General features: G+C 42.4%; 3 protein-coding genes across 9 annotated transcripts in view; 1 reads left to right on the top strand and 2 right to left on the bottom strand.

The window, feature by feature from the left end:
* LOC135556260 (ecotropic viral integration site 5 protein homolog) overlaps positions 1–15,282 on the bottom strand; it is a 96,991-nt gene extending 81,709 nt beyond the window's left edge. For 2 of the 7 annotated variants that reach the window (XM_064989303.1, XM_064989308.1), the window contains exon 1: positions 14,346–14,594. The gene's annotated coding sequence lies outside the window, so the exon portion shown is untranslated. Of the gene's footprint in view, positions 1–6,944; positions 6,969–9,140; positions 9,161–14,345; positions 14,595–15,029 lie in introns of those variants that run through there. The other 5 variants (XM_064989310.1, XM_064989311.1, XM_064989304.1 and 2 more) reach the window with 4 other exon arrangements.
* A 1,982-nt stretch (positions 15,283–17,264) lies between these two features.
* LOC135556259 (large ribosomal subunit protein uL18) lies at positions 17,265–22,812 on the top strand. The gene is made up of 8 exons (XM_064989302.1): positions 17,265–17,365; positions 18,086–18,155; positions 18,302–18,417; positions 18,783–18,917; positions 19,541–19,743; positions 20,609–20,786; positions 22,193–22,281; positions 22,649–22,812. Exons 1-8 carry the CDS (start codon positions 17,363–17,365, stop codon positions 22,749–22,751), a joined length of 897 nt encoding a protein of 298 aa, XP_064845374.1. The 5' UTR covers positions 17,265–17,362; the 3' UTR covers positions 22,752–22,812.
* Positions 22,813–29,010: 6,198 nt separating this feature from the next.
* Positions 29,011–55,863, bottom strand: LOC135555102 (divergent protein kinase domain 1A-like). Its single transcript, XM_064987461.1, has 7 exons — positions 55,724–55,863; positions 55,506–55,589; positions 35,703–35,837; positions 35,385–35,492; positions 32,281–32,457; positions 31,746–31,961; positions 29,011–31,512 (listed from the first exon to the last, which is right to left on the bottom strand). The coding sequence occupies exons 1-7, from the start codon at positions 55,736–55,738 to the stop codon at positions 30,916–30,918; spliced, it is 1,332 nt and encodes a 443-aa protein (XP_064843533.1). The 5' UTR covers positions 55,739–55,863; the 3' UTR covers positions 29,011–30,915.
* Between the last annotated feature and the right edge of the window lie 16,226 nt (positions 55,864–72,089).

Here is a 72,089-nt window from a genome sequence, read left to right as displayed (position 1 = left end):
AGAAGAACAGAATAGCATACTCAGTTGTCCTTATGCCAGGTCCTCATCTGGCTATGCCATTTGGCTGTGGGCTACACTCGTTCATTTAGCAGACAAGATTTAGGTTATTTTATAGTACAATTGAGAAAACAATTGAACAAAGCTGAATAAAATAGAAAGGATATTTTCCTTAAACAATTTGAGGGTGTAGAGCAGTTAACATAGAAATAGGTACTCCAATATGCTTCATTTAGAGTTATTAATAGAACTTTAGTTCTACAAACATGGCCTATATGTTTAGATTTTTTATACATTGTAATAGGCTGACCACACCACTCGCGTCACGTGCGCTAGCGTTGCAAAAATGAAAGTAGAAATCTGTTATTCAATTATTGCACCCACACTGCTCGCACGCGTCTGCGTTGCCAAGGGCTAAAATAGAAGTCCTTTCTATTTCTGACACAGATCGCACTGCAAGTCTTGTCTCTCCCATCTCATTGGTTTATAGAAGCAGGTACCCACGTGCCATCTCCTTATTGGTTATACCCACGTGGGTGATTGAAAGACAATGTTTTGCCGGATGTCGTGGTAATACTATGAAAGTGTAGATGCCAAACACCATATACATTCAAAGATGAAAAAGCCTGGAAGGAGGAGAGAAGACTAGAAACGATTCGGTTGGCCGTTTTATGTGTGGATTAATTGTTGGAGTAGAGGACCTTGTGCATTTTAGGTAAAAAAACAACTCAATCCCAGGACAAATTAGCTAGCAACAGCAAGCTAGCTAAATTGGACAAATTAGCTATCAAGTGCAAGCTAACTAGCTAAATTGCCTTACATGTTTAATGCTTTTCGACCTGTCCCCAAATTAATGTCATTGGTTAGGAATTTGTTTTGATATTTTAACCTGCGTGTCGTGATCGCGTTTTGGTGTAGGGGAACAAAATAGATTTATGCACGATGGCGCACGTGCGCAGCCGGTTTGCGTTCCATGTAAGACTGCTAATTAGCTAACCACTAGCAATCCGGACTATCCGCATTGACCCTTTTTGCACTAAATCTTGACTCCTCACATACGCCAGTGTTGCCCAACCCTGCTTCTCGAGTACCCCCAACAGTATAGTTTTGTTGTGGTCCTTCAGAACACACCTTATTCAACCCAGTGCAGGTGTGCTTGTCCAGGGTTACAATAAAAACGTGTACTGTTGGGGGTACGCGAGGACCAAGGTTGGAAAACACTGACATTTGCTGATGTTACTGGTTATTATCTATTCTGTTGCTTAGTCACTTTAACCCTACCTATATGGACATATCTACCTCAATTGTTGCATTGTTGGGAAGGACCCGTAAATATGTATTTCACTGTTAGTATACACCTGCTCTTTACAAAGCATGTGACAAATAACATTTTATTTGAACCCAGCCAGGCTCTTCTAACACTCTGTCCAAAATGGCACCCTATTCCCTACACAATTAGTGCACTGCTTTTGACCAGAGGCCAATGGGACCATGGTCAAAAGAGTTCACTATGTAGGGAATAGAGTGTCGTTTTGGACAGAGTGTTAGAATAGGCAGCCTCCCTCTGGGAGCCAAGAGGGGGATGCAAGGGTGCAAGAGAAGCTCCCTCAACACATCCCCAATGTGTTATGCCAGGCAGAGCTAACCGGTAGGAGAAAAGATTACTCTGGGATTGACATAGAAAGGGAAGGAAGATGAGAGGGAGAGAGCAGCCTGTTCCAGGGATTAATGCTTCAGATCGTTTGTGCCGAGTGAACAAATACATATTGTGGTACTGTACAGTGAGAGCCTCACCCTTATGTCTCTCTCTGCTGAGCACCTAAATCAAAAACATTCGGACTGTCGTGGAGGTGTGTCTGTGCACTGGGACATAACAGCGGAGGGGAACACAATTAGAACATGATCTGGATAAGAGCGTCTGCCAAATGACTTAAATGTAAAATGTAAATCTTGCATACAGTGTTTTAATACTAGGACCAACTGGTCCACTGAGATTATGTAAGATTTACTGTCTAAAATCTATAGACCTGTCACAAAAAGAGGAGTAGGCCTATTCTTCTAGCAGGCTCGGATAGGCAACTCACTCGGGCACAGGACCTACTCCAGGAGTAAAAGCGTCTGCATGCTTCCCAGCCGAAATAGTTTGGTACAGTCAGTCCATATATTGTGACGTTTCTGTTCGTTTCGGACTTCGGTGAGGGAGCCGCAGCCCACGCCCTTTCGTCAGTGATTGGTCAACAGTAGGGATTCTTCAATAAAGTCTTTGTTATCATTCAATGAGAGACGACTTGTCATGCACCAAAATTACTGCACCAAACTTAGTTAAAATGACTGACTAAGATCACTCCGGTAAAAACCTCAAAATTAATAATTGATTTAATGAGTTACCTTAGATTAATTATGACTATTTTGAGGGTGTGTATACAGGCTTTGGCGTCTCAAAAAGGACAACTCAAAAACTACTATTGTGGCTTTTATCGTTTTTCAAGCGAAGGGAGTATGTGAGCACACTCATTCCGTTTGGTGGCAGCAGAACTGAAGCTTGCTGACGCCTTAAGCCTATGTGGTTAAAAACCTGATGAAAGGGTTTCTACTAGTGCACAGGTGGTAGGCTACCCGTACTGACATTCTTCTCAGCAGCTAGGCCTATGCCTAGTCTGGGTCCCCCCCTACATAAATCGTGGTTGGGTGCAGTCTATAATCATTCTCTCTTTTGTTAAGCCAAGGAACAGAGTGGTGGGTGAATGAATGGGTTGCATCCTCAATGGCACCCTATGCCCTATATAGTGCACTACTTTTGACCAGGGCCCATGGGCCCTGGTCAAAAGTAGTGCACTATATAGGGCATAGGGTGCCATTTTGGATGCAGGGAGAGAAGCATTCTGCATGGCTAATGAAAGGCACAGCAAGGCAAGATTTTGAAGTCTGAATAAAAGGGCTTCTTAGCAAAACAACGTTGCCGGTGAGATCAGCAAACTGAAACTCACCAAGGCCAGCAGCAGTCAAGAGCAATGCATCTCAGTGCATTGCAGCTGAATAGACAAACCTCGGAAAATGTAGCACAACTAACTCAACTAGGATAAGCCAAATCCAGCTCTCAATTAGACTATTTTCCTAATTTGTTCTATCTTGTGAATTATGGTAGCTTTTTTTCAGTATGTAGGCATGAGGAAAATCAAAGCTTTTAATCCATTGCTGTCACTTCTGGGTGAGAAAAGTACAATTGCATCAGCAACAGAAATGAATATTATTTATCTTGCATCTGCACATAAACATAAACATTCTCTCCACACGATAAGAACTCAAATCGCAGCATGGCACAGCAGGGAGATTAGAAAACAGAATGTTAATGTGGGCCACCTTCAGAGAACAAGAACATACATTCCATTTGCTGTTGTCTGAGAGACTATGAGAAAGGAGAGCAGCCAGAAAGGGCACACAGTCTGTCAGGCGTGAGAATAAAGGCTTTTCAGTTCACACACACAAGACATCTCAGATTGGTGCAGTGTACATTCAGCATTATCAATGGCCTCCTTGAGCGTCTTTCCTCAATGGACAATGCAATAAGCGTTATACGGTTAGCTGGGACTCAAATGGAAAACCTAGGCTAGATCATTTACATGTGGCCTACAACAGTATTCCCATGTTGACACCGTGGAAGGGGGCACCTCCTTACAACTTTCAAGAAACACATACAAATACACACAGCACTGAATACATTATCAATGGTGGTGACTCAACTGGTTTTATGACAACAAATATCCACACACTATGATGTTCTTAAGCAAATAAAAACACCACAGAATCTGAATGGGCAGGTGGTGGAATGTTGCCCTGCTAAATCACTCCATTGGATTCACATGGAGCCTGCCATACCTGTAGTCTCCTCTATATGGTGAGACAATTATGAAGGGGAAGCGCTCTGTCATAAAAACAACCAAAGTGTCTGACAGAGGGCAAGTACAGACAAGCCAGTCCTCCACAAGCCCATTCTCTCTCAGTGGTGTGATTCAAATCTGAAGTCACACTTCTCCTCCTAGCCAACAAACGATCCAAGAAAACACCAAGAGGTTACATGGCAGGAATGTCTGGCCAGGACTGTGAGACGGCAGAGCAGACCGGCATGTGACTCTATTACAAAGCGCAAATGTCTAAAACAGGTGTGCCTATGAGGAGTCCAGTGCAAAGGAAGTAGTTTCCTAGTGTTATCAACTACGCTAGGTAGGTCTAAGATAATAGGGAAACATTTTTAGTCTGAAGTTGTTCATGGTACAGGAAGAGAAAGAGAAATGTGAGTGTCAGCTAGCTACTAGCCAACACCCAGCATAGCAACAGATGACTGCACACCTGGATCAGCAGTTAAGTGGATCAAGTTGAAAGGGGATCTTCAACACTTCTGCGTTCCAAATGGCACCCTATTCCCTATAGTACACTACTTTTGGCATAAGGCTCTGGGGTCAAAAATCATGTTCCATAATATAGGGAATAGGGTGCTATTTGGGACGGAGCCATAGAGCTGGGTTTGGGTTGAGGAGGATTCCTGCACAGTTAGAGTGCAGCAAGATGATGATTACTTCCAAGGATCAGATGGAAATGGTGGGGTTTATGGAAACATTTCAGCAGGGATTTCATCCTATGATGAAAAGTCCTTGGTGTGGCTTTCAATGAAAAGTAAACAAGCTAAGAGGAGGAGAACGGAAAATCTATGCCCTCGGCTGGCCCTACCTACATTGACTGTTATTTCTCACTGTACACAAAGAACTGGGTGGTTGTACTGTAGAGGCGGAAAACGTTAGCTATTGTTCTCTCTCTCAGCCAATGACAGGAGTTTGTCAGCCAGTAGCCAGCAGATCTAACCCGCTTGCTTACAGCTGCACTAGGGTCGGACAGCATTGCTGTGTATATTAAGACACAGCAGAGCCGGCGTGTGGGGGCGAAACATTTATATTAGCATTACTTTAAATGATAGGTATGTACAATCCTGTACTCTGGTTGCGCAAATTGCTGTTTTCACCCAACTCTGTGCCTAATCCACCACGGGTCTTGTGTTCTTGCTCCCACCCTCTGTACTCTGAAACTTGCATGTTCGGAACGAGGTATCTCCGTTTCAAACAAGTCTCTCCTTAACCTCTATTCTAATAACAAACAGTTCTTAGTACTCACAAGAGAACAGGATATTTGGCCACCTCATCCAGTAGATATTGGTTAGGTTCGACACATTGAGACATTTATGGTGGATTTAGGAAATGTAACAACGTTGGGCTAGATAAGGCAAGCCCCAACTCAGAATCATTGAGCTCTCACTATATCAACTCTATACTTCAGTACAGACAAAGTGGAGTCGCAATTCAACGGCTCAGACACGAGACGTATGTGGCAGAGACTACAGACAATCACGGACTACAAAAGGAAAACCAGCCACGTCGCCGAGGCCAACGTTTTGCTTCCGTAAAGGCTAAACAGGTTAACACAGTGCCACCGACACGGCCTGCTACCAAGGGCTGTGGGCTCTCCTCCGTGGCCGACGTGAGTCAAACATTGAAAAATGTTAACCCTTGCAAGGCTGCCGGTCCAGACAAGAGGTCGAAAGATTATGATTTTTAAATTATTGGAGGACCAAAAAAAGCAGATACCAATTAAAAATTGGCCACTTTTTACATATATATTTGTAATAATGACAATTACAACAATACTGAATGAACACTTATTTTAACTTTATGTAATACATAAATAAAAATATATTTCGTCTCAAATAAATAATGAAACGTTTCATTTGGTTTAAATAATGCAAAAACAGTGTTGGAGAAGAAAGTAAAAGTGCAATATGTGCCATGTAAAAAAAGCTAACGTTTAAATTCCTTGCTCAGAACATATGAAAGCTGGTGGTTCAATATTCCCATTTTGTCAATATACCCAGTTAAGAAGTTTTAGGTTGTAGTTATTATAGGACTATTTCTCTCTATACCATTTGCATTTCATATACATTTACATTACATTTAAGTCATTTGGCAGACGCTCTTATCCAGAGCGACTTACAAATTGGTGAATTCACCTTATGACATCCAGTGGAACAGCCACTTTACAATATACCTTTGACTTCTTGATGTTCTTATAGGCACTTTAGTATTGCCAGCCTAATCTCCGGAGTTTGCTAGGCTTGAAGTCAAACAGTGCTGTGCTTCAAGCATTGCGAAGAGCTGCTGGCAAGCACAGGAAAGTGCTGTTTGAATGAATGCTTACAAACCTGCTGCTGCCAACCACCGCTCTTATCAAATATCAAATCATAGACTTAAATTATAATAAACACAGAAATATGAGCCTTAGGTCAGTAATATGGTCAAATCCGGAAACTATCATTTGGAAAACAAAACATTTATTCTTTCAGTGAAATATAGAACCGTTCCGTATTTTATCGAACGGGTGGCATCCATAAGTCTAAATATTGCTGTTACATTGCGCAACCTTCAATGTTATGTCATAATTCTGTACAATTCTGGCAAATTACTTACGGTCTTTGTTAGGAAAAAATGGTCTTCACACAGTTCGCAACGAGCCAGGCGGCCCAAACTGCTGCATATACCCCGATTCTGCTTGCACAGAACGCAAGAGAAGTGACCATTTCCATAGTTAATATTGCCTGCTAACATGAATTTCTAAATACGCAGGTTTAAAAAAAATATCCTTGTGTATTGATTTTAAGAAAGGCATTGATGTTTGTGGTTAGGTACATTGGTGCAACGACAATGCTTTTTCATGAATGTGCTTGTTAAATCATCACCCGTTTGGTAAATTAGGGTGTGATTCGATGATAAATGAACAGACACCGCATTGATTGCAACGCAGGACAAGCTAGTTAAACTAGTAATATCATCAACCATGTGTAGTTAACTAGTGATTATGTGAAGATTGATTGTTTTTTATAAGTTTAATGCTAGCTAGCAACTTACCTTGGCTCCTTGCTGCAGTCGCCTAACAGGTGGTCAGCCTGCTACGCAGTCTCCTCGTGGAGTGCAATGTCATCGGCGTTATGAAAACTTGAAATCGGCCATGCCGATTAATCGGTCGACCACTAGTCCAGACGGCATCCCTAGCAGTCTCCTCAGAGCATCCGTAGACCAGCTGGCTGGTGTGTTTACGGGCATATTCAATCTCCCTATCAAAGTCTGCTGTCCCCACATGCTTCAAGATGGCCACCATTGTTCCTGTACCCAAGAAAGCAAAGGTAACTGAACTTAATGACTATCGCCCTGTAGAACTCAGTGCTGTAGTCGTGCTTTGAGAGACTAGTCAAGGATTATATCACCTCCACCTTACCTGACTCCCTAGACTCACTTCAATTCTCTTACCGCTCCAATAGGTCCACAGACGATGCAATTGCCATCACACTGCGCTATCCCATCTGGACAAGAGAAATACTTATGTAAGAATGCTGTTTAGTGACTATAGCTCAGCATTCAACACCATAGTACCCTCCAAGCTCATCATTAAGCTCGAGGCCCTGGGTCTTAACCCCACCCTGTGCAACTGGGCCCCCAGGTAGGAAACATCACCTTCACTCCGCTGATCCTCAACACTGGGACCCCACACAGACAGCGCGGTGATGAAGGCGCAACAGAGCCTCTTCAACCTCAGCAGACCAAATAGATTTGGTCTGTAAATTTTTACAGATGAACAATTTAAAGCATCCTGTCAGGCTATATAACCGTGTGGTAGGGCAACTGCACAGCACACAACCACAAGGCTCTCCAGAGGGTGGTGCGGTCCAACCAACGTATCACCGGGGGCAAACTACTCGCCCTCCAGGACACCTACAGCTCCCGATGTCACACTAAGGCCAAAAAGATCAAAGGACAACAACCACCCGAGCCACTGCCTGTTCACCCCGCTATCATCCAGAAGACAAAGTCAGTACAGATGCATCAAAGCTGGGGCAGAGAGACTGAAAAACAGCTTCTATCTCAAGGCCATCAGACTGTTAAACAGCCATCACTAACATAGAAAGGCTGCTGCTTATATGCATAGACTAGGAATCACTGGTCACTTTAAGGAATGGAACACGAGTCACTTTAATAATGTTTACATATTACATATATATACACACACACATCTCATTTATATACTGTATTCTATGGTATCTTAATCACTTAATGTTTACATATCTGGCATTACTCATCTCATGTGTATATACTGTTTTCTATACTATTTTACGGTATCTCATTCACTTAATGCTTAGATATCTTGCATTACTCATCTCATATGTATATACTGTTTTTCAAAAATATTCTATTGTATCTTAGTCTGTTCCGCTATGCCATCGCTCGTCCATATGTATATAGTCTTAATTCATTCATACTTAGATGTGTGTATTGGGTATATGTTGTTTAATTTGTTAGATATTACTGCACTGTCAGAACTAGAAGCACAAGCATTTCACTACACCCGCAATAACATCTGTTAATCACGTGTATGTGACTAAACAAAATTGTATTTGATGTTGACAGCTCCCTTACAAGTACAATAAAGATTTTTGATCAAGTATAACCACATTTGGTGATTTGTTCTGGCTCTCGTTTGTTGAATTTACTTCAACCCAATGGTGTAGTTGTGCCTGGAGAAGTGGGTATACACTATACATGTCCCACCCGGCAAAGGAAAGGGGCCTTTAGGTGATGTACAGTAACGCAAGATGTAAAATAGTAAATAATGGTTACTTCTCAGAAAGTATTGAGCTTTTAAGAGGAGTAAAACAAGGCTGTCCATTGTCTCCTTATTTATTTATTACGGCCACTGAAATGCTAGCTATTAAAATTAGATCCAACAAGTACATCAAGAGGTTAATAACCTCTCTGGGATATGTGGGACGGTTGCGTCCCACCTGGCCAACACCCAGTGAAAATGCAGAGCGCCAAATTCAAATAAATTACTATAAAAATTCAACTTTGAAATCACACATTGAATATACCAAATTAAAACTACACTCGTTGTGAATCCAGCCAACATGTCAGATTTCAAAAAGGCTTTTCGGTGAAAGCATAAGATGCTATTATCTGATGATAGCACAACAGTAAACAAAGAGAGAAAGCATATTTCAACCCTGCAGGCGCTACACAAAACGCAGAAATAAAATATAAATCGTGCCTTACCTTTGACGAGCTTCTTTTGTTGGCAATCCAATATGTCCCATAAACATCACAAATGGTCCCTTTGTTCGATTAATTCCGTCGATATATATCCAAAACGTCCATTTACTTGGCGCGTTTGATCCAGAAAACACAGCTTCCAATTTGCGCAACGTCACTAAACAATCTCAAAGTTACCTGTAAACTTTGCCAAAACATTTCAAACTACTTTTGTAATACAACTGTAGTTATTTTTAAACATTAACAATCAATCAAATTGTATACGGGACTATCTGTGTTCAATACAGGAAGACAACAAACTAACACAACCTTTCTGGTCTTGCGCAACTCTCAAAAAGTACACATAACATGACAGTCATTCAAGATGGCCGTACTACGTCATTACACAAAGGAATAACCTGAACCAATTTCTAAAGACTGGTGACATCCAGTGGAAGCAGTAGGACTGCAAACAAGTCCCTTAGAAATCTAGTTTCCCAATGATAACTCATTGAATAGACAGTGACCTCAAAAAAAAATAAGAATGATTTGTCCTCGGGGTTTTGCCTGCTACATAAGTTCTGTTATACTCACAGACATGATTCAAACAGTTTAGAAACTTCAGTGTTTCCTATCCAAATAATATGCACATCTGTGTGGCTCAGTCGGTAGAGCATGGCGCTTGCAACGCCAAGCGTCCTGGGTTCGATTCCCGCTGGGACCACCCATATGTAAAAGTAGTGGCCCCAGCCGACTTGTAAGTCGCTTTGGACAAAAGCGTCTGCTAAATGGGATATATTTTATTTTTTATCTTATATTCTAGTAGTAGGAAGTTGAAATTGGGCACGCTATTTATCAAAAAGTGAAAATCCCTATCCATTTAGGGTTTAAGTATAATTTATGTATGAGTGAACCTTTTAGTGAGAGGTTTTAAGCTTTAATATTTAATAATTTTAGCCCCCCCCAAACTCATATTCATTATATAAATAGGCACGCTTAATTTTGTCTGGATTAGCCATTCCAAATAAAGTGATTTTTTTGTTGCTCATATGATTTAAAAAACGAGTTGTCTGGAGTAGGCAGCGCCATTAGTAAGTAAACTAATAGGACCCTAGTGTTAAATCAATGTGATGTTTCCATAAATAGACAACTTTTTACACCTCCATTGTTGCAAAATCTTAAATATATTTGCTAACTTTCTATTGAAATTGATTGTGGGTAAGTACATTTATATTTTTGAGATGTGAATACCAAGTATGTCTACTTCACCATCCGTCCATTTTATTGGTAAACTACAAGGTAGTGTTAACATAGTCTTTTTAACAATCCAATACGTAATATGGTATACTTGTCATAATTAGGTTTTAGTCCAGCGAGGCTAGAATAGTGATCAAGATCTTCAATGAGACTGTACAGGTATCCAGATTACAGACTTAAGAAAAAACTAGTCATCAGCATACATTGACACTTGTTTTTATCTTTTTGATTTCTAAACAAGCCAACCTTAAAACCAACTGCAGCATTACCACAGAAATGGAGGCAAGTGGTAAAAAGAAAAGGTAGGGAACTTGTTTGCCTGCCATATATTAAAGATACAAATTGGCTTTAAATAATTGACATGAATAGAGATAGATACACCAGTTTCATTTGAGGACAAAAATGTTGACAGCTGCGTCATACAGGTTGCAAAATAGATGGGAAGAGATTTTCAAAGTACTGATTCTATGACACATGGTTAATGAACTAGTACAAAAAACTAGACTTGATTCAACATTTAAATTATTATATACACAATTCTTGCCACCAACAGAATTATATATCTCTCTCAGCTCTTTAGATTTTGCTGTGAAGAAACAGAATAACTAGATCATATATTCTGGTATTGCCCCTATGTAGCTTGTTTCTGGTCACAGGTCCAGGAACAGTTTATAAAAAATGAAAATAAAATCGCAACATGCACTTAAAATGTACCCTACAAATAGCAGTGTTGGGTGATTTGGAAAGTCATAGTCAGTCAATAAATAATATAATAATACTTATAAGAAAGGTTTATCTTTAGCTCACAATCTGTGGATATTATATAATTAGAAAAGGTTAAAAATGTATGTAAAACATCACAGTACATTATAAAAATTTGGCAAATGGAAACCAATCGAGGATGGTCTATAGCGATAGGTGGGATGGGCCGTGAGTGGTTTAGGGTTGGGATTAAAGAGCTTATGTTTGGTAATGTATTATTGTTATGTGATTGTTTTATATAAAAGTACCATGTATGTAAAATGTATGTACAGTTGAACACGGAAGTTTACATACACTTAGGTTGGAGTCATTAAAACTCGCTTTTCAACCACTCCACAAATGTCTTGGTAACAAACTATAGTTTTGGCAAGTCGGTTAGGACAGCTACTTTGTGCACGACAAGTAATTTTTCCAACAGTTGTTTAGACAGATTATTTCACTTATAATTCACTGTATCACAATTCCAGTGGGTCAGAAGTTCACTGTGCCTTTAAACAGCTTGGAAAATTCCAGAAAATTGTGCAATGACTTTAGAAGCTTCGGATAGGCTAATTGACATCATTTGAGTCAATTGGAGGTATACCTGTGGATGCATTTCAAGGCCTACCTTCAAACTCAGTGCCTCTTTGCTTGACATCATGGGAAAATCAAAAGAAATCAGCCAAGACCACAGAATAACAAAATTGTAGACCTCCACAAGTTTGGTTCATCCTTGGAAACAATTTCCAAACACCTGAAAGTACCACATTCACCTGTACAAACAATAGCATGCAAGTATAAACACCATGGGACCACGCAGCCGTCATACCGCTCAGGAAGGAGACGCATTCTATCTCCTAGAGATGAACGTCCTTTGGTGCGAAAAGTGCAAATCAATCCCAGAACAGCTGGAGGAAACAGGTACAAAAGTATCTATATCCACAGTAAAACGAGTCCTATATCGACATAACTTGAAAGGCCGCTCAACAGGGAAGAAGCCACTGCTCCAAAACCGCCATAAGAAAGCCAGACTAAGGTTAGCAAATGCACATGGGGACAAAGATCGTACTTTTTGGAGAAATATCCTCTGGTATGATGAAACAAACTGTTTGGACATAATGCCCATCGTTATGTTTGGAGGAAAAAGGGGGAGGCTTGCAAGCCAAAGAACACCACCCCAACCATGAAGCACAGGGGTGGAAGCGTGTGCCAGCAAGGAGGCCTACAAACCTGACTCCTTTACACCAGCTCTGTCAGGAGGAATGGGCCAAAATTGACCCAACTTATTGTGGGAAGCTTGTGGAAGGCTACCCAAAACATTTGACCCAAGTTAAACAATTTTAAAGACAATGCTACCAAATACCAATTGAGTGTATGTAAACTTCTGACACACTGGGAATGATGAAAGAAATAAAAGCTTAAATAACAAAAAAATCACTCGACTATAATTCTGACATTTCACATTCTTAAAATAAAGTGGTGATCCTAACTGACCTAAGACAGGGAATTTTTACTAGGATTAAATGTCAGGAATTGTGAAATACTGAGTTGAAATGTAGTTGGCTAAGGTGTATGTAAACTTCCGACTTCAACTGTATATGTAGAATAAATGCTGTAAAAAACAAACAAGATATGTGTCCTCCGAAGAGGGGGGGTGGGGGGTGGATTGGTTAATAAAAAATATGAATAAATAAGAAAGGCGCCTTGTGTGAAAGATGACAAACAGTGACATATTGATCCCATATTGATCTTTCACACAATCAGGCTAACTGGTGTGAAATGGCTAACTAGTTAGCAGTGTGAAATCGCTAACTAGTTAGCAGTGTGCGCTAGTAGTGTTTCAAATCGGTGATGTCACTCGCTCTGAGACATTGAAGTGGTTGTTTTACTAGCACTACAAAGACTGCGTCAGTTGTGGATGTTTTCAGAGGGTCCCTGGCTCTATCCCAGGTTGGGATAGAAGCAATACTTTTACACAAGCTCTACTGCAAGTAGGCTAATTGTAGGTCTACTATTGAAACAGATAAATGAAGCTGTCAACTCAGCAATTCACAGGTTTCAGATTTCACCCCCTTTTTAATGTTTTTGCTCTCAAAGTCAAACTAATAGAACAATAACAAAATATGATGTTCTACGTCCATAAGAACACTTAATTAAAAGCCACCAGGAGACCACTTTTTAGGTCTGGTGAAAAATCTAGGATTTTTTTGTGTGTGTGTAGTTACCCTTTAATTCATGTACCCATGCACCGAGCACTGTTGTTTGGTTAGCGATGTTTCTGTAGCACATGAGATGGAGTTTCCAAAACAAATGGCTTTCCTGTTCCTTAATTGATTGAAACCTGGACGAATTAGAGGGATTTATGTTTATAGAACAGTACCGCAATTCAGAATCAATTCACGTTTAGATGGAGTATTTGGCTGTTATAGCTTTCAGAGTCAATTCGCCCTTTAAACAGAACATGCAAGGTCCTTGGACTAAGGAGTAATGTTAGGCTCCTTTCGTCCAATATTGGGCTCGTCCGACCCTAGTGCAGCTGTAAGTAAACGGATCAGATCAGCCAGGTACTGTTCATTTGAAGAACTCACCTGGAAACTGACTGGTTCTGGACTTGAAACAGATTAACTTAAAACTACATCAGCTATCTTGAAAGTAACTTAAAACGATAAGCAAAAAAACGGTTCTCCTTCAATCATTGTGACTACAAATGTAACTAGCTACAGTAACAACATGTAACTAGCTACAGTAACTAAAGTGTTTATAACGGGTGTTGTTTGAAGTATCTGATGAGGTGTGAGTTTTGTTTGCTGTCCACATACGTAACCGTTACTTTCTGAAGATCCTTGGCTGGCTACAGGAAATAGTTTGTATGCAGTTTAGCTAACTAGCGATGTATTATGAGTTCATGAACAAACAGCTATGAAAGTTGCTAGTTAGTTAGCTATGGAAGTTGCTAGTTAGTTAGCTAAGCTAGGTAGCTAACCAGTTAGCCAATGCAGTTTACGTGATAAGCCAGCAAGTTAGTGACATAAAAAGCTAACTGAATTACAGAACCGTCTCAAGCAACCTACAGTACCAGACGCATGATTAACTCCAGACTATTTCCAAACACTGTAGCTAGCTAGCTAACATGAAACCTATCCGGCTGGAGAGGAAAAGTAGCTCGACAACTATTAACGTTAGCTAGCAACAGCTCCTTGCTCTCACAAAAAAAAACTGAACCGTACTTACCTTGTCTGCCTTTTCAATCCTCAGAGATCAATATGAACTTTCCATGGACCAAAGTACAACTGCACAGCCTTGCGCAATTGAACTGTAAGGAGTTCAACAGCCAGGTTTCAGATTTTATTTAATGCCGAGTTTTAGTTTGCTTGTTAGCTACCGCTAGCTGATTCCACCACCAGGCAACAGCTCCACCGTCCAGCCCATCGAGCCGAATACGTGTAGCCTACACAAATCCACAGCACGCTCGTGCCAACAAAAGGGCAGCTCCAATGTTTACATCCACTGTACAGAGCATGCGTCACGTCAGTCGACCTCAAAAACCTAACTGAAAAAAATAGTACACTACTGCTATCTACTGTTTATTGTATTGCTCTACACTTAGCTACATAAACTTCGTTAGCTTTTTGGCCTCTTCATAAACTACATTAGCTAGCCCTATAGGTTTTTGAAAAATGATGCAAGTTCATGTCAGCCATTTCTTATCAGCACACAAGCTAAAACACTATCAGAGAATATAGTGGACCCATTGGATAATTCTGTATCAGTTTTAATCTCATAAAAAGTTATCTAAACAAGTTCTTAACATATTGTATTTGCTCTGTAAAACAGTATGTTCCTATTAGCTATAGTCTACTAAAGTCAAGAGTAACTACAAAGAACTGGAAGCCAATCACTACAGCACAAACTCACCTGAGGCTAACTGCCTCTGACAATGGTATCAATTCCACAGGACGTTTTGGAATTTTGCTGCCCGGAGTAGATCACAGCAAACATCCCACACTCAGAGTGGGTGACTGAGAGACAATGTCAATCAGAAAATGTCAATATAAAGGTTCACGATCAGCTGTCCAGCTCAGACTAAAGAAGCACTTGAGCCTTTTCTAAGACAGGTGAGAATGAGGTGAATGGCAGAGCTGACTTTTTTTGATCCACATATGAACAAAAGGTCATCAAACAAACTTTTCTGGTTTTACGTGGAAGTACTTACATAAATATCATATTTCTTATGTTAGCCACACCCTTGTCTGTCCTAAAAAAAAATGTCTGACGTGTGACTCTTGCCTACGCCATATGCACAGTATGTCTGTTATGGACTGACAATAGATATAGTACAAACCACATACTATAACAGAAAAAAACACCCATTTGACGCCGCTTGTATGTTCTGTACAAAACCCTTTGGGTGTGTCTGTTGTTTTTATTATTAACATTTTCCTATCTCAAAACGTAGATACCTTACAATAAGGAAAACAAAATATACATTTTTATTCAGTAAATTGTGCCATTAGAAAGTATTCACACCCCTTGACTTTTTCCACATTTTGTTATGTTACAGCCTGAATTTAAAATGGGTTAAAAATGAAAAGCTGAAATGTCTTAAGTCAATAAGTATTCAACCCCTTTGTTATGGTAAGCATAAATAAGTTCAGGAGTAAATATTTGCTTAACAATTCACATAATAAGTTGCATGGACTCACTCTATGTGCAATAACATGATTTTTGAATGACTCCCTCATCTCTGTACCCCACACATACAATTATCTATAAGGCACCTCAGACGAGCAGTGAATTTCAAACACAGATTCAACCACATAGACCAGGGAGGTTTTCGGATGCCTCACAAAGAAGAGCACTTATTGGTAGATGGGTACATTTTTAAAAACATATATCCCTTTGAGCATGATGAAGTTATTAATTACACTTTGGATGGTGTATCAATACACCTAGGCACTTTAAAGATACAGGCATACTTCCTAACTCAGGTGCTGGAGAGGAAGGAACTCGCTCAGGGATTTTCACCATCAGGCCAATGGTGACTTTAAAACAGGTACAGAGTTTAATAGCTGTGATAGGAGAAACTGAGGATGGTTCAACAACATTGTAGTTACTCCACAATACTAACCAAATTGACAGAATGAAAAGAAGGAAGCTTGTTAAGAATATTTGCATCCTGTTTGCAACAACACACTAACTACTGAGTACCACTCTTCATATTTCCAAGCATAGTGGTGGCTGCATTATGTTATGGTTATGCTTGTAATCGTTAAGGACAGGTGAGTTTTTCAGGATAAAAACTAAATAGAATGGAGCCGAGCACAGGCAAAATCCTACAGGAAAACCTGGTTCAGTCTGCTTTCCACCACACTGGGAGATGATTTCATCTTTCAGCAGGACAATGACCTAAAACAGATGGCAAAATCTACAATGGAGTTGCTTACTAAGAAGTTCCTGAGTGGTAGAGTTACAATTTTGACTTAAATCTGCTTGAAAATCTATGGCAAGACCTGAAAGTGGTTGTCTAACGATGATCAACAACCAATTTGATAGAGCTTGAATTATTTTTTTAAACAATAATGGGCCAATTTTGCACAATCCAGGTGTGGAAAGCTCTTAGAGACTTACCCAGAAAGACTCATAGCTGTAATCACTGCCAAATGTGATTCTCACATGTATTGACTTAGGGGGTTGAATACTTATCATATCAAGATATATATATTTTACAAATGTTAAAATATTTCTTCAACAAAGAGTAGTATTTTGTGTAGATCGTTGGCAAAAAAATACAATGAAATGAATTTAATCCCACAACAAAATGCCCAAAAAGTCAAGGGGTGTGAATACTTTCTGATGGCATGCACACACAGCATGGTACAGTCACAAAGTGATAGGTCGCAGTTGCAAATGAGAACTTGTTCTCAACTAGCCTACGTGGTTAAATAAAGGTGAAATAAATGTGTGTTGTAGGATGGTTTATTACAACCCCACAAAGAAAAATCACATAGTGATACATATTTTTGATCAAGTACTCTTTCTTGTTTGAGCCATTTTATCAGCTGGTCTTGTCGTTGTTCGTTTTGTACAGTAGGGGGCAGTGCAGAATTTTCCCCACTTTTCTGCTACATCCGGCGACGCGCTATTTACGGAACATGCGCAATGAAAACTTCCTTTTTTCTAGTGCAGCGGAGTGAAATCCCAGTCTTTGACTCCAGGCTCCTGGCTAAGGAGACAGAAAAGGCTGCAAAATGGTTAGTAAATTGCCAAAATACATTCCTACATACATGTGTTAGACATCAACGTGTGTTGTCTGCAATCACATGTTTTTATGTTTTTGAAACTCCTTGGATGAAGATGGATTCTGTCCGGCTGCCCGGCTACTGTTCACCGGGGTCTATCAAACGTGGCCTAATGGCCGCCTTCACAATTTAATGTTTCCTGTAGCGCTGTGGAGATATTCCTAACTATGTTACTTTCCCTGATGAGTGGATGTTGTCTATCATGTCCCGTGACGTAAATCGCTATCGAACATGTTTGCAGTGTTGCCTAACACTAAAAGTAGCAAAGGCACGGCTGGCTAACACTGTTAGTAACAGCTAACTAGCCTATCAGCGATGACAGGCCCAATACTCAGTGCAACATAATGTTTGATCGCTTTGGCCACATAAAGTGTACTTTTGAGTGCAGCATGTGTAATGTTAGGGATACGTTTTGTGTGTTGACAAGTAGCTAGCTAGTTGTACTGACACATGCAAGCTACCTGGGGCTGCAGGTAGGCTAGTGGTTAGAGCCTTGGGTCAGTAACCGAAAGGTTGCTGGCTCGAATCCTCGACCTGACAAGGTAAAAATCTGTCGTTCTTCCCCTGAACAAGGCAGTTTACCGACTGCCCCGGTAGGCAGTCATTGTAAATAAGAATGTCTTCTGAACTTAACTATTTCAATTAAAAATAAGAAACTGCCTTCTCTCATAGGGTTTTGTGAAAGTGGTGAAGAATAAGTCCTACTTCAAGAGGTACCAGGTCAAATTCAGGAGGAGGAGAGGTAAGACTGGTTTTGGACTTAAGATTCAAGTAGGAGTCTAAACTTGAAAATGCCTTGACTGTCTTGATCTTTAATTTCACACTAAAGACCCTATTCATTCCACTGACGCACCACCACTTGACTGACTTGGGTATCCTTGTGCTTAGAGGGAAAGACCGACTACTTTGCCCGTAAGCGCCTGGTCATCCAAGATAAGAACAAGTACAACACACCCAAGTACAGGATGATCGTTCGCTTCTCCAACCGGGATATCGTCTGCCAGGTAAGATGGGATTCACATGAGAAAATATAGCTGGAATTATCACAATGGACAAAGAACTTACGGCCACATACTCATTCTCCAATCCCAGATGCGTAGCTAATAATTTAGCAGAAGCTTTTAGCCAAAACATTTTATTATTGACAATTAATCATGTGGCCCATGTTAGTCAAACCCACACCTCTGTTGCCACCTGAGTACCATTCTTTAGTCCAGTTGGAACGGCAGTCTCAACTTCAGCTATATTGTCCCTATCATTCCCACATGACCCATGTGGTAACAATGATCAAGGAGGTAATGGGGGATTGACTGATGGGCCACGCGATTATGCCTTGATTTTCTCATGCCTGCTTGTGTATTTTCTCTAGATTGCCTATGCCAAGATTGAGGGGGACATGATCGTGTGCGCCGCCTACTCCCACGAGCTGCCCAAGTACGGGATCGCCGTGGGACTAACTAACTACGCAGCAGCCTACTGCACTGGTCTGCTGCTGGCCCGCAGGGTAAGATTAGCTCTCATACACCCCCACTTTGACCTGATGGCGGCTGCTTTAGTTTTCAGGACTGGGTCTTGTTAGCTAATGCGTATTCCATGTTTCTACCCTGATGGAGTTTGTGAAAAGTTGTAATTTCTCTTGTTACCCTTTCCTCAAACCTCATTTAGTCTTCAATGCCTTGAAGTATGATGGATGCTGTATGAACAGTTGGTGCTCAAATTGCTAAGCTATTGACAGCACGGAGTCGTGTTCGCGCTTGCACAAAATTGTTGTGTATTGGAGATTACATGATTTTGTGTAAGACATGAGAGAAAGAAGCATGTCTGTTCTAAATCAGAATTATCAAACAATCCTTTTGAAGGCGACCCTGCTCTTCTGTTGTCACTGTAAAGAATTGGCAGTTGGTCAGCCAAAAAGCAGCCTTTCAGTTTGTTTCGCTTGTTTAATGTTGCTTCAGAATCAGCGTTTGTATTTACAGTGCAGCAGATTTGTTTAAAATGGACTTATGAGTGGGTGCCTTGCCTCTTTAGCCACATGTTGTAGTGTTTTCGCTCAGCAAGAAACCATGTAGTCAGCTTGTTTTAATAATACAACAGATTTCTCTAATCCCCTTTGTCTTTCCACTCTAGCTGCTGAACAAGTTTGGCATGGACAAGGTGTACGAGGGCCAGGTGGAGGTGACTGGAGATGAGTTCAATGTAGAGAGTATTGATGGTCAGCCAGGTGCATTCACCTGCTATCTAGACGCAGGGCTCGCCAGAACCAGCACTGGCAACAAGGTATTCGGGGCCCTGAAGGGGGCTGTGGATGGAGGCCTGTCCATCCCTCACAGGTAATTATTACTTCTGTGCGTTAGGAACACATTGCTGTAGCCAAGAGTAAAAGTGCAGTCCATAATCTTATTCATTGTGATTTTAAAAGGCATAACTGATCATAGATTAGTGTTCTTACTCTTGATGCATACTGCTACAGGTCCCAGGTTGGTTTGTGCCATTTTTCTGTACATCACAAACAGATCTGTGACCAGGCTAGTATTTCGGGATGTTATCAGGATCGATTTTGTTTGATACACTCAAGACTGAGCAAATTGAAGTTCCTTCATTTGCCCAGGTTGATGTAAAATGTCCTGTTTCAAGATGTTGCTCAGAGCAATATGATTCATTGGTTTACCATCCAAATGTGTTATATGCACAGAGATCGAGGGCTCTAGTGTTTGTATTAGCATGGGTCGTGCCATTGAGGGCTTTTGAAGTAGTCACCTGGGTGGGACTTCCTATGGGTTAAGGAAGGATCACACAATTCCATCACCAGGAGGGATCAGTGAGGAAATGTTCTATAACTGCAGGTGGCAGTAAATTGGCAACCTTAGCTTTTTACCTGTTCAAACAACACATTCTAGGTGGCAGTGTGCACCCTTTTGGTTTGTTTGCCAACTCAGTAAAAGGAAAATTGACTAACTCAAAATGGAGATGCCCATGCTTTTACGCCGTAATAGGAAAGATGCAATTGTGCTAATGTCTACGTGTATAGTTATTTCCTTGGAATTCTGCAAGAAGTCATTTTTATATGGCTTTAGTGGAACTATTCGGCCTTGGTGCTGACAGTCTTCAGGAAAAGCGCTATTGATAATATTGAATGAGCCTGGTTGTTCAGTGGCCTCTTTCAGTCTGATATTGTTGTTTGCCCCCCCCCCCCAGCACTAAGCGCTTTCCTGGGTATGATGCTGAGAGCAAAGAGTTCAATGCGGAGGTCCACCGCAAGCACATCATGGGCATCAATGTGTCAGAGTATATGAGCTACCTGATGGAGGAAGATGAGGATGCATACAAGAAGCAGTTCTCACGCTTCATCAAGAATGGCGTTGTCCCTGAGAAAGTAAGTTCAAAGTTCACCCAGAACCCATTGTGATGATGTATGGGGAGATTCCTGCCAATACCTGGCTCTATTAGTTCCCTTACACAAGTGTTTCTGATCCCCAGTACCCCTGACAGCACACATTTTGTTTTAGCTATCGGACAAACTCCTGATTCAACTGAAGGCTTGATTAGTTGACAAATTGAATCAGCTGTGCTTGTTTAGGGCTACAACAGGAATGTGTGTCAGCTGTACTCAAGGACTGGAGTTGGGAAACTGCTTCACACCACTGCTAGATGGTATCTTCACCTGGTTTTCACTGAACCTGAGTGGGTAGTAACTACTGTTCTGTTCAATTGTTAGGCCTCATGCTTGTAAGCATACTGGGGGGTCATATCAGCTTCTCCACAAATAAATTCTCAAGGGCATGTTATGCGGAATCCCAAAACAGTCCCTTCCCCTCGGCTCTCCATTTGCGCATTTACGGGGGGCCTCTGCCATATGCAAAGGGAGTAGTAAGTGTAGGGGTCAACATGAGCCTCCAATAGTGGCTTCAACCAAGCCAGCAAGGCTGCCAGGTTGAGAGCAAAGTGCTATGCCAACACTCACTGAGATGTTTGGAGTTTGTGCAATTTCATGTGAAGGAATGAGGTGTGCCTAATTATGTTACATGCATGGCCAGCCTTTTTCAAGGCTTGACAAGCCTATCAAATGAAGTGCCCCCCAAATAAACATTTTAATGTAAAATAACAGGAGAAATGTGTTAATTTGAATAAAATGCTTGTTTTATTTAAACGTGGAACATTAATTGCATAATTCAAGTCAGGTGTGTCCTGAAGTAATGGGTTAATTTAATCCTCATCACTTTGGAAGTTGCCCTTGGTGTTGTCAGCCACGTGTGACAACTGAGTGCACCAACAGCGAGTTGGTAGGGCTGAGGCCCTGGTTTAGCGTTTACTTAAACTGTCACCATATTGCTCCCAACTATCCACTGCTCTCTGATCTACAGAAGTGACTAGGGGTCGATTTGGATTTCAGAGTTGGAACTGTGTGCTGCTTGATGATGAAACATTTGATGCTGAGCAAATTGTAGTTGGTCCTTCATTTGCCCAGGTTGATGTAATCAACGTTTCAAGACGGGGCTGAGAGCAGCACAGTTCATTAGTTTGTCATACATGTGCTAGAATGCAAATGCAACTGAAAATACAAAATGTCATCACCTCATTCCTATCAATTGGATGTATAAATAATTAAACAGTAAAGGTAGAGTAGAAACTATACTGAGTCAAGCTTGCATGGTTTAGTATTAAAAAGGGGAAGTAGATTTTTGGCTATCCAGTAGGAGCCTTTACGGTTGTGTGTATTTGCTTGCTGGAATTGGCATTTACCCACATTATACTAATTTGTTTGCCACACTTGTCCTGCAGGTTGAGGAAATGTACAAAAAGGCACACGCTGGCATTCGTGAGAACCCAGTCCATGAAAAGAAACCTAAGAAAGAAGTCAAGAAGAAGAGGTGAGTTGATGAGCAGTTTTTGGCTCTTTTCTATTGGGAATGCAGTGCCACTGCATTGTTGCTATTCATGTTATAAATCTATAACCTGAAAGAACTTGCCTAGATGATCACGAACCTAATCAGTGTCAATTCTATTTAATTCTGGAAGTAAACAGAAATTCAGTTTCCACTCTACCTTTGACATTCTGTTTACTCACTGAATGGAAATCAAATTATAACACAGCCCCCCCCCCCCACCACCCAGTAATTTTCCTTCAGTATTTAAAGCAGTTTACTGATGTGACAGCCACCCCCTTCATATTTCCTGACACTAAAAATTGAATTGTTAACATGTAATTCTGAAATCCATCCTCCGTTTGGTCACCAGGTGGAACCGTGCCAAGCTCTCTCTGGCCCAGAGGAAAGACCGCGTTGCCCAGAAGAAGGCCAGCTTCCTCCGGGCTCAGGAACAGGAGGCTGCCGACAGCTAAACTCTCTGGTCCTAATGATGGAGCAACAATGCTTTGTTATAATAAATATATTGGAAAAGAATACAGCCTCTGTTATTTGTGCATGTTTATTTATAGATGCTTTGATGAAAGTATAAAAATGGTTGTTTCAAGTTACCCATACTGTTTTAAGTGGTTGAGATTGTATAGAATATATATATATTGTGTTCTCAAGCTTCTTTTTTCACCCCTTTTGTGATAGCAAATTCATTAGGGATCCCTTCAATCAGAATGTGGATGGCCGAACGAACCAAGTCTAGGGCCATGAGAAGGAACATTTTAAAGGCACATCTCTTGGCATCAGAATGTTGCTGTTTTAAAGCAAATAAACTGCAATTCTACACTTCGTCATGGTGCAGAGTAAAAAAAAAAAGGCTATTATCCAGTGATTATGCCATGAGAACTTTGCCGTTTAAATTGTATTGTTTGTGGTATTCAAATCTGGACCTCATCACCAGTTCTACTGTGGCTTTTCATTCGTCCTTTCGATTTGGGGACTGTTTGTGACCTGGGACTGCAGGTAGGTGCAATTTGTAATTGCACAAAACTGCTGTTTGCCCTACTTCTCTACATTGACAATCTATTCGAGTGAACACTAACAATGGCAATGCAAGACCTCAACGGTCCAAGGCAGGTGTGTTCATTCTAGCCAATGAGAGGGCAGATGCGTGTGACAGGCGCAACTTATGGAATGCGGTTTGGGTCATAAAGCATGTATTCATTTAGTTCCTGCACCTACGTAGCATTTAAAAAAATGCGTTTTGACCATGTGCTTAATGGCCCAAACGGGGTTCTATACACCTTCCTCTGGTTCTCCAGACCTCCCGTCTCGGATTTCAATACCCCTGCCATAGACAATGAACATGTGTTTAGGAATTAAATCATATTGGTTGATCTTAACCTCATCAGATCTAAAGGGTCTCTGGGGGCTTGCAATGAAAGATTTGATTTATTGAAGGCGAATGTAGCCATTTCTCTCTATCAAATTTGTGTAACCTTACTGTGATTGTTTTCAGTCAAAAAGAAACAGCTTCTTAGCTGCAAATTCTCAAGCTAAAAATGTTCCTAGGATGGTCTGGGAGTCTGAGTGGGGAGGGGAAAACTAGCTGTTATTGGCCTATTTTAACTAATCCATTGTCAGTGCTTTACTTGGACTGAAATAGGCTCCAGTACTCATTTTTAGTGGCATTCTCCCAACCAGCTTCATGAGGTAGTCACCTGGAATGCATTTAAATTAACAGGTGTGCCTTGTTAATTTGGAATTTCCCTCTTAATGCATTTGAGCCAATCAATTGTGTTGTGACAAGATAGGGGTGGTATACAGAAGATAGCCCTATTTGGTAAAAGACCAAGTCCATATTATGGCAAGAACAGCTCAAATAAGCAAAGACAAATGACATGAAGGTCAGTCAATCAGGAAATTTCTTCAAGTGCAGTCACAAAAACCATCAAGAGCTATGATGAAACTGGCTCTCATGAGGACCGCCACAGGAAAGGAAGACCCAGAGTCACCTCTGCTGCACAGGATAAGTTCATTAGAGTTAACTGCACCTCAGATTGCAGCCCAAATAAATACTTCACGGAGTTCAATTAACAGACATCTCAACAACTGTTCAGAGGAGACTGCGTGAATCAGGCCTTCATAGTCAAATAGCTGCAAAGAAACCACTACTAAAGGATACCAATAATAAGAGACTAGCTTTAGTCAAGAAACACGAGCAATGGACAATAGACCAGTGGAAATCTGTCCTTTGGTCTGATGAGCCCAAATTTGAGACTTTTGGTTCCAACCACCATGTCTTTATGAGAAGCGTAGTAGGTGAACGGATGATCTCTGCATGTGTGGTTCCCACCGTGAAACATGGAGGGTGTGGGGGTGCTTTGCTGTTGACATTGATTTATTTAGGATTCATGCCACACTGAACCAGAATGGCTACTACAGCATTCTGCAGCAATATGTCATCCCATCTGGTTTGCACTTAGTGGGACTAAAATTTGTTTTTCAACAGGACAATGACCCAAAACACACCTTCAGGCTGTGTAATGGCTATCCGACCAAGAAGGAGTGTTATGGAGTACTGCCTCAGATGACCTGGCTTCCACAATCACCCAACCTCAACCCAATTGTAATGGTTTGGGATGAGTTGGACCACAGAGTGAAGGAAAAGCAGCCAACAAGTGCTCAGCATATATGAGAACTCCTTCAAGGTTGTTGGAAAAGCATTCCTCATGAAGCTGGTTGAGAGAATGCCAAGAGTGTGCAAAGCTGTCATCAAGGCAAAAGGGTGGCTACTTTGAAGGATCTCAAATATATTTAGATTTGTTTGACACTTTTTTGGTTACTAAAGGATTCCATGTGTGTTATTTAATAGTACAGTGTAGAAAATAGTAAAATAAAGAAAAACCTTTGAGTAGGTGTGTCAACTTTTGAACGGTAGTGTATAAAACACAGGATAAGCACATTTGACTGCACTGGGTCTTTAATGTGCACATTTATCATGCCTCTGGGTTCTAGAAAATATGATTGTCAAAATTAAAATTCAAAATTTGACCAACTTCCATAAATGTTAAACGTCAATGCTGATGTAAATAAAGATGCTGAGGGAGGAGTTGACAATGACATTGTTTTCTAGAAATGTACAGTAAATCTAATAAAATCTAATCTAAACATTACACACATGAAGAGAAAATGCTAAAATGACCCCCTCCCCCTCGATTGTAAAGAATTGTTTATACCTGACAGTCACAGTTTGATTAACCAACTGTATTGAGATCAAATGTTCCATTGATGAGAAAATTAGCAGAATGTCGGTCAAAATCTCTCGCTCCATCTTCTCGCTCTGCCGGCCACTGGACTTCCTCTTTTCACCATATTTGGTGGAGAGTGGAAAGGTCAACCGGATGCTTCAGATTTTTACATCCGGTGAAACATCTGGCTCATCGTTTTATCTGTTCTGATAACATTGTTCAACAAATTGGGAGTTGAAAAGGGGTGTGGTTAAAATTGAGGCGGGACAGGGAGCGAGCCTGTTACAACTGCATAGACTACCACAGCCCTAATACCCAGTCAAACAGGGAAATGGTTCGAATTACTCCCGAATCGAGACAAAGGTAAGAATCTCCGGATTAACCATTTAATATTACCTAAATATAGTAATTCATTAATTTGCTACATTTCTTTAAATTGACAACACTGAACTGTGTTGTGCAAGTTTTTATTGAGACCACCTATTTGCAAAGGTGTCAGCTAGAGAGGTTCAGGAGTTTGCAGGGATTTGTAGTTTTGCATGATTAACTAGTAATGGCGCCGACAGAGGGGGCTGCCTCGCTTCTAGTCCTTAGGAAACTTTGCAGTATTTTGTTTTTTTAATGTATTATTTCTTACCTTGTTAGCCAAAAAAATCTCAAGTGTTTTAACATACAGCCGGGATAACGATTGGATATCAGCGAGACGTCAATTTACCAGCACTACGATCAGGAATACCCCTTTCCCGATGCGGATCCTTTCGCCGAACCACCCAGGGTATTTGAACTGATTCCAGAGGCTGACCCAAAACAACGCCACTGGAGAAGAGGCAAGGCAGACAGAGTGGTCTTCTGGTCAGACTGCGGAGGCGCGCACACCACCCACAGCTTCCGAGTATATTACTCGCTAATGTCCAGTCTCTAGATAAGGTAGACAAAATTAGGGCAAGGGTTGCTTTCCAGAGAGACATCAGGGATTGTAACATACTCTGTTTAACTGAAAATGTGTCTCTTGGGATATGCTGTTGGAGTCGGTACAGCCACCTAGAAGAAAAAGGGCAGGGGTGTATGTTACATGATTAACATCTCATGGTGTAATCATAACATACAGGAACTCAAGTCCTTATGTTCACCTGACCTAGAATTCCTTACAATCAAATGCCAACCGTATTATCTCCCAAGAGAATTCTCCTTGGTCACAGCCGTGTATATCCCCCCTCAAGTCGATACCACGACAGCTCTCAAGGAACTTTACTGGACTTCATGCAAACTGGAAAACATATCTGAGGCTGCATTTATTGTAGCTGGGGATTTTAACAAAGCAAATGTGAGAACAAGGCTACCTAAATTCTATTAGCATGTTGACTGTAGCACTCGCACTGGAAAAACACTGGATCACTACTACTCTAACTTCCACGATGCATACATAGCCCTTCCCGCCCTCCATTCGGCAAATCTGACCACGACTCCAATTTGCTCCTCCCTTTCTATAGGCAGAAACTCAAACAGGATTTCCACTTGCTAAGGGCTATTCAAAGCTGGTCTCAACAATTGGAATCCACGCTTTAAGATTGTTTTGATCACACAGACTGAGACATATTCTAGGTACCTCCAGAGAATAATATATTTAGTGAGTGAGTGAGTTTTTCTGGAAGTGTATTGGAGATGCTGTACCTACTGTGACTATTAAAACCTACCCTAACCAGAAAAAGTGGAAAGATGGTGGCATTCGCGCAAAACTGAAAGCGCAAACCACCCCATTTAACCATGGAAAGGTGACAGGGAATATGGCTGAATACAAACAGTGTTGTTATTTCCTCCGCAAGGCAATCAAACAAGCGAAATGTCAGTATAGAGACAAAGTGGAGTCGCAATTCTATGGCTCAGACACGAGACGTATGTGGCTGGGGCTACAGACAATCACGGACTACAAAAGGAAAACCAGCCACGTCACAGACACCAACACCTTGCTTCCAGACAAACTAAACACCTTCTTTGCCTGCTTTGAGGATAATACAGTGCCACCGACGCGGCCCACTATCAAGGACTGTGGAATCTCCTTCTCCGTGGCCAACGTGACTAAGAGATTTAAACGCGTTAACCCTTACAAGGCTGCCGGCCCAGACGGCATCACTAGCCGCGTCCTTAGAGCATGCACAGACCAGCTAATTGGTGTGTTTATGGACAATTTCTCCCTATCCCAGTCTGCTGTCCCCACATGCTTCAAGATGGCTTGTGGGGACACTCCCTTCTGTCATCATGAAGTGCTTTGAGAGTCAAGGATCATATCACCTGCACCTTAACTGTCACCCTAGACCAAGGGGGGGAAAGTACAGCCTGCAAGCCATATCCGGCACTTCAATCCAGCCCGCGAGACATATTATATATATTTTTTTTAATGAAATGATAGATATTTTTTTATTGATGTCTCAATTTTTTTCTCCCCAATTTCATGGTGTCCAATTGATAGTTACAGTCTTGTCCCATGGCTGCAACTCCCATACCGACTCGGGAGAGGCGAAGGTCGAAAGCCGTGCGTCCTCTGAAACACGACCCAGCCAAGCCACACTGCTCCTTGACACAATGCCGGCCTAAGCCGGAAGCCAACCACACCAATATGTCAGAGGAAACACCATACACCTGTCGACCGTGTCAGCATGCATGCGTCCGGCCCGCCACACGAGTCACTAGAGCACGATGTGACAAGGAAATCTCGGCCTGCCAAACCCTCCCCTAACCTGGACGATGCTGGGCCAATTGTGCGCCACCTCATGGGTCTCCCAGTCAAGGCCATCTGGGACACAGCCCGGGATCGAACCAAGGTCTGTAGTGACACCTCAAGCACCGTAGACCGCTTTGCCACTTGGGAGGCCACCGCTAATTGATTTTTTTAAATATTATTTTTTGTTTAAATTTTTTTTTTAAAGTACCCCATTTTCTCCCCAATTTCGTGGTATCCAATTGTTAGAAGTTACTATCTTTTCTCATCGCTACAACTCCCGTACGGGCTCGGGAGACACCAAGGTCGAAAGCCATGTGTCCTCCGAAACACAACCCAACCAAGCCACACTGCTTCTTAAGACAGCACGCATCCAACCCGGAAGCCAGCCGCACCAATGTGTTGGAGGAAACACCGTGCACCTGGTGACCTGGTTAGCGTGCACTGCGCCCGGCCAGCTACTGGAGTCGCTAGTGCACGATGAGACAAGGATATCCCTACCGGCCAAACCCTCCCTAACCCGGACGACGCTAGGCCAATTGTGCGTTGCCCCATGGACCTCCCGGTCGCGGCCGGCTGTGACAGAGCCTGGGCGCGAACCCAGAGTCTCTGGTGGCACAGCTAGCACTGCGATGGCTAATTGATTTTAACAAACAATTGGTCCCCCCCAAAAATGCGTCCCTCCGTTGAATTTCCAAATCCCGATGTGGCCCTCGAGCCAAAAAGTTTGCCCACCCCTGCCCTAGACCCACTTCCATTTGTTTACCGCCCCAATAGGTCCACAGACGATGCAATCGCCATCACACTGCCCACTGCTCTATCCCATCTGGACAAGAGGAATACCTATGTAAGAATGCTGTTCATTGTCTAGAGCTCAACATTCAACACCATAGTACCCTCCAAGCTCATCATTAAGCTTGAGGCCCTCAGTCTCAACCCTGCCCTGTGCAATTGGGTCCTGGACTTCCTGACGGGCCGCACCCAGGTGGTGAAGATAGGAAATAACACCTCCATTTCGCTGATTCCCCACAAGGGTGCGTGCTCAACACATCACTGGGGGCAAACTACCTGCCCTCCAGTACACCTACAGCACCCGATGTCACAGGATGGCCAAAAAGATCAAAGGACAACAACCACCCGAGCCACTGCCTGTTCACCCCGCTACCATCCAGAAGGCGAGGTCAGTACGGGTGCATCAAAGCTGGCACCGAGAGACTGACAACAGCTTCTATATCAAGGCCGTCAGACTGTTAAACAGCCATCACTAACACAGAAAAGCTGCTGCCTACATACAGGCTTGAAATCATTGGCCACTTTAATAAATGGACCACTAGTCACTTTAATAATGCCATTTTAATAACGTTTACATATCTTGCATAACTCATCTCATATGTATATACTGTATTTTATACCATCTATTGTATCTTGCCTATGCCACACCATGATTGCACAACCACATATTTATATGTATATATTCTTATTCAATTCCTTTACTTAGATTTGTATGTATTAGGTAGTTGTTGTTGAATTGTTAGATTACATGTTAGATATTGCTGCACTGTCGGAACTAGAAGCAAAAGCATTTCGCTACATTCTAAATAACATCTGCTAACCATGTGTATGTGACAAATAACATTTGATGTCTACATTGATGCTAATTAGCATTTTAGAATCTGAAAGGGAAGAGAAAGGGGGATACCTAGTCAGTTGTACAACTGAATGCCTTCAACTGAAAAGTGTCTTCCACATTTAACCCAACCTCTCTGAATCAGAGAGGTGCGGGGGCTGCCATAAACGACATCCGTGTGTTCGGCTCCCAGGGAACAGCGGGTTAACTGCCTTGCTCAGGGGCAGAATGACAGATTTTTACCTTTCCAGCTTGGGTATTTGATCCAGCAACATTCCAGTTACTGCTGCCTCAGGTAGCCTAGTGTAAATACAGCCGAATATATTGATAAATGTCACCTTGTTCGAGAGAGATTCATATGGTTATCACGAAACGCAGCCCTTATTTTGAAGTGTTTCTGAAATCCCCTATGGGAAAAATGAGTCATGTCAAAACAATTGGAACCATTTCTGTTTGACCACAAGGATTCATGGGTATTATGACACCTCCACTGTGGAGCTCTGTTAGATGGGACTTGGTGAAAATCGCCAAATTAAAATAAATGTTCTATCACATTGATCATATTATTTTTGGGATGCTCAACTGATTCTGAGTTCAGAAATATAAAGTTAATGTGAAAACTATTTCTAGATGAGTACATGCACATTTTCCAAACTCTCTCACTTGTTTAAATCATTTGCGCTACTTGCACTTTGAACTCCACAAGTCCAAAGTAGGGGGAGGTTCTAAGGGTTATACTAGATGGTGAGAGACAGAATTGCCAATTAAAACCAGCGGTTGTTTCATCCACTCCTGCCATAGACTCCCAGTCAAGTCCAGTTCTGAGGCATGTGAAACCAGACGGTTTGACAAAGAGGCAGCGGTAGTGCTCATATGTGTACTGATTCTCCACCCTTTTCCAAATTGTGTATTTAACCACTCTCCGTACTGGATTTACAATGACGAAAACTTGTTTCCAACCAATGCTTTCAAATACATGCCCGGGAGTGTTCTAGTGCACACTTTGGGAGAAAGGCAGGAAAGTCTGGATATACAGTACCTATATTTTCACCTCATTAGGAGTCCTTGGTGTGCGATATTTTCTTCCACAACAAGGTCTTCAGGTTGTTCAGTATAAGCGAGTGTTCCATCTCCATTTGCTCCGCCGAGCCCTTCAACGCTATACAAGCATACAGCTGTTTCTCCAGCTCATCCTGTATGTCAGACGGCGCCCCACGCAGGAGATATTCCTTCAGCGAGCTGCACGCCTTGGCCAGGTTGGGCCGTGTCACCTCTGGCGTACACCGGTGCTTGGTGAGGTCACAGGAAGTGCGACAGTCGGTCCCGTACAGACAGTCCTCGTCCACGTTGCACCGCCGCTCCCTCATGGCTTCCTGGAAAGTGGCCTCGGGGACGATGTGACGAGCGTCCATCACCTTCAGGTCGTGGCGGTCGTTGTAGCCAAAGTCGGCTGCACTCACGTCACACATGAGGAAGGAGCCAAAGGTGCCGTGGAAGACGTCCTCTACAAGCTCCAAGAGGCCAATGGAGATCTTGGCCTTGCGTGGCCAGGAGGGCGTGAACCACTGGTCCATGCTGCGTCGTAACCCTGCGGGTATCCACAGCTCCACTACCCATGGCAGGCTGATGCCGTACAGGGGAGCGTAGGGCACCTTCTCCATCACATACAGGTACAGAGAAAGAAGGGTAGAGAGGGAGCGAGAGAGACGGGGGTAAAGAAGGAGGGTGAGGAGAAAAAAGAGGGCGAGAGCTGTGATGACTTTCATCACATAAATAAGCTCATGATTGGAATCCATTTGTTAGTGTTCATTTTTGTGTTGTGCGAGAACATTTTTATCCCAAAAACGTTATTAGAATCCATAAATGGGTGTTCCTATTGGATTACCTTCTCCATCACGTACAGGTCCCCACAGAAGCCCAGGAGCCTGGGGGCATGCTCCCTGTCCTGCAGGACCACCGCTAGAAGGAACTCATTGAGCTGGAGCAGGGCCCACATGGAACGGGCCTCGGGTAGGGAGATGAGGCCGTCTTTGTTGTAGTCGGCCACGAAAAGAACCAGGCTCACCAGGTCTTGAAGGTTGGCCTGTTCACCCACCTTGGTCTGGAGAGGAAGAGGAATAAGGGTAAGAGATACCTTCATAACAGAACTGCATTAATGAACACACTAGATAACTTAAGTCATAACACACGTACAAAGGTTGCAATAAGTTACATGAATGTGAATACTGTGACTTAACGAAAGTATCAACTTGCGGCTATGAAGCCCTGATTATGCAGGCAGTATGTACGAATTATGAATGTGTTATGAAGTCCCTATGTTACTAGCCTTCAAATAAGTGTTGCCAACATGAAACCATTTATAAAGTGGAAAAGCAGGAAGGCTAATGAATCACACTGGGATGAGATGACAGTGCTCTGACCTTGAGGTGGCTGAGGACTATCGCTTTGAACTTCTCCACAGAGGTTCCCTTGGTGGGCTTGTTGAAGGGCGAAGCCTCCTTCCTGTGCTCCATCTCAGCTCCCGGGTCATAACGAGGAACCTCCTCCATCTGGCACTTAACCACCCCCTCCAGGTCCCCCCAGCCACCAGAATACACCTGAGAGACACGCACACAGAGCCACAACACGCTGGTGTTTGTCATCAGACACAGAGTCACTCTGGGTGGATAGCAAGGAAGATGCAGAACTTCTCATGGAGCACCGTGTTAGTGCTGGTTTTCTTTAAATTATAGTAATGGGAGATTACACGCACCTGCATGCTAAAATAAGCTTGATTGCAATGAAAATCCCACAAGCATAAATCAGTGATTTAGCTGATCTTACTTTGATGGCAGACAGCTGCAACTCTCATTGTCTAGATTCTTTATTCCCGCCCCCAATTAAATAACAACCTATCAGGAGCATCTGAAACCTTAAGGCTGATGAATATAAAATACTTATAAGAATATAGGACTTGTAGGCCTATACTTCATTCAAACCTATCATCTTAAATTGCAAAATAGTATATGTGTGCCATTTTAAATAACTTTATCAGACTACATTTTAATTTGATAAAAGTTATAGATTTTATAATCCATCACGACTGACTTGATTTAGTTACACAAATATGGACAGTGCAGGGATATTTCCGGCGCATGGTCTTGATAAGAAACAATTATATTTTTGAAAGACAAATCGTAATGAATGGATTACATATATTGGAAACATAAAATGTGTAGGATTGTCACAGTAAGGGCTTCCCGAGTGGCGCAGCAGTCTAAAGCACTGCTGTGGCAAGATAAACAAGGAAATCCTTTATTTCAATTGTAATTAATGATTGTCAAATTGTTTAAAAAATGTCCCACAATTCAATCATGATTTACTTCCATATATCCAATTTGTAGCCTACAGTTAAGGAATATTTGCTTTTCCCCTCAAACAGAAATGGCCATATTTTATTAAGTAAAAACATTAATAGATTTCATAAATTGGAAATGAAAGATGGATCCTGCACCATAATTTTTCCATCCATAAAATGTGTAGGGGAGGCTATATTGCCATAGTAGATTTGCCATGGTAAACAAGGAAATACTTTTTCAGTTGTACGGAATGATTATCAAATAGATAAATCAACTTTAGGATTAAATTGTTACGATGATAATACCCACCAGAGGGTGAAATCATCTTGAAAATGTTTTGGTTGCATTCAGGACTAAACACATAGCTAAATAGAGGACTGATTTTTGTATCTGTGGCATTTGTCACACCCTGATCTGTTTCACCTGTCTTTGTGCTTGTCTCCACCCCCTTCCAGGTGTCGCCCATCTTCCCCAGGGTATTTAGAGTTGTGTTCTCCGCTTGTCTGTTGCCAGTGTGTCTTGTCAAGCCTACCAGCGGTTTCCCCAATTCTCCTGTTTTTCTCTAGTTCCAGTTTTGACCATCCTGCCTGCCCTGACCCTGATCCTGCCTTCCGTTCTGTACCTTGTGACACCGCCTTGGATTACTGAACTCTGCCTAGCCTAAGCCTGCTTAACGTTCTGTATCTTTTGGACTCTGTTCTGGATTACTGACCTGTGCCTGCCCTTGACCTGTTGTTTGCCTGCACCCCTGTTATTGTAATGAACTTTTGTTACCTCGAAACTGTCTGCCTCTGGGTCTTCTCCTGAGCCGTGGTACCATTTTAGCGTCTGTGACAGCATGGGCACTACCAGAGGCATTCTTCATTTTGAAGTAGTCCATTTTTCTCCTAAACGATTGGCTCATCCCTCCTGTTGTACCAGGTGGACATAACTCCAACACTATCACCAGGGGGGGGATCAGCCAATGAAGTTGGAAATCCCACCCAGTTGACTACATTAAAATGGTGGATGCCCTTAATGGCGCTGCCCATGCTAATACGACCTTTAGGCCACTAGAGGCCTCTATCATTCTCTATGGGACTAAAAGATAACCCCCGACATCCGCGTTGTGGAGTGGTAAATCGGTGGCCAATGATGTTTGCAATTGAGATCAGCTGTGTGGGTGATTTTTAACCTCTACGGGATCGGTGTCTCTATACCGGGATGGTTGTTGCTAACGTGCACTAATGTGAATAGAATGATGTTGTTCCAGCCAACTTTCCAGGACACAGACATGTATTATATGGCCAGAAAGCTTAAATTTGTGTTAATATAACTGAAGGGTCCAAGTAGCTATTACAGTGAAAAATACAATGCTATTGTTTGAGAGTGCACAACAACAAACTTTTATCACGGCAACTGGTTTGATACATTCACCTCTGAAGGTAAATAATCTACTCACATTCAGTAATCTTGCTCTGATTTGTCATCCTGAGGGTCCCAGAGATAAAATGTAGCATAGTTTCGTTAGATTTTTATAATCAAATGAAGGAACCTGGTTCTACAGTTTGAACCACTGCTGTGTCTGGCCCCACTCCCACGGCCATCTAGATGTATGAAGGTTACTGTCTTTTCTGTAGGGAAGCTAATTATCCATAATTTATGACATTCCTGGGAGTGTGTAAACTCACAACAATTATATGGTAATAAAAAATTTATGTTCTCTATAGTTATGTACTTGAAAATGTATCAATTGACCAATTTGGCACATTTGGGCAGACATCATACAAAAGTTTGTGCAGTAACGCAATGCTTCATTGGATCAGTGTGAAATGTTGCACATACACTGCTGCAATCTTGTGGCCAAACTCTAAATTGCACCCAAACTCTAATGTGATTTAATGGCTTTTCTCTTGTATTTCAAAGAGGATTTTAAAAAATGAAGTAGTGTTAAACACTAGGGGTGAATCTTAAAGGTAATTTATTGATTCCTCGTGTCCTCTCTCCTCACCACCTCCCCAATGTCAGAAAGAAGTGAGGAGATGCATGTGGATTGGAGAAGATCCTTGGATTCTCTCCTTCCCTCTCATTTGGGAAAGGAGGCGAGGAGAGAGGACGTGATGAATCACAGAATGACGTTTGAGATTTACCATAGAACTAATATCAGCTAGTGCCGGAACAGACAAAGGATCAGAGGCAGATCTGACCTGGTTGTTAGGCTTGGATGAGAGACACTTCCCCAAGTACAGCGTGTCTTTCTCACACAGGCTGGTGCAGGCCGAGCCGTCGATCAATCCTTTCCTGTACTTGTCACACTGAAATACATAGATATGGTGTGGGTTAGAATACTGTAACTAACTAATAGACACACAGAAAGTGTTTGTTTTGTATAGTAACTCGCAGGATGGTTTCAACACAATATAGAAGCTGACAATGGAATATTGTATTTGAAGGATGAGTCTTTTTTTAACCAGTAGGTGGCTCTATCAATTTACGAATTTCATATAAGGAAATAGAGAACTTACTATGGCATTCTTGCATGCTTGTCCACGGCACAGCTCTGAGTAGGATGAGTACTCCACATACACCACCCAGCTACCCACAAACACTGCCAACCACGAGAAGAACATATACTTCATGTGCAGGTAAGAGAATCGGGCCTGGGGGAAGGGGGGAAGAGAAAGGAGAGAAAAGGGGGAGAGAGAGCTGTGATGACCTTCATCACATAATAATAAGATCATGATCTGAATACATTCCTATTTGAAGTTCGGGTGGTTATCTTATGATAATACAACTGAACATGACCCAGATACAGTAAGACTGAAGACACACGTTAACAGCATCTAGATCAGGGGTGTTCACACTTTTGGGCTCGGTGGGACAAAATATAATCTGAGTGATGGCCTTCGTACTGAACAAATAGAGATTATTTATTTAGAAATATAAAAGGTAAACAATAGGCGCTGTTGAAACAATAGTTTTTTTTCAAAGTAATCATAAAATTACACTTCAAACATTAATAAAATCATAGCCATATATATATATATATAAAACTTGACACCGAGCAACACATTCTGATTACCTGTATTAAAATATGTATAACATTTGACCATTCTAGTATAGAACCTGCAACCAATCTTCTATGTTCACAAGGCTAATAAGGACTGTTAAGGACTGTTTAATGGTCACCAGTACCCTGCCATGAACCATAGCCAGTGTTACCAGACGGCTACCACCCGGTACTCTACCCTGCACCCTAGAGAATGTTGCCCTATGTACAGTTGAAGTCGGAAGTTTACATACACTTAGGTTGGAGTCATTACAACTCGTTATTCAACCACTCCACAAATTTCTTGTTAACAAACTACAGTTTTGGCAAGTCATTTAGGACATCTACTTTCTGCATGACACAAGTCATTTTGCCAACAATTGTTCACAGACAAATGATTTCATTTATAATTCACTGTATCACAATTCCAGTGGGTCAGAAGTTTACATACACTAAGTTGACTGTGCCTTTAAACAGATTGGAAAATTCCAGAAAATTATGTCATGGCTTTAGAAGCTTCTGATAGGCTAATTGACATCATTTGAGTCAACTGGAGGTGTACCTGTGGATGTATTTCAAGGCCTACCTTCAAACTCAGGGCCTCTTTGCTTGACATCATGGGAAAATCAGAAGAAATCAGCCAAGACCTCAGAAAAAAAATGTAGACCTCCACAAGGCTAGATCATCCTTGGGAGCAATTTCCAAATGCCTGAAGATACCATGTTTATCTGTACAAACAATAGCACGCAATTATAAACACCATGGGACCACGCAGTTGTCATACCACTCAGGAAGGAGACGCATTCTGTCTCCTAGAGATGAACATACTTTGGTGAGAAAAGTGCAAATCAATCCCAGAACAACAGCAAAGAACCTTGTGAAGATGCTGGAGGAAACAGGTACAAAAGTATCTATATCCACATTAAAATGAGTCCTATATCGACATAACCTGAAAGGCCACTCAGCAAGGAAGAAGCCATAGTTCCAAAACCGCCATAAAAATGCCAGACTACGGTTTGCAACTGCACATGGGGACAAAGATCGTACACTTTGGAGAAATGTCCTCTGGTCTGGTGAAACAAAAATAGAACTGTTTGGCCATAATGACCATCGTTATGTTTGGAGGAAAAAGGGGGAGGCTTGCAAGTCAAAGAACACCATCCCAACCGTGAAGCATGGGGATGGCAGAATCATGTTGTGGGGGTGCTTTGCTGCAGGAGGGACAGGTGCACTTCACAAAATAGCATCATGAGGCATGCGGATATATTGAAGCAACATCTCAAGACATCAGTCAGGAAGTTAAAGCTTGGCCGCAAATGGGTCTTCCAAATGGACAATGATCACAAGCATACTTCCAAAGTTGTGGCAATATGGCGGAGGGAAGGTGTGTTTTTTGAGAGAGAGGGAAGGAGATGGACCAAACTCATTAACCTGCATACTTTGGGGGTCTTATAGTTGCTGGTGTTTTCAGATCCAATGGGGAATCCACAGAATCCCTGTGGGATGCAGAAACTGGAAGATAACTTTTCAGTGCAACAATGTATCTGGAGAACTTCCACATTATTTACCAGGATTATCCGCTTCTATAACCGAGACACCAGACAAACTCGGCAGCAGAAAGACAAGCTAGCTGCAATCAGGTTGGTGTACCACCTTCCCCTGTATTACAACCCTGGGCCCAATGTTACTGTTGATGAGCAGCTTATGCCATTTAGGGGCCTCTGCCCCTTCAGGCAGCATATACCGTCTAAACCCGCAAAATATAGAATCAAGATCTGGACTGCCTGTGATGCTGTTTCACAATATGTGTGGATCTTGCAAGTGTATACGGGGAAGCCAGATGGAGGAGCCCCTGAGAAGAACCAAGGGATGCGGGTTGTCCGGGACGTGACACAGGGACTCCGTGGCCACAACATCACATGCGATAACTTTTTAAATTCGCACAAGCTGGGACAGGAGCTCCTCAAGAGGAAGCTGATGATGGTAGGAACAGTACAAAAAAAACAAGCCAAAGCTCCCAACTCAGCTGTTGAATACACGGAACAGGACTATCAATAAATCTAAGTTTGTGTTCACGGCCGACACATCTCTAGTACCAGACAAAAATGTGGTACTCATGAGTATGCTGCATAGGGATGGAAGAATCTGTGGCCAGGAACATCAAAACCAGAAATCACAATGGATTACAATGCCACAAAAAGAGCGATGGACAATTTAGACAAGATAGTGACTGGCTACAGCTGCAAAATAAGAACCCTACGCTGGCCACTTGTGATACTCTTCAACATCTTGGACATCTCGGCATACAACGCGTTTGTCATCTGGATGGCGTTGAACCCAGATTAAAACAGAAGAAAGCTTCAGAGGAGACGACTCTTTCTTGAGGAGCTGGGCAAGGCATTTATACGGAGACTTGATTACACACAGGTGGATTGTATTTATCATCATTAGTCATTTAGGTCAACATTGGATCATTCAGAGATCCTCACTGAACTTCTGGAGAGAGTTTGCTGCACTGAAAGTAAAGGGGCTGACTAATTTTGCACGCCCAATTTTTCAGTTTTTGATTTGTTAAAAAAGTTTGAAATATCCAATAAATGTCGTTCCACTTCATGATTGTGTCCCACTTGTTGTTGACTCTTCACAAAAAAATACAGTTTTATATCTTTATGTTTGAAGCCTGAAATGTGGCAAAAGGTCGCAAAGTTCAAGGGGGCCGAATACTTTCGCAAGGCACTGTATATATATATATATATATATATATATACATTTTTATCGCTGTATTATTTTAAAAACCCAATAATGTTGTGGGTCCATCAGACCCGCGAACATTGGGTGAATAACAAAAACACCACACAAGGTTTAATCCATTCTAAGACTGCATGATGCGACTCTAATGATGATTTGAAAAAAGTTCCATGAAAGGCATGAGCTCTGCTTTCTTTTTATGCAGGCTGCACACTTCATCAGTCTCTCATTCTCAATTTGACAAAAATGCCTCGAATTTCTAGGAGGCATCCCCCTTGTGTGGCCATAATGCCCCCTAAAAAAATCCAGTGGTGGAAAAAGTACTGTCAGACTTAACTGTCGTATTTAAGTCAAAGTAAAAAATACCTTAATAGAAAATGACTCAAGTAAAAGTCACCCAGTAAAATTATACTTGAGTCAAAGTCAAAGTATTTGGTTAAAAATATACTTAAGTATAAATCATTTCAAATTCCTTATATTAAGCAAACCAGATGGCACCATTTTCTTGTTTTTTTTTATTTACGGAAAGCCAGGGGCACACTCCAACATTCAGACATCATTTACAAATGAAGCATTTGTGTATAGTGAGTCCGCCAGATCAGAGGCAGAAGAGATGACCGTGATGTTCGGTTGATAAGTGCGTGAATTGGACTGTTTTTCTGTCCTGCTAAGCATAATGTGTACTTAACGAGTACTTTTGGGTATCAAGTAAAATGTATGGAGTAAAATGTAGTAAAGTAAAAATAGTAAAGTAAAGTACAGATACCCCAAAGACTACTTAAGTATTATTACTTAAGTATTTTACACCACTGAAAAAAATGTGGAAATTCAACACCAGGGACACCTAAAGCCAATCTTAAAATGATTCCCTATTTATTATCAGCAAGCTGGAGAGGTTACAACAAACTCTGCACACCGTACAGGTCCATCAGAAACTCTACTGGTGTGGTCTCTACAGTTGTCTTCTATACAGCTATACACAGACAAGTTATATTTGCATGATTTAACATAATTAATTCATCACTACCAGTAGCTCGCACATGTGACTGACCAATACCTCACAAGGCCTTCTCTCTCTCCAAGTTGAGACCTTGAAACTGAGGTACCTCGGTTGTTCCCATAGCAATATTCTGGGCTTACTGCCAAGTTGAGGATCAGTGATTGTTAGGATTCCTCCATACACAATCAGTCAGTCACCTGTATGAACCTATCTAATTAGTTATTAGAAAGTAGCATTGATTTGATACATAAACATAAAAATAGCATTGATTTGATACATAAACATACAATTTCCCTCACAGTGCCCTTGGGCTGAATATAATAATTATAATTATCTTCACCCTGCTGCCAATCGCCTTGCTCTAAAGCACCTCTCACTCACATGGCTCTCTCAGATATCTCAATTCTTATTAGCTAATGCCGGTCACGTCGTTGGGTCCTTCTCACAGGCAACTCAGCTCCAAAGTAGGCTACACACGAAGACAGAAACATTGGCTTCTTATCGAATTCCGTGGCTCATATTGAAGATGTTGGAACTGTCCACATTTACTTTTTGTCAGCCAACAAGATGAGTATGCCTAATAAACAGCAAAAACACTAGCTTTTGTCAATATACTGTCCCCCATAGTACAAAACTGGACCTATTCTGTGCAAGAAATAAATATTCCCCCAAAAAACACCAAAGAGACCGATGCAACAAAACAGAACGTTCAGCTTAAAATGTTGATAAACTATTAGGCTATTTCTCTACATTATGAGCACAGCAATGAGCACACGGCAGTAGGCTATAAGTGTGAATGTCCCAAAATGCAATCAGTTTGGTGTTTTCCATCTTTCTCCAAAGTGACCACAAATGTGATTATGCATGTAATGCTTTATTATAAAGGACTAGGCTACATGAGGTGTGTGACTATACTAAAAAATAAATTATAATAATACAAGCGCTGTTTCTTGCCTTACTGCACGTGCAGGAAATCATTCACAAGTGATAGTCATTCATTAATACTAATATTGCCACCCATCAGACTATTCTTAATTTAATCTTAACTTTTACACATACTAAATAATACATGTGTGAAATGAGTTTTGATTTAGAATGGACCATTATCATTCACCTGTCTCGGAACAGGGGCAGCTGGGGAAAAAAGACATGTCATCTATGCACTGAAATGGAATGGAAGATGCTTTTCCCATGGTTCATTTTCATGCCAGCCAGATAGGCTATACTTCTGTTGTAAAGCAAAGCAGTGTGCTTAATAGTGGGAAAGTTGAGGAATAAATATGGTAGGCCTAGCTGATGGGATCTTCCTCTATTTAATAGACGCCATCACGCAATTGCATAGCCTATAGAAATGTTGCGCAACATGAGCTCATAAAGTGTTTAATTTGATTTTCGTTCACATTTGCATTGATGTCAGGGTGATTAGAGGGACAATAGAGTGCTGAGGACCAGGCAGTTAGCAAGTTTGGTAGGCTATGAATGACCATCAGCAGCATCAGAACTTGCTTAATGTCCCTGGCATCTCATGACTGGTGACCACTGGTGTAGCGGTAATATGGCCATGTAACAGCCCTGGCTCTGGCATATGATCTCTCTCCTGCCATCTTGACATTCTTATAATCCAAATTTGTACAGACTGATCAACACAATGTCATGTTACATTTCTGAAGTCATCATCCACAAGTAAAACGTAGTCAGGTGGCAAAACAGGGTGCACCAGGGAAAAATCACAACTTGCTGTGTGCCAGCCTGGTCTCATACACTAGGCGTAACATAGTAAATGTAAATCCGAGACACTGAAATTAGTATCCTGTTACGTTTGGTATGGTCACATAAGACAGAAGGTTACTCAAGGCTGGTTGGTCGGGGTGGAAGGATGGGCATTTTAGCTAATTACCAACTTTGCAACAACTTACTACTTTTTTGCTCCTTTGCAACTACTTAGCATGCTAGCTAATCCTTCCCCTTCACCTAACCTTAACCCCGAACCTAGCTAACGTTAGTCACCTAACTAACAGCCTTGGCCACCTAGCTAACGTTAGCCACAACAAATTGGAATGTGTAACATATCATGCATATTGGAAATTCACAACATATTGTACGAATTTAAATTTGTAACATCATATGAATTGTAATTTGTAACATATGCAAAATGGATCATGGACATCCACAAATCGATACATATCATACGAAACATATCACAATGGTATGTCTCAGCAGCATGCAGTCAAAAGAAAATGTAATGCTTGCTTACATGGTTTACTACGTGATAAAATTAGTCTGTTTTCAACAAAGAGGTTTTAGACTATTGTATTTTAACCAAGCAAGATAAATAAACGTGCAATCACTACTGAGTGAATGAACAAAATCCTTTTGGAACACTTCCAGACATGTAAATGGTCTGTCAAAATCAATTTTGTAATGCAGCGGTTCACAAACAGTGGGATGCGCCTCCTCTAGCCCCTATATATATATATATATATTTTTAAGGAACTCAGTCCGTCTTCCAACTTACTTTTGACAGTTGTAATAGTAGAATCCACAATGTGCAATTTCAAAATTTGGATAGGGCATCATCAGTTCTCTTGTCATGTCAGTCACTGCATACCTGAGAGAACTATTTATAACTTGTCTGAAATATCCTTGCCCATGTAAGCTAACGTTTTTTAGACCATAGACGTTATGTTTGAGTCACTCAATTATCACATGAATACCCATTAGACAAAGCAAAATGTATAGAATTGCAAGAAAAGGAGCGTTAAAACCTCCATCTGATATTTCTAATTTCTTAGTTCCTTTTTTGGATTCGCATGTATTGTTAGGTATTACTGCATTGTTGGAGCTAGGAACACAGGCATTTTGCTGCATTTGCGATAACATCTGCAAAATATGTGAAGGCGGCCAATAAAATTTAATTTTTTATAACTTGATATGTGCCTTGTCACGGCTGGCTGAAGGACTGGACCAAGGTGCAGCATGGTAAGCATACATTTTCTCTTTATTAAAAATGACGCAGACAAAACCAAACCGTGAAGCTTTGAGCTATGTGCCCTGAACAAAGTCAAAGTTAACTTCCCACAAAACAGGTGGGGGAAAAGGGTACCTAAGTATGGTTCTCAGAGACAACGATAGACAGCTGTCCCTGATTGAGAACCATATCAGGCCAAAACATAGAAATACAAAACATAGAAAACAGGACATAGAATGCCCACCCTAGTCACACCCTGGCCTAACCAAAATAGAGAATAGAGAATAAAAAGCCTCTATGGCCAGGGCGTTTTATTTATTTAACCAGGTAGGCAAGTTGAGAACAAGTTCTCATTTACAATTGAGACCTGGCCATGATATAGCAAAGCAGTTCGACACATACAACGACAGAGTTACACATGGAGTCAAACAAACGTACAGTCAATAATACAGTATAAACAAGTCTATATACGATGTGAGCAAATGAGGTGAGATGGGAGGTGAAGGCAAAAAAAGGCCATGGTGGCAAAGTAAATACAATATAGCAAGTAAAACACTGGAATGGTAGATTTGCAATGGAAGAATGTGGAAAGTAGAAATAAAAATGGGGTGCAAAGGAGCAAAATAAATAAATAAAATTAAATACAGTAGGGAAAGAGGTAGTTGTTTGGGCTAAATTATAGGTGGGCTATGTACAGGTGCTATGTACAGTCATCTTGTAGATGACTTGGAGCCAGTGGGTTTGGCGACGAGTATTAAGCGAGAGCCAGCCAACGAGAGCGTACAGGTCGCAATGGTGGGTAGTATATGGGGCTTTGGTGACAAAACGGATTGCACTGTGATAGACTGCATCCAATTTGTTGAGTAGGGTATTGGAGGCTATTTTGTAAATGACGTCAAAGTCGAGGATTGGTAGGATGGTCAGTTTTACAAGGGTATGTTTGGCAGCATGAGTGAAGGATGCTTTGTGGCGAAATAGGAAGCCAATTCTAGATTTAACTTTGGATTGGAGATGTTTGATATGGGTCTGGAAGGAGAGTTTCCAGTCTAACTAGACACCTAAGTATTTGTCCACGTATTCTAAGTCAGAGCCGTCCAGAGTAGTGATGTTGGACAGGCAGGGAGGTGCAGGTAGCAATCGGTTGAAGAGCATGCATTTAGTTTTACTTGTATTTAAGAGCAATTGGAGGCCACAGAATGAGAGTTGTATGGCATTGAAGCTTGCCTGGAGGGTTGTTAACACAGTGTCCAAAGAAGGGCCAGAAGTATACAGAATGGTGTCTCTGTTTAGAGGTGGATCAGACTCACCAGCAGCAAGAGCGACCTCATTGATGTATACAGAGAAGAGAGTCGGTCCAAGAATTGAACCCTGTGGCACCCCCATAGAGACTGCCAGAGGTCCGGACAGCAGACCCTCCGATTTGACACACTGAACTATCAGAGAAGTAGTTGGTGAACCAGGCGAGGCAATCATTTGAGAAACCAAGGCTGTCGAGTCTGCCGACGAGGATGTGGTGATTGACAGAGTCGAAAGCCTTGGCCAGATCAATGAATACAGCTGCACAGTAATGTTTCTTATCGATGGCTGTTACGGATCCCTTTCTGGCCCGACAGTCTAGGGGGGATGGTAATGAGACCCGTAACATAACTCATGCAAATTATAATAGTGACAAAGTAAAAGTGTGAACGAAATAACCAGGACAACTGAAATCTACCGTCACTCAAGGTTTATTTGAAAACACACAGTAATGGGGAGAGCAGGAAAAGGAGCTGAGCTGGACCCAAGGAAAGAAACAATAAGTATAAAAAAAAAAAATCTAAGCTAGACGAGCCTACTTTAACAACAGCTAACTAACTAACCAAAAATAGTGGGTTGTCCACCCAGTTCTAACTAGTGTATTTAACAAAGTCTACCTACGGGTAGTGTATGCCCATGGGCGATTTGTCTTGGTTTCCCCTTTTCCCACCAGCAAACAAACACCACAACCAAAACAATACTCACAGGTGATGACAAAGTGCTATGGAGGTGCTCAAACAAAAGAAAGAAAGCAAGATTAATACACAACAATAGCATGACCTACAGACATGGCATTCACAGAGAGATTGAGCTGAAGAGCAAACAACTGACAGGGTTTTTAAAACCAAGGGAAAGGAACTGTGATAGGGTAGGAAAACAGGAGGAGGTGTGTCTTCTGATTGATGATTGATTGGTGACTGATTGGGGAGTGAAGATTTTCACCTGTGAGGGGAGAAGGAGAGAAAAGAACACAGGATACACACACACACACAGGATACACACACAGGATACTGGTATCCGTAACAATGGCGGTTAAGATATCGTTTAGGACCTTGAGCGTGGCTGATGTGCACCCATGACCAGCTCTGAAACCAGATTGCATAGCAGAGAAGGTATGGTGAGATTCGAAATGGTCGGTAATCTGTTTGTTGACTTGGCTTTCGAAGACCTTAGAAAGGCATGGTAGGATAGATATAGGTCTGTAGCAGTTTGGGTCAAGAGTGTTCCCCCCCCTTTGAAGAGGGGGATGACCGCAGCTGCTTTCCAATCTTTGGAAATCTCAGACGACACGAAAGAGAGGTTGAACAGGCTAGTAATAGGGGTGGCAACAATTTCGGCAGATCATTTTAGAAAGAAAGGGTCCAGATTGTCTAGCCCGGCTGATTTGTAGGGGTCCAGATTTTGCAGCTCTTTCAGAACATCAGCTGAACGGATTTGGGAGAAGGAGAAATGGGGAAGGCTTGGGCGAGTTGCTGTGGGGGGTGTAGTGCTGTTGACCGGGGTAGGAGTAGCCAGGTGGAAAGCATGGCCAGCCGTAGAAAAATGCTTATTGAAATTCTCAATTATGGTGGATTTATCAGTGGTGACAGTGTTTCCTATCTTCAGTGTTCTTGAGGCGTGACACGCTTCAATAGCGTTGTGCAGTTTAAATGCAAAATTCCTGCAGTTCCACACATTTTGCCATGGCTTATGTATGCCATGTTCATATGATATCTGATATACAATTAACTTTAGCTCAGAAAACTTGGGGGCCCAAATAAAACCACCCGCGGGCCAAATTCGGCCCATGGAATGCCAGTTGGGGAACCGTGTACTATGCAGTCTCTCAACAGTAGGTTGAGACCCACTTCTTAAAAACTAAAAATATATTGGGGGGGGGGGGCAAACGAAACATCGTCGCGGGCCTGGGAATATTGAGCCCCAGTTTCGTCAGCCCTGATCTAGATCATATTTGAACATGCACAGACGAGTAAATATTATAGGGGCCGAAAATATGGGATATGTAGGCTAAGTATTGCCCCACCTTTATGTTGCAATAAAGATAAATCATATTACCAAGGAAGTACGAATGTGAAGTTGAGAAATATGGCACAAATCTTTACAGAAGACATGACTAGAAATAGTCTTTTGTGAATACTTAAGATCAGCAGCATTTTGGAATGTTGAAAGCAAGAGAATCACTGAGCCCTACAGGGATTTCCAGTCACTTTAATAAGCAGGCTGGTCTAGTACCAGTAGTCTAGTTATCCAATGAATGAATGGATATAAATAGCTCCATCACTGGGAGGGGGAGGGGGGGCATCAAGAAATATGCAAGTTTAAGCAAGATTAAGTATGATAACAATTATGCAAAATAGATGAGGTGAGAGACAGATAACACACACGTCGTTTGGTCAGGCTGTGAAGCGTGAGATTCATAGAAAAAGAAAATGATTCAAAACAACACTTCCTAAATTTGAGTCAGTTTGCTAAATGCATTTGGAGAAATAAATACAGAATTTTGATCTTCCTAGAAAATACAACCTTTCGACATGTTCCTCAGGAACTAACAGCAAACAGACATCCTAGACCTGTTTACTGTATTATTCATATCCAGAAGAGCTGGGTGTTCTTGTAAAAAGTATCAAATGTATGTGAAAGGAGTGATAACTCCTCTTATTGAGGGAGAGCAAGATGGAGAGAGGGGAGAAACAGAGTGTGTTTGGGGACAGGGAGTCAATACAGCCCTGTTTACTGACAAAGGCTGTATCCCATACAATAGCAGTGCGTGGATAAAATCCCTGGGGAAGCGCAGACAGTTTGTTTTTGTGATAATTGCGTTGTATGCGTTATAACCTGTTAGTTCATATGCCTTGCGACATTGTTATATAGGCCTAAGGCCGAGACAATAAGAAGATTCAACCACACCTTTGTTTCATCACAAAACCAGAGAGCAACATCTGTCCGGTGAACTACACAAAGCATATTGCATGTAACAAACAGTTACATGACCTACAGCATGGTCAAGCAAGTTAATGTTTCTGACATTTTCGGACTACCAAACAACTAATGATTTAAAACCACAGAGTTACCGCAAGTCGCAAAGAAAACAGGAGCTGCTTCCACTATTCCAGCACCATTTCAACTTCAACATTTTAACATCATCAAATCACCAATGCTAAAAGATACCAAGAACAATTTAGTCCAATCAAAGTAAGCTAAATATGATCTGGCTGTCCATGGTTCTGATTTTAGTGTGTTTGTGCGTGTGTGTTTGTGCAAGTAGAAAAACATGTTCACCCACAGTAATTGTAGAGAAACGCCAATGCCATCCTCCTCTCTTTCATGTTGATGAAACACTCTACCACTCTGTCATACAGTACACACTTACATTTTTTGTTGTTCTAGGCTACTGGCGAAAATGCTTGCTCGCTAGCCTAACTTCCTTTTATGGACAGCTTTAGTAAGGATCGGACCCTTTTTTTTCAATTTTTGCCTAAAATGACATACCCAAATCTAACTGCCTGTAGCTCAAGACACAGCAGGGGTTCAAACTGTAAAACCCAGTTCCTACTGAATACAAAAATTTATTTGATCAAACAAAACTATGCTACATTTGATCTCTGGGACCCTTAGGATGACAAATCAGTGCAAGATTACTGAATGTAAGTACATTATTTACCTTCAGAGATGAATGTATCAAACCAGCTGGAGTGATAAGTTGTTGTTGCACTCTCCTCAAACAATAGCATTGTATTTTTTCACAGTGCAGTTAGACTAACAATAATTTAAGCTTTCTGCCCATATAAGACACGTCAGTGTCCTGAAAAGTTGGCTGTTACTTACAACGTCATTCTAGTCACATAAGCGCAAGTTAGCAACAACCATGCAGGTATAGAAACACAGAGGTTAATCATTAGCCTTCTATATTTAGCTACATATTGAACTTCCATCCACTCAGGCCAGGGGAACAATGTATGAATTTATGGTTGGATAAAATCGTTGGCCATTACGGAGAATTATGTAGCCTAAAACCACAAGTCCAAATGCCTATCTCCATCCCATGGCTAATTTAGGAAAGGGACAGTTTTAGCTAGCTAGCTAGCCACCGGAAGAAAACAACTCAATGAGACACACAACAAGTTTCTGTCAATGACGTATGCTCTCGATGCGATGTGATCGGGAGGAAGTCAAATCCAAACTGGCTTCCCTTGACACTTTTTTTTAAAGTACACCAGGACCATTCACAGTTGAGCTCAACACTGTTTGGCTTCCCCTGTATTCAATGCTACAGGCAGCAACAATGTCATACTCTTTTGTACCTACACATACAGAGAGAAATGGGCGCTGTTTTGTTCACTTGGATGCTTTCTCCACTGAGATACATTCAACTTTTTGCGAATTGAAGGGAAATTATGAAACACAGAGAGACAAAATCTGAATTATTTGTAAAAAAATATCTTGGTAAAATTTGTTGGGGAAGCCTGGCATCCCTTGGCTTCCATGAACACAGGCCAAAATGGCACCCTATTCCCTATATAGTGCACATATTTTGATCAGAGCCCAGTGCACTACTTTTGACCAGGACCCATAGGGCTATATAGGGAATAGGTGCACTATATAGGGAATAGGTTGTCATTTGGGATGTAGCCAGTGAAAGACCAGGGAGGAAGGAGACTCAGCGGACTTCTTCCATGTTCCCAGTCTCTGTTGGTCTTGCATCTCTGTTTGTTTTAGTCAAGCTACCATCTGTGAGCACAGACCAGGTGACTCATTCTTCCCAGATGACTTTACCATTGTGACAGAGAGAACAATAAATCACTGGACAGAGGTAAAGAGGGCCATAGAATGAGGGGATAGAGATTAACTATGTATTCTGTATGAGCCAGCATTGAATCAATTATATCATTTAATTTGACCCCATATCTACGGAACAATCTTCTGTCTTTTGCACATCCTCAGAGTGTTCTACCCATAGAATTTGGAATTGGAATACTTAGTAATCAACAACCCAAATGGCTCTCCGTGGTAACACATGGTTAGGTACAGAGAGACAGTTACAGTACTGTACAATCTACACTGAGTGTAAAAAACATTAGGAACACCTTCCAAATATTTAGTTGAACCCCCCTTTGTCCTCAAATCGTTAGGGCATGGACTCTACAAGGTGTTGAAAGCGTTCCACAGGGATGCTGGCCCATGTTGACTCCAATGCTTTCCACAGTTGTGTTAAGTTGGCTGGATTTCTTTTGGGTGGTAGACCATTCTTGATACACACAGGAAACTGTTGAGCGTGGAAAAACCCAGTAGCGTTGCATTTCTTGACACTCAAACCTGGAACCTACTACCATACCCCATTCAAAGTCACTTAAATCTTTGGTCTTACCCATTCACCCTCTGAATGGCACACACACACACAATCAATGTCTAAATTACAAGCATTTTGCTACACTCACCAAAACATCTGCTAACCATGTGTATGTGACCAATACATTTTGATTTAAATGGAATTTACTTCAAGCTTAAAAATCCTTCTGTAACCGGTCTATTCCCCGTAATCTACACCAATTGAAGTGGATTTAACATGTAACATCAATAAGGGGATCATAGCTTTCACCTGGAATCACCTGGTCAGTCTATGTCTTGGAAAGAGCAGGTGTTCCTAATGTTTGTACACTCAGTGTGTATCTTTCTGACACACTCTAAATTGTTATTGCCTTTTTTTAACACTTCCTTCCTGATTAATAATGAATATACATGGTCTCTATAAATGGTCTCAGTAGATTGATAATGGCATTATTGAAGCAACACCTCAAGACATCAGTCAGGAAGTTAAATCTTGGTCACAATTGGGTCTTCCAAATGGACAATGACCCCAAGCATACTTCCAAAGTTGTGGCAAAATGGCTTAAGGACAACAAAGTCAAATTATTGGAGTGGGCATCACAAAGCCCTGACCTCAATCCTATATAGGATTTGGGGGCAGAACTGAAAAAGCGTGTGCGAGCAATGAGGCCTACAAACCTGACTCAGTTACACCAGCTCTGGCAGGAGGAAAGGGCCAAAATTTACGCAACTTATTGAGGGAGGCTTGTGGAAGGCCACCCGAAACATTTGACCCAAGTTACAATTTAAAGGCAATCCTACCAAATACTAATTGAGTGTATGTAAATTTCTGACCCACTGGGAATGTGATGAAAAAAATAAAAGCTGAAATAATTCTCTCTACCATTATTCTGATATTTCACATTCTTAAAATAAAGTAGTGATCCTAACTGAACTAAGACAATTCATTTTTACTAGGATTAAATTTCAGGAATTGTGAAAAACTGAGTTTAATTGTATTTGACTAAGGTGTATGTAAACTTCCGACTTCAACTGTATGTGGTTGGCCTTTAAAACTCACTGTTTTGAGGGCTATCATTTCAACTCTGTGATGATGCATTTCTCTCTCTTATACAGGATCCCGTAGGCTGCTAGTGGGGAAAGAGCAAGTGTGCATCCCAAATGGCTCTCCATTCCCTTGTATCGTGCATTAACTGTCCCTGGTCAAAAGAAATACACTTTATAGGGAGTAGGGTGCCTTTTGGAACGCTGTTTGTCCTCTAAATACTGACTTTCATGCATTACATTGGGCCTTGGGGTTTATCAAATCAAATGTTATTGGTCACATACACATATTTAGCAGATGTTATTGCGGGTGTAATAAGCTAAATGCTTGTGTTCCTAGCTCCAACGGTGCAGTAATATCTAACAAATCACAACAATACACACAAATCTAAAAGTAAAATAATGGAATAAAGGAATATATAAATATTAGGACGAGCAATGTCGGAGTGGCATTGACTAAAATACAGTAGAATAGAACACAGTATATACAGTACCAGTCAAAGGTTTGGACACACCTACTGATTCAAGGGTTTTTCTTTCATTTTACAATTTTCTACATTGTAGAATAATAGTGAAGACATCAAAACTGTGAAATAACGCATATGGAATCATGTAGTAACCAATAAAGTGTTAAATCAAAAAATATTCTAGATTTTATATTCTTTAAAGTAGCCACTCTTTGCCTTGATGACAGCTTTGCACACTCTTGGCATTCTCTCAACCAGCTGGCATGCATTTCAATTAACAGGTGTGCCATGTTAAAAGTTAATTTGTGGAATTTCTTTACTTCTTAATGCATTTGAGCCAATCAGTTGTGTTGTGACAAGGTAGGGGTGGTATACAGAAGATAGTCCTATTTGTTAAAACCCTTGAAGGTCAGTCAATATGGAAAATGTGCAGTCACAAAAACCATCAAGCGCTATGAAGAAACTGGCTCTCATGAGGAACCACAGGAAAGGAAGGCCCAGAGTTACCTCTGCTCCAGAGGATAAGTTCATTAGAGTTACCAGCCTCTGAAATTGCAGCCCAAAAAAATGTTTCACGGAGTTCAAGTAACAGACACATCTCAACATCAACTGTTCAGAGGAGACTGTGTAAATCAGGCCTTCATGGTCAATTGAGGCAAAGAAATCACTATTAAAAGACAGCAATAAGATGAAGAGACTTGCTTGGGCCAAGAAACACGACCAATGGATATTAGATTGGTGGAAATCTTCCTTTAGTCTGATTCTAAATTTGAGATTTTTGTTCCAACCACCGTGTCTTTGTGAGACGCAGAGTAGGTGAACGAATGATCTCCGCATGTGTGGTTCCCACCGTGAAGCATGGGGGAGGAAGTGTGATGTGTGGGGGTGCTTTGCTGGTGACACTGTCAGTGATTTACTTCGAATTCAAGGCACACTTAACCAGCATGTCTACCACAGCATTCTGCAGCGATACACCATCCCATCTGGTTTGGGCTTATTGGGACTATCATTTGTTTTTCAACATGACAATGACCCATTACACCTCTTGGATGTGTTAAGGCTATTTGACCAAGAAGGAGAGTGATGGAGTGTGGCATCAGATGACCTGGCCTCCACAATCACCCGACCTCAACCCAATTGAGATGGTTTGGGACGAGTTGGACCATAGAGTGAAGAAAAAGCACCCAAAAAGTGCTCAGCATATGTGGGAACTCCTTAAAGACTGTTGGAAAAGCATTTCAGGTGAAGCTGGTTGAGAGAATGCCAAGAGTGGGCTAAGCTGTCATCAAGGCAAAGGGTGGCTACTTTGAAGAATCTAAAATATATTTTAATTTGTTTAACACTTAAAAAAATAAAGAAAAACCCTTGACTTGTACTGGATGGACTCTCTCTCGTCAAAGCACTGCACTATATAGGGGATACGGTTCCATTTGGGAATCACACAGTCTCGGTGTGCACGGTGCAGGCTCTGGGAGATGTAACACTCTCTCTGCCGGTGCTGTGTGAAGGAGCTATGCACTGCCTGGGTGATCTGACTCATCCCAGTCAGAGTCAGACAGCAGGCAATAAGAAAGACCCCATCACCCCCTCCTGGATGCGGACACACCCCCATCCCCAAACTGACTCAACACTGCGACAGCTTTTGGGCCAGTTGTTCACTTTTCACTTACATACTGCGTAGTTGGTTCAACAGGCCACGAACATGGAATATGTACGTTACAGTCTTCTCACATACAGTACATGCATGCTATAATACACATACTAGCTCTCTCTTCATCTCTCACGCAGGCACACAGGCACACAAACACTCACAAGCATGCATGCACAGAATAGCAAAATAGTCGTCATAACAGCAAAATGTTGCATCTTAAGTAATATTGATTTCTTTAGGCTCCCACCAAGTCCACCTGGAAAAGCTTAGACACCAGACATTGTATTGGTTCGTGAACAAATGCTGATAGAGTCATGCACTGCAGAGAATGGAAATAAGAGCAGATTGAGAAATGGGAGCACGCAGGTGTTCCCCTGAGGAGAGAGAGCAGTGGAATGATTAGACATGACAGACAGCTCTTCCTTAAACCTCCCCCACATCTCTTTGAGTTCAACTGCAATTGAAGAACTGACTAATATGTTGGTAACCCAAATTCTTCCAAAAACAGGCAATTTAGCATTTAGAACCATTTTCTCTGTCTTGTGTACGTGTGTTTTAGTTAGTACTGTTAAACTGTGCCAACATCAAATGTCATGATCATAACCCTCTCTAATGTTTGTTGTCTTGTGCCTTCGTCTATGTCCTATTTATATACCCATCCATATAACCATTAAACTTTCATACTGACACAGTTCCTCAATCATATTCATGTAGGCTCGGGCCACAAGGGTATATCAGACCTGGTTCCCTCTTACTCCATAGGGATAAAACTGGTGGGTGGGCAATGGGCATCTGTTGTTTTAATTCCTAATAGCCGTACAAAAATAGAGCAGTGCCTGATCACACGTTCACACTGTGCCAGATAGGTGACAAATCACAGGAGACACGCAGCCAGGGCTACGTGTTGGGTGATATCCACTTCGCCATTTGGAACGCAGCCTATACGTCATTCCCAGAGTCTAACTCTGAGCGTCAAGGACTCAAGGAGCATTGGATATCAGATCTGGATGACTGAGCACAGTAAACTGGAGCCAGCATGGCAGGATTACCCCTGTCTCCTGGCAGACAGACAGGCTCCATGGAGCAGTTTTCGGAATACTTGGATGGACCACTGAGCTATCCGCATCCTGACAAGCATGGCCTTCCACAGTGTGTAGCCTATGTGGAGGTGAAAGGTACAGCAGGATGACGGTGATAATTTCAGCGGCGTGCAGTGCAATGTCTGATACTATTATGAGGAGTAAGTCAGACAACAGACTCAACCATAGGCAATCATTTGAATGCTAAGGATTTGTTGAATGATTTGTAATCACTCGTGGCCATTTACATTGGTTCCGGGTTGCCGAGATTAAATTATTTGTGACGTTCTTGGAAATTTTGTAGGCTACTGGGGAGCGCATTTATTAAACGGTGAGGTGCATAGATAAACATAATTACAAGGAATCGATATATCCTAGTAAGAATACAACATGCCTGCTTGGGGTTTTATATACGTTTGTATGAAAATCGCTTTTCATATGGAGTTACCAACCGGCGAGTGAAGCTGTTCCAGTCAATTTATGCCCTCATTAGGAAGAAGCAAAATGGCCTAGAAAACGGTCCGTGAGACTGAGGTGGCAGACGCACACACGCAAGCACGCACGCACACACACACAGAGAGCAAAACAAATGCAGCTCACAGTGGGACTCCTTCAGCAGACAGATAAGATGATAAAGCCAGGGTTTCAGGCTATGGAATAAAATACCAGGGTGCTATTTAACAGAAATACATTAATCACTGGGGGGAAATAACTACAAACATTAACCATATCTAAATAAACAACATAAGGCTTGGGCTATGTAATTTGCAGAAAACACCATCTGCCTTGTAAAGGTTGGATCTCCTGCATGGTCTCGAGTAACTTGTGAGAAAAATGTGCCTAACGTGGGGGTGGGGGGTGGGTAAGGGAAATCCAAGATTCTTGGTTTGCTTGTACAGTTAAGATCATCTACTGAATTTGTCTAGAATTGTAAAAATGTGCAAACCATTGACCAGTTATTATAGGCCTGTAGTACAGCAAGTTGACCGAATACTCATATTGAATGTGTCCCAAATGGCACCCTATTCCCTATAATGCAATACTTTTGACCAGAGCCCTATGGGCCCTGGTCAAAGTATAGTGCTCTGGTCAAAGTAGTGCACTATAAAGGGAATGGGGTTGAGTATAACATAAAGACAGTATTTTTGATTGGAGGTAAATATGAGCGAGAGCAGCACCAGGAGCGCATACTCGGACAATGCAAATAACAGGGCTTACAACCTAAGATAGCAAAACATATTTTTAGCTAGAAGAACCAACGATTGAATGCATTCACGGGAGGAAAAAAAAACCTTGTTTCCTGTCCTGTGTGAACACTGGATGATCAGCCCTGTTGCTACAGCAACGGTGAGTAGCCTACTGAATTTGACCAATGACTGCTGCTCTTGGGCACCACAAAGCATTAAGTGCCATATTGCAAATATGATCAATGATGATGATGATACTTAATTAAAAGGAAACATTTGTATCAGATGCAACAACCACACGGGAATTAATGATGGCAATGACAATAATATAAAGCTACAAAGTATAGTCTACCAAAATTTAAATATTGCAAATGAATGTATATTCAATGTTGTCCAAAAGATAAATATAATGTTGAAAGTGCCATACTGTATCATGAATAAATCAACCTTCCAATAGTGAATAGGTGATGGTCCAACCTCGAGAAAGTATAGGAAAGATTTTCCATTGGCTTACCTGTATGTAGATAGGCTTCCTCAGCCTGACCCATGAAAACAGACCTCTTGCCATGGCAAATAATGAACATCTCACACCACTAACCTGCCGGAGATAAAAGCAAATCCCATAAGAAGCGAACAAATATATACATATTATCGTATATTCTGCACAATTATTCTGCCTTCTGGTGTAGCAATAATTAACCACAGTGCTTAACAAATAACAGTCCGTTTTACCAAATCATGTATCATCCCCCGTCAAATAAACTAGGTCTTGGGAAGTGCGCCTCTGATGCTGCAAAACAGCATCCACGTGAACGCTATCAGCGCGCTGCAGTTGTCTTGGTACACGGTTAGACAGAGTGGGAGGGGATTGTATGGGAAAAGGGCTCATTGATAATGGTGCATACAATTGCAGTACTGTCACAAATGTTAGCAAAAGGCTGTTGTTCGGTAGACTACCACATATACCTGAAATTCAGCATTTAAATAGTGAGTCGTGGAGAACACAGACAAAGTGTTTAAACAGTTAAAGTAACACGCGCGTTCTGTTACTTTACGTCAAACAACCAGAACACAGAACCCTGCATCCCTTTCATGTTGTAAACAACACAACCACTTAGAAGTGTGAAGTGAGTGGCAGGTGAGCTTGGTCATCGACTGTTCACACGGATGTTATTTAGACTTGATTATGTCAAACTCCACAATGTCCATTGACCAAACAGGTAAGAGCAGTACATACATCTATGAAGTAGCCAAACTAATCAACTGCCCCCTAGCAAATAATCTAAATTTACAGGATAAAAGCGTTTCTCAGCCAGTCAATCGTGAACCCGCCGGCGTCATTTTTATGGATATATACAAAGAAGTGTCAGTTGTAACAAGGCAAAACGAAACAAAGTGCAGATAGTTTGCAGTCTTTCCAGCTACAGTTTGAAGCGATTGTGTTAGCGGTGTTGTTGGCTAGCTCCTCTCTGAACAACAGTGTCCTGACGAGTGAGCACACTTTCCGTGCCTCATTGTTATGGATGCATCCAAATAAGTGTCTCTGTAAAACAATTTAAACAAATTTAAATGCAGCTGATATTCTGGCTGCACTTTTTGACGTGACTGTAAATTAGACATAGTTGGCTAGCAAGCAAGCAATAAGAATGTTGCCAGCCAGTATGAAAATGGAACATTTAGAACGAACGACTGGGTCGCATCCATAGATGGAGAACAAAAAAAACCGAACAACTGGGTCACTTCTCTAGCAACCGAACCAACAGAACGAAGGACCAGCCGGCTTGGTAGCAACCCTAGATCTGTGTCGGGACAATATATCTTGTGGAAGGACCTTTTTCCACGTTTTGTTACTTTACAGCCTTATTCTAAAATTGATTAAATTGTTTCCTACTGATAAATCTACACACAATACCCCATAATGACAAAGCAAAAACAGGTTTTAAGAAATTGTATACATAAAAAGAGAACTATTACATTTGCATAACTATTCAGACCCTTTGCACAGTACTTTGTTGAAGCACCTTTGGCAGTGATTGCAGCCTCGAGTCTTTTGGGGTATGATGCTACAAGCTTGGCACACCTGTATTTGGGGAGTTTCTCCCATCCCCTGCAGATTCTCTCAAACTCTGTCAGATTGGATGGGGAGCTTCGCTGCACAGCTATTTTCAGGTCTCTCCAGAGATGTTCGATCGTTCAAGTCCAGACTCCTGGCTAGGCCACTCAAGGACATTCAGAGACTTGTCTCAAAGCCACTCCTGTGTTGTCTTGCCTGTGTGCTTGGGTTGTTGTCCTGTTGGGAGGTGAACCTTTGCCCCAGTCCTGAGGTCTTGAGCGCTCTGGAACAGGTTTTCTTCAAGGATCTCTCTGTACTTTGCTTCATTCATCTTTCCTGACTAGCCTCCCAGTCCCTGCATCTGAAAAACATCCCCACAGCATGATACTGCCACCACCATGCTTCATTGTAGGGATGGTGCCAGGTTTCTCCCAGATGTGACACTTGGCATTTAGGCCAAAGAGTTCAATCTTGGTTTCAACAGACCAGAGAATCTCGTTTCTCATGGCCTGAGTCCTTTAGGTGCCTTATGGCAAATTCCAAGCGGGCTGTCATGTGCCTTTTTACTGAGGAGTGGCTTCTGTCTACGCCACTCTATCATAAAGGCCTGATTGGTGGAGTGCTGCAGAGATGGTTGTCCTTCTGGAAGGTTCTCCCATCCCAACAGATTAAATCTGGAGCTCTGTCAGAGTTACCATCAGGTTTTTGGTCACTTCCCTGACCAAGGACCGTCTCCCCCGATTGCTCAGTTTGGCCGGGTGGCCAGCTCTAGGAAGAGTCTTGGTGGTTCCAAACTTCTTCCATTTAAGATTAAAGGATGCCACTGTGTTCTTGGGGACCTTCAATGCTGCAGACATTTTTTGGTACCCTTCCCCAGATCTGTGCCTCGACACAATCCAGTCTCATAGCAAAGGGTCTGAAGGTATTTCAGGTTATAATATTTTGGTGCAACATTTTCTAAAAACCTGTTTTCATTTTGTCATTATTGGGTATTGTGTGTAGATTGATGAGGGTAAAAAATAACTGAATTTATTTAAGAATAAGGCTGTGACGTAACAAAAAGTCATGGTCTGACTACTTTCCAAATGCACTGTATATAAACAATACGGCCACAGCAGCATTACATTTGATAACACTTGATTTAGCCTACATAATCATCAATATTGGGTCTGTTTGGCTGATACTTGCAGCAGAAAGATAGCGAGTTAAATCACAATCATAAACCACGTTTCCATCCAACCATTTCATGCAGATTAATTATTGATGTATGGAAAAAGTCACCACCGGGCTGATGGAAACATGAAATGCCTGTACAATTTTATAAATGCAGACAGACAATTTGTTCATTCGACATAGTGGGATCTTTTTATGTATATACAATTAATTATGCGACAAATGGCGGCGGAAACGCCTTTATGTGCAAATATTGATATAATAACAGTTATATCAAAGTAAACTTGGAGTCAGGCAATGATATGTTGTGTGGTCCTCCCACTACGCCTTGGGGAAACCATGTAGTTTATAGAGTACCACAATATGAGTCATAATACCAATAAAACCTTGCGGTCAAACAAATCAAATCAAATTTTATTTGTCACATACACATGGTTAGCAGATGTTAATGCGAGTGTAGCGAAATGCTTGTGCTTCTAGTTCCGACAATGCAGTAATAACCAACAAGTAATCTAACTAACAATTCCTAAACTACTGTCATATACACAGTGTAAGGGGATAAAGAATATGTACATAAGGATATATGAATGAGTGATGGTACAAAGCAGCATAGGCAAGATACAGTAGATGGTATCGAGTACAGTATATATATATGAGATGAGTATGTAAACAAAGTGGCATAGTTAAAGTGGCTAGTGATACATGTATTACATAAGGATGCAGTCGATGATATAGAGTACAGTATATACGTATGCATATGAGATGAATAATGTAGGGTAAGTAACATTATATAAGGTAGCATTGTTTAAAGTGATTAGTGATATATTTACATCATTTCCCATCAATTCCCATTATTAAAGTGGCTGGAGTTGAGTCAGTGTCAGTGTGTTGGCAGCAGCCACTCAATGTTAGTGGTGGCTGTTTAACAGTCTGATGGCCTTGAGATAGAAGCTGTTTTTCAGTCTCTCGGTCCCAGCTTTGATGCACCTGTACTGACCTCGCCTTCTGGATGATAGCGGGGTGAACAGGCAGTGGCTCGGGTGGTTGATGTCCTTGATGATCTTTATGGCCTTCCTGTAACATCGGGTGTTGTAGGTGTCCTGGAGGGCAGGTAGTTTGCCCCCGGTGATGCGTTGTGCAGACCTCACTACCATCTGGAGAGCCTTGCGGTTGAGGGCGGAGCAGTTGCCGTACCAGGCGGTGATACAGCCCACCAGGATGCTCTCGATTGTGCACCTGTAGAAGTTTGTGAGTGCTTTTGGTGACAAGCCGAATTTCTTCAGCCTCCTGAGGTTGAAGAGGCGCTGCTGCGCCTTCTTCACGATGCTGTCTGTGTGAGTGGACCAATTCAGTTTGTCTGTGATGTGTATGCCGAGGAACTTAAAACTTGCTACTCTCTCCACTACTGTTCCATCGATGTGGATAGGGGGTGTTCCCTCTGCTGTTTCCTGAAGTCCACAATCATCTCCTTAGTTTTGTTGACGTTGAGTGTGAGGTTATTTTCCTGACACCACACTCCGAGGGCCCTCACCTCCTCCCTGTAGGCCGTCTCGTCGTTGTTGGTAATCAAGCCTACCACTGTTGTGTCGTCCGCAAACTTGATGATTGAGTTGGAGGCGTGCGTGGCCACGCAGTCGTGGGTGAACAGGGAGTACAGGAGAGTACAGGACGCACCCTTGAGGGCCCCAGTGTTGAGGATCAGCGGGGAAGAGATGTTGTTACCTACCCTCACCACCTGGGGCGGCCCGTCAGGAAGTCCAGTACCCAGTTGCACAGGGCGGGATCGAGACCCAGGGTCTCGAGCTTGATGACGAGCTTGGAGGGTACTATGGTGTTGAATGCCGAGCTGTAGTCGATGAACAGCATTCTCACATAGGTATTCCTCTTGTCCAGATGGGTTAGGGCAGTGTGCAGTGTGGTTGAGATTGCATCGTCTGTGGACCTATTTGAGCGGTAAGCAAATTGGAGTGGGTCTAGGGTGTCAGGTAGGGTGGAGGTGATATGGTCCTTGACTAGTCTCTCAAAGCACTTCATGATGACGGAAGTGAGTGCTACGGGGCGGTAGTCGTTTAGCTCAGTTACCTTAGCTTTCTTGGGAACAGGGACAATGGTGGCCCTCTTGAAGCATGTGGGAACAGCAGACTGGTATAGGGATTGATTGAATATGTCCGTAAACACACCAGCCAGCTGGTCTGCGCATGCTCTGAGGGCACGACTGGGGATGCCGTCTGGGCCTGCAGCCTTGCGAGGGTTAACACGTTTAAATGTTTTACTCACCTCGGCTGCAGTGAAGGAGAGACCGCATTTTTCCGTTGCAGGCAGTGTCAGTGGCACTGTATTGTCCTCAAAGCGGGCAAAAAAATTATTTAGTCTGCCTGGGAGCAAGACATCCTGGTCCGTGACTGGGCTGGATTTCATCCTGTAGTCCGTGATTGACTGGAAATGGTTCCAATCGTTTTTCCACCAGTCATTTTTCCCATAGGGAATTTTAGAAACACTTAAAATAAGGGCTATGGGAAAAATGACTGGACACATTTCCCTGTTTGACTGCTAGGTTTTAAGAGTATTATGACACCTCCACTGTGGGGCTCTATTTGGCGACAGATTAAATAAATTATGAACTTCACAGCCGATAAATGTACAAGGTATTGAGCTTGATGTACCTTTCCAATAAATATGGAGGATATTATTCTGTTGACATGATGATCGATGCTTGGCTGCCATTTGAAAAATACAAATAATATCGCTCTTATCCATAATAACTCATAATGTAGGTAGTCTACCCCCACTGTATGTGCAAGCTGTTGGCTGGAGCGCATGTACCAAGACTAGAGTTTACTATATAACACAACAGTTTTTGTGACAAAACCATCAGTAGAGCTGAAAATGCGATGGAAACCCATCTAACTTGTATTTTTCATTCGGTACATGTCAATTTAACCACAAAGGTCATTTTTATGTGCACTATATCATCACGCGAAGCATTTTATCTGCAGAAAGTCTGTTTGTTGTTTTATGCATACTTTAGAATATTGGCATGAAAATATGTCACAAATTGGATTGAAACCAAGTTATGAAACTAAATTGAGCTAGCTAACTAGCAGATTTACATCAATAGCTAGGTTTCCATCAAAATTTCATGCAAATATTCAAAAATTCGCATAAAGAAAATATGTGCGTTGTCCCACCAGTGGTGTGTTTCCACCAAACGGACTTGTTGCAGATTGAAATCAGTGTGTGACGGCGTAGTGCATACAAAATGTACTTTTTCACTTGAGTTTTCATGTACCAAATAAAAATAGAAGATTCAGTGTGTTTCCAGCGTATTTTGTTTTTGTCACAACTGCTGAGTTAAATAGCGAATGTTCCTACTCTGGTCTTGGCACGTGCCCTCTAGCCAACAGCTCGCAGATACAGTGCGGGTAGGCTAGTCTAAATGATGAGATTATGGATAAGAGCAAGTGTTTTTATTTGTCCAAACGGCATCGATCACCATGTCACCAGAATAAGACTCAATATTTATCGCACTTTGATCATCATTTATTTAATCTGTAGTCTAATAAACTGCATGGTTTACCAAGTCGTAGTGGGAGGACCACATACCATGTCATCGCTTGACTCCAAGTTTACTTCAATATGATGGTTATAGAAATCAATATTTCCGCACAAAGGCATTTCCACCGCCATTTCTTGCATAATTAATTTTACAGACACAAAAAAATCCCACCATGTCAAATGAACAAATTATCTGTTGGGATGTATAAAATTGAACCAAAACTACCTGTTACCATCACAGCTGTCATGGTATGACTTTAGTCATGTAAAAACTGTGGATGTTAACTTGGTTAATGATCAGCTGATAGCACACCCTCTTTTCCCAATGGCAATCATGTCCTTAGGAGGAACTGTAACTAGCTTGCTTACAATTTGTGTTGTGTGGAGAAGACGCGCTAGGCACCGTTCTCCATAAAAGCGCACTGACTGCTGCCAATTCTTGCACACTCATTGTTTCATTGTGTAAATCATTAATAATTCCCCGCAATAAATTGTCCAAAACATTAAGAACACCTTCCTAATGTTGAGTTGCACCCTTTCACTTTTGCCCTCAGATCAGCATCAATTCGTCAGGGCTTGGACTCAACAAGGTGTTGAAAGCGTTCCACGGGAATGCTGACCCATGTTGATTCTTTTGGGTGGTGGACCATTGTTGATGCACACGGGAAACTGTTGAGCATGAAAAACCCAGCAACGTTATACTGGGGAGAATAAAAGGCCACTCTAAAATGTACAATGCCACAGATATCTAAAGTTTTAAGGGAGTGTGCAATTGGCATGCTGAATGCAGGAATGTCTACCTGAGCTGTTGCCCGATAATTGTTAATTTCTCTACCACAAGCCAATGTCGGTTTAGAGAATTTGGCAGTACATTTACATTTACATTACATTTACATTTAAGTCATTTAGCAGACGCTCTTATCCAGAGCGACTTACAAATTGGTGAATTCAGCTTCTGACATCAGTGGAACAGCCACTTTACAATAGTGCATCTAAATCATTTAAGGGGGGGGGTGAGAAGGATTGCTTTATCCTATCCTAGGTATTCCTTGAAGAGGTGGGGTTTCAGGTGTCTCCGGAAGGTGGTGATTGACTCGTCCCAACTGCTCACACAGCCCCAGACAACATGTAACCACGCTAGCCAGGACCTCCACATCTGGCTTCTTCACCTGCGGGATAGTCTGAGATCAGCCACACAGACAGCTGATGAAACTGTGCAAACCCACAATCAAAGAATTTCTGTACAAACTGTCAGAAACCATCTCATGGAAGGTCATCTGCATGCTGTTGTTCTCACCAGGGTCTTGACCTGACTGCAGTTCAGCAAATGCTCACCTTTGATGGCCACTGGCATGCTGAAGAAGTGTTTTCTTCACGGATGCATCCTGGTTTCAACTGTACCGGGCAGATGGCAGACAGCGTGTATGGCGTCATGTGGCGGATTGCTGACGTCAACGTTGTGAACAGAGTGACCCATAGTGGCGGTGGGGTTATGGTATGGGCAGGCATAAGCTATGGACAACGAATACAATTGCACTTTATCGATGGCAATTTGAATGCACACCGTGGCGAGATCCTGAGGCCCATTGTCATGCCTTTCATCCGACGCCATCACCTCATGTTTCAGCTTGATAATGCACAGCCCCATGTCCCAAGGATCTGTACACAATTTCTGGAAGCTGAAATTGTCCCAATTCTTCCATTGTCCACATATTCACCAGACATGTATGTCACCCATTGAGCATGTTTGGGATGCTGTGGATCGACATGTACGACTGCGTGTTCCAGTTGGTGTTTTTTACATTTTAAAGGCATCTGTATTTGTGTGATGGACATTTTTGTTTGTGCTTTTCTATAAACCAATTTCTGTGTTCATGCAAGTGACTGATTGAACGAATCCTCACTATCAGTATCTGCAATTTGGCAGTAAGCCCAGAATCTTGTTTAGACAAAGGGATATCTCCGTTTCAAGGTCTCAGCTTAGAGAGAAGAAGCCTAGTGAGGTAATGGTCTGTCACATGCATGACCCATTATTGGTCATCACATGAAAGCAAACATTAATAATGAATGATGAATAAGCTAAATCATGCAAATATAACTCAGTATATAAGGAACTAATGGGAGTGCCCCATTAGAGCTCCTAATAGACATTTGTACTTGGTGCATTGAGTTTGTTGGAACCTTTCCAGCGGGCTGACAATAAACAATGGTTAATTTAAGATTGAGTTCATGTATCTCTATAAATTAATTTCCACAACAATTTGGCGTCAATGAACAGGATGATTGATTCTGCCTGCGGAGCTTTCCAGTTGGGGTCTGTGAGGAAAATTGGTGGCACATTTTAAGGAGCGTGAGGGAAATCCCCGTCTGACCAAAAGACGACGAGACCCACCCAGGCGAGACCTTTACTGTGAGCTGCCCAGGAGGAGACCCATCATCCATGAAAAATTGAGGGACGGCAACTGATTTCATTTAGTCAATTTTAAATGAATCTGTATAAAAAAATCTAAATATATAATAAAACTTAACAAAGATATGTATAGAAGGTACCACTAGTCCTAACTTCTTATGACTGCAGGGGCAGTATTGAGTAGCTTGGATAAAAAGGTGCCCAGAGTAAACTGCCTGCTCCTCAGTCCCAGTTGCTAATATATGCATATTATTATTAGTATTGGATAGAAAACACTCTGAAGTTTCTAAAACTGTTTGAATGATGTCTGTGAGTATAACAGAACTCATATGGCAGGCAAAAACCTGAGAAGAAATCCAAACAGGAATTTGGAAATCTGAGGTTGGTCAATTGTCAACCCAGCCCCTATTGAATACACAGTGAGATATTGGTTATGTTGCACTTCCTAAGGCTTCCACTAGATGTCAACCGTCTTTAGAAACTTGTTTGAGGATTGTACTGTGAAGTGGGACCGAATGAGAGAGGAATGAGTCAGAGGTCTGCCAGCAGTCACGTGCTGGTCACGCACATTTCACATGAGAGGTATCTCCCGTTCCTTTCCTTTTCTGAAAACAAAGGAATTCTTCGGTTGGAATATTATTGAAGTTTTATGTTAAAAACATCCTAAAGATTGATTCCATACATCGTTTGACATGTTTCTACGGACAGTAACGGAACTTTTTGACATTTCGTCTGCAACTAGTGAACGCGCTTCATGACTTTGGATTTGCTTACCAAACGTGCTAACAAAAGTAGCTCTTTGGACATAAATGATGGACATTATCGAACAAATTAAACATTTAATGTGGAACTGGGATTCCTGGGAGTGCATTCTGATGAAGATCATCAAAGGTAAGTGAATATTTATAATGTTATTTCTGTTGACTCCAACATGGCAGATATCTCTGTTTTCTGAGCGCCGTTCTCAGATTATTGCAAGGTTTGCTTTTTCCGTAAAGCTTTTTTGAAATCTGACACAGCGGTTGCATTAAGGAGAAGTGTATCCATATTTCCATGTCTAACAATTGTATTTTCATCGACATTTATAATGAGTATTTCTGTAAAATGATGTGGCTCTCTGCAATATCACCGGATGTTTTTGGAACTAGTGAACATAACGCACCAATGTATACAGAGATTCTTTTTATATAACTATGCACTTTATCAAACAAAACATGTATGTATTACGTAACATGAATTCCTATGAGTGTCATCTGATGAAGATCATCAAAGGTGAGTGATTAATTTGATCTCTATTTGTGCTTTTTGTGACTCCTCTCTTTGGCTGGAAAAATGGCTGAATTTTTCTGTGACTTGGCAGTGACCGAACATAATCATTTGTGGTGCTTTTGCTGTAAAGTCTATTTGAAATCGGACACTTTGGTGGGATTAACAACAAGATTACCTTTTAAAATGGTATAAGATACATGTATGTTTGAGGATTTTTAATTATGAGATTTCTGTTGTTTGAATTTGGCACTCTGCACTTTCACTGGCTGTTGTCATATCAATCCCGTTAACGGGATTGCAGCCCTAAGAAGTTTAAGTAATAGCACGAGGTGTTATTCTATATGTATGGAAAGTGACAAGACTATAGAGTCTGTAGAGACCACAGAATTTATGACTATATGAACAAATTATACTATGGATGCTGTAGGGACTATGGATGCTGTAGGGACTACGGTGACTGTAGATACTATAGAGGAACTGTTGAAGATACATATGACATGAAAGAAAGCTATAGCTAGTTTTAGAGAGAAGACTAGAGCAAGTAACAGTACCATGCCCCGCTGACAGCTGTCTGTAGGAATTTATAAGAGAAGTGTCTATGTGGTCTGAAGCCACTGGTAGAGAATAGCATAAAGTGCACTAGGTGCTATTCTATATGTAAAGTGAAGATGCATAAGAAGTAACGACAGAGAATCGTTGAAGATGCACATGGAGTAATAAGGGGAGATTAGGCAGAATCAGGAGTGTGTTTGGGAATAGTACTAGGATGGAATATGGGATGTGAAGGTGTGTGATTGGGAGATATGACATATTAAGCTGATTGAAACCTGGATAATGAATTGATTTAAATGATTACTATTACTATTACGATTGATTGAAATTTGGATATTAAGAAATATGGATAATAAGATGATTGAATTTTGATAATAAGAGATTGAAATTTAGCGATAACTCACTGAGTGAATGAGAGCTGTCAGGGGACCAGCTCCAGTGTGAATGTGAGCTGAGTTTTCCCATCTAACATTATTTGGGGGGTTCCATCCACCACCACCCATCGTAGTCTGGGACTATTAATAATAGCATGTGGTGTCATTGAACACAGAGTTTTATATCTATAGGAAGCAGCGGTCTACAGGCATTTCTGACTTGTCTATGTGGTCTGGGAGGCTAAAACCGTTGAATATACATATGGTGTCAGGACCCGGTTAATAACCTGGGTCTCCAGAGTGAGAAACAGTCACTTAACCAACTGAGCCACGAATAGTCAGCAGAACCCAGAAGATGAGGCAGACACAGCAGTACTTAAGACGGTGTATTTATTAAAGTAAAAAGGAGAAGTCCTTCAATACAAAAATGGCAAATCCAAAAGGTAGGTAGGTATAGCACAAAAAAGCCTCGAGAGATACTCAAAAAACAAAACAGAATTCCACAAGAGCGTCCACCGGAATCGACAAGAATACACAGAACACTAGGGCTGGGTGCTAACATACAAACACAGAGCACAGAACTGAGGGAAACTAAGGGTTTAAATACAATCAGGAGAAACGAGGCACAGGTGCAAATAATAATGGGAATCAAGGAAAAAAACATAAGGTCAAAAAGCACAATGGGGGCATCTAGTGACCAAAACCCGGAACAACCCTGGCCAAATCCTGACAGAATCCCCCTAGGAACGGCTCCTGACGTTCCTACCAGCTCTCTCAGGGTGGAGGGCCCTGAACTGACGAATGAGGTCAGGGTCCAGGATGTCTTTGGCAGGAACCCAGGAGTGCTCCTCGGGACCGTAGCCTTCCCAGTCCACCAGATACTGCCAGGACCGCTGCACCCGGCGGGAATCCAGTATCCGATGGACGGTATAAGCCGGCTGGCCTCCAATGACACGAGGCGGAGGGGGAGGTCTGTCTGCCGGGACAAGGGGAGAAAAACAACAGGTTTTAACAATGAAATGTGAAATGTGGGATTAATCTTAAGGGATCTGGGTAAGTGTAGGCGATAAGAAACTGGGTTAACTCTCCTGGCAACCTTGAAGGGACCGATGTATTTCTGGGACAGCTTGCGAGACTCCACCCGTAGTGGTAAGTCTCTTGTGGAGAGCCAGACTCTCTGGCCGGGGCGCAGGGTAGGCCCGGGATGGCGACGTCTGTTGGCTTGTTGTTGGTACCTCTGTGAGGAACGCATAAGATTAAGACGGGTCTTCCTCCACATAAGCCGACAGCGTCTGACGAACTTCAAGGCTGAAGGCACTCTGACTTCTGCCTCCTGGTCCGGGAACAATGGAGGAGCATAGCCAAACTGACACTCGTGCGGGGACATACCAGTGGAGGAGGAGCGCAAGGTGTTGTGCGCGTATTCGGCCCAAACAATAAAGGATGACCATGTGGACGGGTTGTCACGAGTCATACATCGGAGGGTGGTTTCCAGCTCTTGATTCATCCTCTCTGTTTGGCCGTTGGACTCCGGATGGTACCCTGAAGATAGACTGGCAGAAGCCCCCATGAGTTGGCAGAAGGCCTTCCAAAACCTTGAGGCGAACTGGGGACCTCTGTCAGAAACCATATCTTGAGGAATGCCGAAGACTCGGAACACATGATTAATTACCAACTCAGCCGTTTCCTTGGCAGAAGGTAACTTAGTCAGAGGGACGAACCTGGCCGCCTTTGAAAACCTGTCGATTATGACTAGGATAGTAGTATTGCCATGGGATGGAGGAAGTCCAGTAATAAAGTCCAATGAGATATGGGACCAGGGTCTGTGGGGAACAGGTAAAGGGTGAAGGAGTCCTTGAGGGCGGAGGTGAGAAGATTTGCCCTGGCAGCACACGGGGCAGGCATTGACGAAAGTGGCAACGTCTTCTCTTATGGTAGGCCACCAGAACTTACGCTGGATGAACTCCAAGGTGCGACCTACACCCGGATGACAGGTGAGGCGAGAGGAGTGCCCCCACAGAAGGACCTGAGTCCTCACTGCCTTGGGGACAAACAACCGATTGGCAGGACCTCCTTTCGGGTCCGGTTCGCTAGCTTGAGCACGTCTCACGGTATCCTCAACTTGCCACGAGATCGGAGCCACAATCTTAGCAGCAGGAAGGACAGGCATGTCCGTGTCATCTCGAATGGCAGGAGCGTAGACTCGGGACAGGGCATCCGGTTTGAGATTCTTCGACCCGGGCCGATAGGTGAGGATAAACTGGAATCGATTGAAGAAAAGAGACCATCTAGCTTGTCTTGAGTTCAACCGCTTCGCCTGCTGGATATACTCCAGATTTTTGTGGTCCGTAAGCACTTGAAATGGGTGAGAAGCCCCCTCGAGCCAGTGTCTCCATTCCTTCAATGCCATCTTAACCGCTAGGAGTTCACGATCCCCCACATCGTAGTTCCTCTCAGTCGGGGTAAGCCGGTGTGAGAAGAAAGCGCACGGATGAAGCTTCTTGTCTTCACCCCTCTGAGACAGGACAGCTCCAACACCAACCTCTGATGTGTCTACCTCCACCACAAATGGTTCATCCGTAGTCGGTAGTATCAGGATGGGAGCAGAGAACGCGCTGCTTGAGTCCTTGGAAGGCCGTCTCAGCTTCTCTTCCCCACAAAAACCTTGCATTGCCACCCTTGGTTAAAGCTGAGAGAGGGGCTGCCACCAAGCTGAAGTTCTTGATGAACTTGCGGTAAAAGTTTGTGAAGCCCAGGAAACGCTGAACTTCCTTAACGGATTTGGGGGTGGGCCAATCCGCTACCGCCCCTACCTTCCTGGGGTCCATTTGGACTCGACCGGGTTCCACTACAAATCCCAGGAATTGTACTCGGGATGAATGGAATTCACATTTTTCCGGCTTAACGTACAGATGGCTGTCTAGGAGGCGTTTGAGTACTTGTCTGACATGCTTAGTGTGTTCTTGAAGGGAGCTCGAAAAGATGAGGATGTCATCCAGGTAAACGAACACAAATATGTTAAGCATATCCCTAAGCACATCGTTTATGAGCGCTTGGAACACCGCTGGGGCGTTGGTCAGGCCGAAGGGCATCACCACGTATTCATAGTGACCAGTAGGCGTGTTGAAAGCGGTCTTCCACTCGTCACCAGGTCTGATCCGCACAAGATGGTATGCGTTCCGCAGGTCAAGCTTAGTGAAAACAACTGCTTCCTGGAGCAGCTCGAAGGCTGTGGCCATAAGGGGTAGCGGGTAACGGTTACGGACGGTTATGGCATTGAGTCCCCGGTAGTCGATGCAAGGACGTAATCCACCGTCTTTCTTGGCCACAAAGAAAAACCCTGCTCCCGCCGGGGAGGTGGATGGACGCATGAGGCCTGCTTCCAGAGCGTCCTTGATGTAGGTATCCATAGCAGCTCGTTCGGGTCGAGATAGGGAAAAGATCCGACCCTGGGGGGCAAGTGCCCGGAAACAGGTCGATGGGGCAATCGTAAGGTCTATGGGGTGGTAGCATGGTGGCCCTCTGTTTGCTAAACACCAGTTTGAGGTCATGGTAACACTCGGGAACTCGGGTCAGGTCGATGGATTCTAAAGACTCGGGAGTAGAACTCGGAGAATTCTGGAAAATACAAGTAGCTTGGCACGTAGGACCCCACTGCTTGATAGTGCCCATAGACCAGTCGATGTGAGGGTTATGGCTGTGAAGCCAGGGGTATCCAAGGACGAGAGGGAACTCGGAACAGGAGATCAAATGAAAGTTCATCAATTCCTGGTGTTGTGAAACTGAAAGTCGCAAGGAGGTAGTGACATGAGTGACAAGTCCAGATCCCAAAGGGCTTCCATCCAATGTAGTGACCCTCATGGGTTCACTTAGAGGTTCAGAGGGAACGCCATTCTCCTTCGCCCAGACACCATCCATGAAGTTACCTGCGGCTCCAGAGTCTACCAAGGCTTGAAGGTGAAGCTTGTGGTTGTCCCAGGAGAGGGTGACTGGAATGAGCAGACGGGAGTTGGACGGATGGGAGGAGGTTATGTTTCCCGTTACAGTTCCCCGGTCTGTACGGGACAGAGCGTTTCCCTGGAGCCCGGGACAGGTGGAACGGAAATGGCCCGGTTTGCCGCAATATAGACAGCGTCGCTCCCTCATTCGGCGGTCTCTCTCAGCCTGGGAGATGCGTCCAATCTGCATGGGTTCCGGTGGAGCCAGCGAGGATAAAGGTGGGGACTCGGAGCTGGGACTGATAGGGGCTAGAGGTCTACGGTTGAGTTTCTCTCTCTCAGACGCTGGTCAATGCGTGAGGCCAACTTGATCAGGGACTCGAGATTGTCCAGTGGTTCCGAGTGGCCAGTTCATCTTGGATAGTGTCGGAAAGGTCTTTCAGAAAGCACACCGTGAGCGCCTCGTTGTTCCAACCACTCGCTGCTGCCACCGTGCGGAACTGGATGGCATAGTCCGTCACGCTGCGCCAACCTTGGTGGAGAGTCAGGAGCTGTTTGGCTGAGTCAGAACCACTGCTTGGGCCTTGAAACACTCGTTTGAATTCCTCAGCAAAGGCAGAGTAGCTGGCACAGCAGGAACTATGGGCATCCCACACAGCAGTAGCCCAGGCCAGGGCTTTTTCCGACAGCAGGGTGATGATATAAGCGATCTTAGACCGGTCGGTGGGAAACGACGAGGGTTGTAGCTCAAAGGAGAGAGAACATTGGGTGAGAAACCCTTTACAAGCACTTGGATCACCTGAGAACCGTTGGGGAGGTGGAAGACGAGGTTCAGCCAGGGGTTAACTGCCATGGGTACGTGAATCTGAGGTACTGGGACGGGAACTGTTGCCGGGGTAAGACGATCAGATATTTGCTTAATGGAAGTCAGCATCTCCGACAGAAGATGAGAATGTCTAGCCATTAAGGCCTCTTGCTGAACCAGGGCGGCTTCGTGGCGTTGGACAGTCTCCTGGTGGTGGGACAGCATGGCAAAAAGGTCCTGGGAACTGGCTGCCTCTGGGTTCATTTTTGGCTCTGTGTTTCTGTCAGGACCCGGTTACGAACCTGAGAAACAGTCACTTAACCAACTGAGCCACGAATAGTCAGCAGAACCCAGAAGATGAGGCAGACACAGCAGTACTTAAGACGGTGTATTTAATAAAGTAAAAAGGAGAAGTCCTTCAATACAAAAATGGCAAATCCAAAAGGTGGTAGGTATAGCACAAAAAGCCTCAAGAGATACTCAAAAAAACAAAAACAGAATTCCACAAGAGCGTCCACCGGAATCGACAAGAATACACAGAACACTAGGGCTGGGTGCTAACATACAAACACAGAGCACAGAACTGAGGGAAACTAAGGGTTTAAATACAATCAGGGGAAACGAGGCACAGGTGCAAATAATAATGGGAATCAAGGGAAAAAACATAAGGTCAAAAAGCACAATGGGGGCATCTAGTGACCAAAACCCGGAACAACCCTGGCCAAATCCTGACATATGGTGCATAGATGCACATGGAGTTGTGTGGGTGTGAATACCTACGTATAGTTATATAGGAAAAATAATGAATACCCCAACCAGTTCTGTGTGAGCTGAGTTTTTCAATCTATAACATTATCTAGGGTTCTGTCCACCACTGCCCATTGAGCTACAGGTAGTGAGCACTTACAGGAGAAGCCATTGAAATATTTGAGTAGGTAACATGCTCCGGACGTTGATTTCCTCGATATG

Source organism: Oncorhynchus masou, chromosome 15 (assembly GCF_036934945.1).
Source record: "Oncorhynchus masou masou isolate Uvic2021 chromosome 15, UVic_Omas_1.1, whole genome shotgun sequence".
NCBI lineage: Eukaryota > Metazoa > Chordata > Actinopteri > Salmoniformes > Salmonidae > Oncorhynchus > Oncorhynchus masou.
Note: the sequence above shows the minus strand (reverse complement) of the source record. Positions and strands in the feature narration are given on the sequence as shown.

Coding starts and splice junctions, on each gene's coding strand:
- LOC135555102 (XM_064987461.1), bottom strand. Junction 31,962..32,280: donor TAGTCCTCAGCCACCTCAAG/GTCAGAGCACTG, acceptor CTTCCTCTCCAG/ACCAAGGTGGGTGAACAGGC. Junction 31,513..31,745: donor ACCTGTACGTGATGGAGAAG/GTAATCCAATAG, acceptor GTGATGGAGAAG/GTGCCCTACGCTCCCCTGTA.
- LOC135556259 (XM_064989302.1), top strand. Junction 18,156..18,301: donor CAAATTCAGGAGGAGGAGAG/GTAAGACTGGTT, acceptor CCTTGTGCTTAG/AGGGAAAGACCGACTACTTT. Junction 22,282..22,648: donor AAAGAAGTCAAGAAGAAGAG/GTGAGTTGATGA, acceptor TTTGGTCACCAG/GTGGAACCGTGCCAAGCTCT.